Genomic DNA, 70,433 nt, shown 5'->3' with positions numbered 1-70,433 from the left:
ATTCATTGTTTTAAAATCTCACATTTAACCTGTCTCTCCATTATGCACACAGGCAACAAACCACATTAACCATTACTAAGGCAATCATTTTGGGAACCTCTTCTTGTTCCTTTGTAACACCAAGATCTCTACTGCTTGCATTTACAAGTATTTTTTGAAGTTCACAAGTCATACTACCAAAAATGTCTATGATACCAGAAAGGTTATAAACCCTTGAGTAAAATACATGAGAGAAAATGGTGGTTTTTTGCTGGGACTGGGTTTATAAGGGAAAACAGACTTAAGACCATGCTTTTGAACATCTTCACAGACAAAAATTTTGGTCTTCTGGAAATTGGAGGTGGAGATGAAAAAAAAAAAAAAAGGGAAATTTAGTTACTGAGAAGCCAAGACAAAGAAACAAATCTGGACAACAGCAACAGTAAACTGAATCACCATCCAAGTCATATGTCAGATGTTAATGGTTTGGGTACCTTAAGTTCAGCATTACTCTCTGCATTTTTAAGCATGTGCAGTAAAAATTCAGCACTCTTCTTGGGCCACCGACCCTGTGTCCAGCCCCACTGTTTGGCCTGAAAGAAATCCAAGAGAGGTGATTAGTCATTTCCCCTGATTTAAATCAGTGTTACAATCAAGATGAATTTATTTTATGAAGGTTGCTCAGAACACAGTTTTTTTTCATGGTTAATCCAAAGGTGTCCTAAGTTGGTCATCACAGCAACCAGAAAGAACCCGATTAAAGGCAGATCCTAACCATTGTTACCCCACCCAATCACTTTCTGTTACAACGTCATTTCAGATAGCAACTAAGAGCTCTCACCTGGGCACACCTACCAACTCCACCATTGTAGCGACGGAATGGCACACACTGCTTCTGTAAAGTGACGTCTTTCAGATACTTGGTGGCTTTTCGGATATGCATACCCTTGATGGCCTGGGCAGTTTCACGTGTGTTCTAAGTATAGACAATAAAAACTGAGTTAACCTCGTTAAAGGATAACAATTCTTCAAGTAAACATTCAATTCTTTTTTTTTTTTTCAAAATGTCAACATTGAATTAAAGACTTCCCATTCTTGAAAGGTGAGGTAATGTAGAGAGAAAAAAAAAATCTGTGCTTAAAAGCCAGGGAGAATTGGCTTAAAGTTAGGGAAAAACAAATCCCAAACCCCTATTAACTGTAATGTTTTAATCCCATCACCTTGTAACTATGTATGTCCCATTCTCTTCTCTACACTAGTTTAAGTAGTTCTCCTTAGTTTTACCCAATTCCATGAATCTTAAAGTGCTCATTATATGATCGATGGTTACAGAATCAGTATCTTGAAGGTGACCGCTCAGAACTGATTAATTTTCATGGTAAATCCAAAGGTGTCCTAAGAAACACATCACTGCAGTCACCTTTTCAGAATGGGGGGGGGGGGGCGGGAAATTCACCGGAACACGTGACACAACTCTTAGAACGTAAAAGTTGGTTCCCATACCTTAAAGTGAACACGAAGATTTGAACCTCTTGATTTACATGCTAAGAAACAAGAAGTTTTGGTTAATTTGGGGGTATCTCATTGTTCCTTTTACCCCCCAAAATAAGGAATATATTGTTCACTTACATTTCGTAGGGTTTTCTGGGTCAAGCGAATAGCGAACCATTTTCAGAGGTCACCTGGAAGGGAGCGGGAAGGAATTCTGTCGACACGAATTTACGGTCACCGACGCAGTTTAAGTGTGTATTAACTACTACCAACAGCCGCTCAGAAAGTACTTGTTTTCATGGTTAATCCAAAGGTGTCCTAAGAAATGCCATCATCGCGGCCATCCTCTTCTCCAGTGCTTTCTCCCCCTGCATCTACTAGGGCCTGCGGCAGTGCTGACACAGACTAGTGCCACGGACCTCAGCAGCCCTCTCCCTCTGAAGGAAAATACAGTTTCAATCCCCCCTCTGGATCCCTCAGGAGTAAAAGGATTCGACGCCTCCGCGCGGCAGGACGCTTCTCTCTGGAGAACGCGCTGCCGTCTCCCCAGTACTTCTGGGCTATTATGTTAAGCGCCATCGAACTTCAAACACTCGTTCAAACGGATGAAGGCTCAACCCGACTTTACTTTTATTCCCCCAAAACGTTCTCTCATTGCAGCCACACACGCGCCGCGTACTCAGCCGGCACTCACCGAAAGACACTGGCCCTCAGGAGTCGGAAACGGCACTGACCACAGGCCGCCCGTACCCCTCGCCACCCCCATTCCCGCCCATCGCGGCCTTCTGCTCCGACACGTCCCCCTGCACCGAGGGACATCCCCTTCAGCGAAGAATCGATAGCCGCAGAAGCCTTCCTCCCGGGGACATGGACATCAGCGCCACCGAAGCCAGGATGATGGCGATGACCGGAGGATTCAGTAGCCGGGGAGACACGGCAAACAATCACTCACCTCAGGCCGCTTAGGGGAAGAGGAAGAGCAGAGGCTCCTGGGAGAATTCATGAGAACTCGATCTCTCGCGAGATTTCCAGCCGAGCGAGCGAGCGAGCGAGCGAGAGAGAAAGTGATTTGAAGGAAGGCGGAGCTCTAGGAGAAAGGGAGTGTGGAATATGTTTTAGAAGGTCTGGAAACGAATTGCCCTTTTTTAGGGAATATCTCAAAATTCTCCTTTTTTTTGGTATCCAGAAATAAACTTATGGATTTTAAATTTCAATTAAAAAGAGGCTTATAGTTCTAGGATAGGATCACGTATTATTAGATATAGACGAGACATTTATTCGCCAACATTTGTTAGATTTGATTATGTGATCATGTACCCCTAAAAGTGGTTAGTAAATGGACAATTAAGAAGATGCAAAGGATGGGATGGTAATTACGATAATCAGAAAATTCTCAGGAGGGGAATATCACCCAGTCAGGTGTACTACAATGGTTGAAGAGTGACACTTCTAGATCTTCTTCTGGTGCAGAAAAACTCTTGGCCGCTATCTTTCCTTTCTTCTCACCCAAGTCATCTATCTGGTTATTCCCTCACAGCCATTGGTGGTCTTAGCACTTAGCTTTGGGTCTTCTATTTCAAGGCGCCATCACTCCAGGCAAATTCAAACTCTAAGTGAAAGGACTCTGGACAATGGCTCTAAGCACTCTTGGTTCCTTGACCAGGATTCCAGAGACCTCAGTCCCAGATCCCTCTCCTGGACTCCACTCCCATTGCCAGGTAGAGGTTGGATTCCATGGTCTTTCCTCAGTAGTTCCCATCCCTCACGTGGCTTCAACCGCAAGCTGAGAACACCCAACTCCACATCTCTCATCCACTCCACATCTCTTGTTTGAGCTAGTCCCAGACAGACATCAAATTACTCCGCAGTTTAAGTTCTTACCTTTGGGTTGAATTAATTTTTGTAACTCAATTTTGTTTGACATAAGGGGCTAAATTAACTTTTTGCATATGGATAGTCAATTTTTCTGGCACCATTTGTTGAAAACACTGTCTTTTTTTTTATTGAATTGCTGTTGCACTTTTATTGAAAATCAATTGACCAGAAAGGGGAGGATTTATTTCTGGACTTTCAATTATGTTCTATCGATCTATTTGATTATCTTTGCATCAACATCTCACTGTCCTGTAACTTTACAGTGAAATTTGAAATCAGCTAGTATATGTTTTCCGAAATTGTTTTGTCTCTTCTGGGTCCTCTATATTTCCATATAAATTTTAGGACCAGCTTGTTAATTTCTCAGAAAGCCTGCTGGGATTTTGATAGGGTTAGCATTGAATCTATAGATCAGTTTGAAGAGAATTGCCATTGAAGAATTTTAAGTCTTATATCTGCGAACAACAAAAAAATCTGTTTAAATCTTTTATCATTTCTCTTAGCAATGTTCTGTAGTTTTCAGAGTACAAGTTTCGTTCTTTAATTTTTTTATGCTATTGTGAGTGACATTTTTTTTTTAAATTTATTTATTTGAGAGAGAGAGTGCACGCATGTGGGCACACAGGCACCAGCATGAAGCGGGGAAGGGCAGAGGGAGAGGGAGAGAAGCAGACTCCCTGCTGAGCGTGGAGCCCGCTGTCTGGGACGGGGTGGGGGGTTGCGGAGCGGGGAGGCGTGGGGGCTGGATCTCATGAACCTGAGATTATGACCTGAGCCAAAACCAAGAGTCGGATGCTTGACCGACTGAGCCACCCAGGCACCCTGAGTGACATTATTTTCTAATTTCATTTTTGGATTGTTCATCACTAGTATGTAAAAATAGAACTGATTTCTACATTTTCAACTTGTTTCCTTCACCCTGCTATATTCCTTAGGACTCCTTCCTTTCTCCTTCCTTCCTTCCTCACCCCCCTTTTTATTTGCCTTCTTACAGGGGGGCCAGAATGTCCTGCACAATAATAAATAGAAGTAATGAAGATGGACACCACTGTCTTTTTCCCAGTCCTATGGAAAAAAATCTTCTGTCTTTCACCAGTAAATATGATATTACCAATAGTTTTCTCATAGACCTTTATCAGGTTGTGGAAGTATTTTTTTCATGAGTGGGTGTTGAATTTTGTCATGTGTTTTTTCTGCATCTGTTGAGTTGATCATGTGGTTTTTGTCCTTTATTCTGTTAGTGTGGTGTACTATGTTAATTGATTTTTAATTGTTAACTAACCTTGCATGCCTGGGATAAACCCTGCTTGGCTGTGGCATATAATCCTTTTCCAGTTTTACTGGATATTCTGTTTACAGGGATACTGTAGTTTTTTTGTGATGTCTCTGGCTTTGGTATTAGGGTAATGTTGGTTTTACAGAATGAGTCAGGAAATCTTTCCTCCTCTGTTTTATGAAAAAGTGTGTGAAGGATTGGTATTATTTCTTCTTTACATATTTCATAAAATCTACTATGTGGGATATTTTAAATTTTTGAGAGAAACAACAATACTTGATATGGGTCAGTCATCATGCAAATGACTTGCTAGAGTTCGTTCATAATTTCAACATTAGATATTTACTACATTCCTTTTGATACCATTATATCTTTGCAAAGCTGGGGTTTCTGTGGTTGCTTTGATGAAAAGAAAGCAGTCTGTAAAAATCATCATGGAACAGGAAATGAAGACGGTAGTGTCCAATAAGATCCCAAGGTCTGCAAACTTGTACAATGCCCAGAAGATGCACATATCTCAGTAAGAAATTGTTATTTAGGAAGTAAATGAATTGTTATTTAAGAATAAAATAAGTTTAAGAAATAAATACGATCTTTGTCTTCATTTTGTGCATGTTATTTTTTTCAAATGGCCACTAAGGATATATTTATAATATTAATAGATTTAATACATAGTATTTATAATAGGATTACATATTTATTGACTTTTGGGAACTAACTAGGAAATGGAACTGTTGGGTATTTCTTTTGTCCTATACATACTGAAAAATTAGTGAGATACTAAAGGTGCTGTGAACCCAGAAAGTTTGGAAGCCTCTGCAAGAGTGTGGATAGAGAAGAATACAAGGTCTACAGTTGAGAACGCATGCTCTACCATGCAGATGTCAAGGAAGGGGCACAGACCAGCAAAAAAGGACTCAGAAAGAGCAATGAGGGGAGAGGGAGACCAGAAAAGTTGGTATCACAGAGGCCATGAGAAGCTCCTTTCAATGCTGTGATGTTAGGTAGGATGACGACAAGAAAGTAACCACCAGAAAGGGAGGTCAGTGGTGGTCTTTGCAAGAGAACTCTTTGTGGAGCAGTGGGATTGAACGCCAGATTGGAGCCAGAGGAGACAATAAAGGGAAGGGAAATTTTACTGTGAAACAGAACAAAGAAAAGTGGCAGCAGCTGGAGGGAAATGTAAGAATAAGAGAGACTTCTAAAAATATTTTGTAAGACATGCACATAGTAATTAATTCAAAAGAATCAAAAGGATATATAAGAAAATGAAGTTCTCCTCTGTTATGGACTAAACTGTGTCCCCTAGAATTTATATGTTGAAGTTCTAACTCTGGGGTCTTAGAATGTGACTATTTGGAGAAAGGACCTTTAAAGAGGTAATTAAAGTAAAATGAGTTTATATGGATGTCCAGTATGATTAGTGATCCAATATGAGTAGTGTCCTTACAAGAAGAGACTAGGATACACACACACAGATTGAGGAGGAGACATCTGCAAAGTCAAGAAGAAAGGCCTCAGAAGAAACCAAGCCTGCTTAAACCTTTACCTTGGACTTCTAGTCTCTAGAACTGTAAGAAAATAAATTTCTGTTTAAGCCTGCCAATCTGTGGTACTTTGCTATGAAAGCCCAAACACACAGATATACCTTCTCTCCTCAATAACTCCCAGTTCCCTACTTTCAAGGCTTCCACCAATACTAGCATTATATCCTTTCTGAAAAATTCTATGAATTACAAATACCCCCAGAATAGTATACTATATACAATCTTCTGCATCTTGCTTTTTGTTTATCTCAACAATAAACCTTGGAAAAAGCTTCCACATCAGTATATATAAAGTTATTTCACTTAAAAAATAGAGTTGTAGTCTATTGGATGGACATAGCATAATTTATCTCTCTATCGATGGACATTTAGTTTGTTTTCAAACTTTTGCTTTTAAAAACAAGTCTGGAATAAATGCTCTGTATACAGGTCATTTTGCACATGTGAGATTATTTGCAGGATAAATTTCCAGAAATGGTACTGTTAGATCAAAGTGCAAATACATTTGGAACTTTGATATATATATGGTCAAATTGCACTCTGTAGTGTTTAGAAAAATTTATATTCTAAATAGCAATGTTTGAGAGTACATGTTTTCCACACCTTCACAACATAGTGGATTATCAACCCTCTTTACCTTTGCCAATCTGATACGTGGAAAATAGCATTTCACTGAAGTTTTGATTTACATTTTTCTTACGAGAGAGGTCGAGAATTTTTTCAAAAGTGTATGAAAAGCCATTAAAAAGCTGTAAAATAAATAAAAAGTATTTAAAAGCCGTTTGTATTCCTTTTCTGCAAATTGTTCATATTTTGTTTTTTATTGTGTTGTTGATTTTTTTCTTCTTAATTTGTATAAACTCTTTATACACTAAGAGATTAACCATTAGTCTAAGAAAAGTTTCCAACATCCGGCGGCGGGATGCTCTTGACAGGTATGGTCTGGGGTGACGGGGTGCTAGACTTATGCCCCGCCTTTCCTGAGGGCCCCCCGCGGGTCGAAAGAAGTGAGCTCACCGCCCAAAGCAACGAATGCGTGTTGGCTCTTCTGGCCATGGCCATGGGGATGTTCCAATACAGCCTCTGCCCTGACCTGGAAGCTCCCGGAGGGCTGCAGTGTAGGCGCCCAAGGGAGGCACAAGGCCCGTCAAGCAGGTCTCGCGGTCCCGACGGGTGCAGGTGCGACACGGAGCACCCCAGGCCTCTGAGCGCAGGGAGGCCCGCCTCCCGCAGGCAGCCGCCTCCGCCGGTTCTCTGCGCTTTCACGTCCACGCTCGCGGAGCAGAGGCTCATGTGCGGGTAGAGAAGTGAGCAGGAGCGCCTCGGGTTTGCCCTGCTGGATGGTGGAAGAGTGTTGGTGGCAGAAGAAGGAGCTCCGTGTTCTAATTCTCAGGCAAAAACCACCCGAGCGGGGTTCCACGGGGTATGTGGAGAAAATCACATGCCGCTCATCTAGGTGGGATGAGTTCAAAAGCTGCGCTCAGCTCTGATGGAACCACACTTATTCTGGAAATTCCAAGGGTCTATCGTGGGTGTGGCCTTGGTCTTCGCTTGTCTTCTCGAGCCTTGTCAACAACAGCTGGGCGTTAAAGCTCCGGAAAAGGTCTGGAAGCAAATCGAGGCCACATAGGGACCTTCTGCCCCTTGATCGGGACCTTAGGGATCATAGCTCAGGCAGAGACAGTAGAATGAACTGGCTTGTGCCCCTTGTTCTTGGGAACCTGTGGTGGAACCCACCCCCTTCCCTCTCCTGCCTAGATCATTAACCAGCAAAATACAGAGTAGAATAGTTCCCTTCCTTATTGTAATCTGGTTTGGGACAGGAAGTCATGGGAGCAGACATGGAAATGGGGTAGCAACTTTAGGCCCCAGTTGACCGGATTACCTATCTTCCCCTTCTTCTGCTACTTACTTAAAACTTTCAGGATATAATTTCAGCAAAAAAGTTTCTCAGCCAAAATCTCTGTTTCCCCTCAACCCTAACCCCAAAGAAGAAATAAAATCGCAGATGTATAACAACAACAAAAAGAGTTTCAAATATCCATCCACCCCCAACCCCCGTTTGTAATTTGTGTTTTGACTTTGCTTTGCCCAAAATGTTTTAATTCTATGTTTTTAAATTTCTCACTTTTTTTCTTTTGTGGTTTTGTGTTAGAAAAGCCTTCTCTACTCTGATAATTTTAAGAAATTCTCTCATTTGGGGGAGACTATATGGTTTTATTTTTCATGTTCGGATCTGCTATCCATCTGTGGTAGAGCTTGAAATATCTTTTCCTCTTTTTTCAATAATCTTTGTCTTCCCTATTGATTTGCAATGCTATTTTGATCATGTGTTAACTAAAGGAAGAGTTTAGAAGATGGGAGACACTGGAGAAGAGTGGCACAGCTGTGAGTCCTCTAGTTGAGAGAGACTGACTCTGCGAAAAAGAAGGTATAATTGTAAGAGCTGAGTTCTTGCAAAGGAGAGTGGAGATGGATCTAGAGCATAAGTGTCCCAAGAGCATGGCGAGAGCACACCATTTGTGGTAGCCGGAGAGGACCTGGAGACTGTGGAGTGGGTGCAGGCAGTTTGGTAGATAAGGTGATAGGAAGGTAATAGGAAGAAACATGGTTGACGTTCGACAGCACTTAGTAGGAGCCAGGCATGGTTTCAAGCATTTCACGTGGGTTTTCTCACTGAGAAAACTTTGAGGTGTCCTTGCAGTTCCCATTCTCTTAAACCACCAGAAGGATTTTGGAGAGAGGTCATTTACTGAATATCTCAGGGAGCATGTGCCCTGCTTAATGTGGGTTTCAGAGTCTCTGCCTTGGAAGTGGATAATAATAAAATCTGGAGCTATGTGGCACTGGTGGTTGGAATGAAGAGAATCTGACAATAGAAGGTAGTAGAAGGTTTTGCAGCAGATGATTCTGAAGGCATTGCAAAATGCAAGACTGATTTCCCATGACAAGGAACATAAGAAGGAACATATTCCTAATACACCTACATATGCAACTGTCATAACATTCCACTTAGTGTTGTCAGCATTATCTCTAAGATGTCATAGCGTGGTGCTTAAGAGCATAGACACTGCAGCCGGACTTCTAGTTTCAAATGTCATCGCCTACCTCCTTGTCAACGGCTGCCATTCGCTAGCTGTCTGACCTGGAGAAAGTTACTTAAGTTTCCTGCATCTCAGTTTCCTTCTCTTTTTTTTTTCTCCTATAAATATATATATATATATATATATATATATAGTTATGTTAATCACCATACTCAGTTGCCTTATCTTTATCTTTCCTTATCTGTAAAATAGGAATGATGATAATAGAGCTTCCGCTATAGGGTTGTTATGAGGATTAAATGAGTTAGTTATTTGTGGAGCACTTAGAACAGTGCCTGGTACATAGAAAGTACTACATTAGTACTTGTCAAAAAAAATTACTATGTTTCAGAGAAGGATTTCCTAGATTAACAGCATGACATATTATGGATTTCTTTTTTTTTTTAAAGATTTTATTTATTTATTTGAGAGAGAGAGAATGAGAGACAGAGAGCACGAGAGGGAGGAGGGCAGAGGGAGAAGCAGAATCCCCGCTGAGCAGGGAGCCCGATGCAGGACTCGATCCCGGGACTCCAGGATCATGACCTGAGCCGAAGGCAGTCGCTTAACCAACTGAGCCACCCAGGCGCCCTGGATTTCTTTTTTTAAAAAAAAGTTTTTTCATAGCATTTCATCATATCTAAATTCTGTTGCAAAGTTATGGACATTTTGGGGTACTTTTCCAGCAGTAGTTTAGTACCCCATCTTCATGCAGGGCACTGTTTTAGGATATAGGAAATACTTTCTAAGTTACAGCAGGGAACATCACAACAGTTACTAAAATCTGGCTGAAGACCCTTTTACGTTTTTATTTTATTAATTTTTTTTAAAGATTTTTATTTATTTATTGAGAGAGAGAGAATGATAGAGAGCATGAGAGGGAGGAGGGTCAGAGGGAGAAGCAGACTCCCTGCTGAGCAGGGAGCCCGATGCGGGACTCGATCCCAAGACCCTGAGATCATGACCTGAGCTGAAGGCAGACACTTAACCGACTGAGCCACCCAGGTGCCCCTTTATTAATTTTTTAAAAAGATTTTTATTTATTTGTCAGAGAGAGAGAGCATAAGCAGGGGGAGCGGCAGGCAGAGGGGGAAGCAGGATCCCTGCTGAGCAAGGAGGCCAATGCAGTACTCGATCCCAGGACCCTGAGATGATGACTTGAGCTGAAGGCAGATACTTAACAGACTGAGCCACCCAGGCATCCCAAGAAGTTTCAACACTTTAAAAAAACAGTGTGGGCATTAGTTGTTTTTTTTGTTTTTTGTTTTTTTTAAGATTTATTTATTTATTTACTTGAGAGTGAGAGTGAAAGAGTGAGTGTGAGCATGAGCAGGGGGAGGGGCAGAGGGAGAGAGAAGCAGGCTCCCCATTGAGCAGGGACCCCGATGCAGGGCTCCATCCCAGGACCCTGGGATCACGACCTGAGCTGAAGGCAGACGCTTAACTGACTGAGCCACCCAGGCGCCCCAACAGTGTGGGCATAAGTCTGCTAGGGTTGCTGTAACAAAATGCCCCAGACTGAGTGGCCTAAACCACAGACTTTTGACAATTTCTTTCTTTCTGTCATTCATGAGTCCATTTGACCAAGAAGCTGCTGCATATACAGGGCGGGCCATGTGCTGTCTATGTATGGTAAATGCCAAGAGGCAGTCTACTATCTAATTAGGAAGATAGCAAGACACAGACACATTCTATAAAGGAGTGAGCACAATGCAAGCGATGCCATAAAACAACCCAGGATTCATGCCCTGAAGACTTGTGCAGATCTTTAGTGTTGCAGACCGTGTTCTCTGGCACAGTGAAAGTTTTGTGGCAGAGGGACAACATGCCAATCCTGGTTGAATAAATGCTACAGTAGCCTTTAAGGGTTTGGCCGCCCACATACTGGGTCAAGCTGGGTTAAATTGGGAGAAGGGTTCTACTCCTGAAACCAATATTGCACTGTATGTTAATTAACTAGAATTTAAATAAAAATTTGAAAAAAATAAGTTTGGAGAAGGGAAAGAGATTGACATTTCTTATGCTGGGTGTTGTGACTAGATGCTTTACATTTGCTACTTTCTGGAACCTCCTGAGTGGAGGAGGTGGGTGTCCCATATTGTTCTTCCCAGAAAGCAGAGTTGGAGGCAGAGATTAAGTAGTGCTCATGGATTCACTACTATGGAAAGGAGGCCAGACTGATCAGAGGACCAAGTTAGGCCGTGATGCAGTCCAGTGAAGGCTTCAGCCAACACCCCAACTCCACCGAGGGGAACTCTGGAGCTGGATGTTCCTTCAGAGTTGTCCCAAGTTGGGTGGAGGCTGGGCTTTTGTACCACCCATGGATCAGTCACTGGATGTGGTCTTCCCGAGGAAGGAGATGTGACCTTGGGTGAGGCAGTTTTCTTCAGCTAATCCTCAGAGAGGACTGACAGATGGAGAGTAAGTCCTTTACTCCTGAAGAGAGACCAGGGAGGCACATCTCAGGGTCCACAACAACGGGCAGTATTGTTTTATTTCACAGATAAGAAAAACAAGGTTCAAAGGGGGCAGGGTGGGGATTTGAACCCACCTCTACCCTCAGTGTCTATGTTCTTTCTCTGCCTCCTTGCTGCCAGTTCTGCATATTCCTGCCTTCCTGACTGCTTACCCTTAACCTTCACATTTCCTGGCTCAACGTGGCTAGCCTCACTTCCCCACCGAGCCTCGGGGCAGTCCGTTTCATGACTGGCTGTGAAGCTTCACCCCAGCTTTTGCAAGACTTTCCAGGGCCTGGCCCACACTCCCACCTTCTCCAACTATTGTTGCCTGCATTCATCAGGAGGGACCTAACGGAGGCAGGTTGAGGAGAATTATTCTGGTTCTGAGGTGCCAGGTGGATTGGGGAGGCCAGGAACCTCAGACTGCTTCGTGGCAGAGACCCAGGAAAACTAGCAGATATTCAGACATAAGGTCGAGTTTGGCAAAGGTGAAGAAGGTGGGAGTGGCATACAGGATTGAAACACAACTCCCCCAAAACCTTCTTTTTTTTTTTTTTTTTTAAGATTTTTATTTATTTATTTACTTGACAGAGAGACACAGCAAGAGAGAGAGAGAGAGAGCACAAGCAGGGGGAGTGGGAGAGGGAGAAGCAGGCTTCCTGTGGAGCAGGGAGCCCGACGCGGGGCGCGATGCGGGTTCCGATCCCAGGACCCCGGGATCATTACCTGAGCGGAAGGCAGACGTTTAACAACTGAGCCACCAGGCACCCTCCCCCAAGACCTTCTATTGGCTTCTCCATAATGGTGACCTCTGGGACTTCATTTATTATGTAAATCTCCAGGGAGTAGCAGGAAACAACAAACTCAACTTTCAAAGTAGTAGCCATTCTCCTTTCTGACCTGACAAGACAAGAAGGCAAGTGGGCCCTGTGGGAGTTTGACAATTTGTCTAAACAACTGTTTTTTAGTTGATGCTATAAATCTCTTGGGAAAAATATCTGTCAGCCTGGTCGTTCTGTTGGCCAATATGGGTTAGTCTGACCACCTTCTCAGATAAGACTGTCTTGGGGGATTTTCACATGAGTGAATATTCAATGTTCTGTCACTTAGCCTGTCATCCATCTCCCTGCCCCTTTGTATAATTCTCTTCAGTGGGTTGGCTCCTGGGCCCCCAGGACAGCCAAGGGAGGAGAGTCTTAATCCCTTGGCAGAGATTACTCTGCTCTCCTCAGTCTAAACCTCCCTCCAGTGCTGTTTGAGCTTCACTTAGAAATGGGCTTTATTTGCCAGGAAAGGGGAATTCTTTTCATGACAATAAGGAAAATGTAATCTCTTATTCAGGGGGTCCTGGGCCTTTTCTTTGCCTCTCTGGTCTGTTTCTCCTCTACCTCCCAGAGCTCCCCCCCCCGGGGGGGGGAGGGGCAGAGGAGATCACCTAGAGGTGTCCTGGCATCTAGTAACTGGGGATGAAATGTCTCAGTGCAAGTTGTTTGGCTTTGCTGAGCTTTGCTCCTTCATCTGTAAAAAGGAAGATCACAAAGCCAATTGTACTGGGTTGCTGAGAAAGTTATAAGAGAAAGTTAAAAGACAATGTGAATAGCATAAAACAGATAGTCGGTTAATATTGGCTCCTTCTTTCTTCCTTTCTCCTTACAATTTACCCTGGGACATCACCTGATCTGATACTTTTCCCAAAGCAAGGATTTCCTCTCTGACATTCTGAAGTGCTTATCCTCTGGGTGTCTCCTCCAGATCCATTCTCTGGTGTCTGTGCCCTGCTCTGGGCCCCACGAGGCTGAGCCTACTGTCAGCCGGGGACCCAGGCCTCCCTGTCAGCTGACTTCTCGTTGGCTGTAGCCAATGATGAGCATGGGCAGGAGGTGGGAGGTCAAGGGGAGAGGAGTTGGGCTATTTCTTCCCAGCTCCCTCGCTACCTTGGCATCAGGTTCTGGAGTGGCTCTATCCCTCCCAGACTACATCCCCTGCCAGATTGCCCCTCCTCCCAGGCTCAGATTTCCCTGGGCTCCGTTACGATTTCTCCTTTCCTTGTCCCATCAGTCCTGGGTGTGGAAACATCTCTCTGTTGTTGTGAGGTTTCTGGTGTTTCCGTGTCCCTTGTTAGTTTGCCCACACCTCTCGAGTTTCTTAAAGCCTCTTCTGGTGAACTCTGCACGGAATTTTTCCTGCTGGCCTATAAAGAGAGGGTATCCACCCTCTATCTGAATACTGCTAGGGACCAGAGCTCAGTATTTGTCTTTTTCACTCCCATTTCAAAAATAAAAATGTACTTGAGAATGGAGCTAATATTTAGGGTGCATCTACTGCACACTGAATGCTATGCACGCTTCATCATACTTCTTCCCCATGATGACTTTGTAAGGAAGATTGTAATGCCCACACTTCGCAGAGGATGGACTTGAGACTCGGGGAAGTTCTGTACGTTGCGCTGGATCCTGCAGCTAATAGGTGGCACAGGATGCACCTGACTTAGGCTGGCCTGACTCCTGCGTTTGTTCTCTGCATTACGCCTGCCTGTCATAGGGGAGAATTCCAGAAAGGGGAAACTGGAAAAATGGGGAAATGTGCCTTCAATTTCACAATTTTGCCAAAGGCTAGCCTGGAAAAGAGCCTTAGTATTGTTTATAGAAACTTCTTTTTGAGGGGTACTCTCTGTTGTGGGCTGGCTGAGTGACACCATGGGCCACTAGATGGCACCTGTTCAGCACTGTGTAAAGCTTTTCTCTATCATTTTGTGGGCAAAGGGTGTGGGTAGCATGTTCTGTTTACCTTGACATGTAACTATGACTTTGATCGAATGAACTCTGTATTTCCTCCAAACTGGGCTGACTTTTAAGTTTTTCAAAGCTGAGGCTCTGAGTGGGCAGTGAGTGGGGTTGGGGGTAGGGCGGGGCGGGGTGGGAAAGCAAGGAGAAAGAATGATGAAGCCTCACCCTGGGGGGGAAACCCCCCCGCAGCTTAGAGGAAAACAGTACTGACCTATGAGACCCAACCAAGCAAAACTCTCAAAGGCGGTGAGACCATTAGAGCGGGAAGGGTCTGATGATGTCCAACCCTCTCATTACCCAGAGGAAGAAACATTGTTCTGTTGCTGTCTGTGTAACAGAAAGTGATCCCCAGCTTACCCAGTTGTGCAAACAAAAAATATTGTCCTGACATTTCTTGCCTTGTGGCCTTCCCGGTGGTGGGGGCCTTTTGTAAGGCACCTAGATAAAGGGTGTAGCTTTTGCTCCCCTCTCTTTGTTTCTGAAGGGGACTTCTTTTCTTTTTGTCCATGTGACATTCTCTAGACCAATTTTTCAGGTTTTTTTTCTTCTTTAAATTAATTTTATTTTATTTAAGATTTTATTTATTTATTTGACAGAGCAAGAGAGCGCAAGCAGGGGGAACTGCAGGCAGAGGGAGAAGCAGGCTCCCCGCCAAGCAGGGAGCCCGATGTAGGACTCGAACCCAGGACCCTGGGATCATGACCTGAGCCGAAGGCAGATGCTTAACCGACTGAGCCACCCAGGCACCCCTCTTCTTTAAATTTATGATTTAAATGTTAAAAACAGGGAATACATTTATCTGGTTCAACAAATCAAAACAATATAAAAAAAGTCAAATAAAAAGTCTCAAGCCCATCTCTTTCCCCAGGGTGATTTCTGTAGTGGCCACATTTTTTTGAAATAAAACGTTGAGCCATAAGGTTTGATAAGTACCAGAAAACTGTGCCTGGATGGTGTTCCTGTCCTGGAAAATGTGGAAGCCATTGTCACTGCCACTAGTCCAGAGCTTCTTATCTTTTGCCAGGTCCCTGGGGGAGTCCTTTCACTCCTGGAGGAAGGCTTTGTCCCCTACTTTGTGAGCCCTGCAAGAGACCCTGCGCCTGCCTAGCCTCCTCACTTCAGAGCCTCTAGACCTTCCTTTTTTTTTTTTTTTTAAGATTTTATTTATTTAAGTGAGAGAAAGAGAGAGACTGAGCAGGGAGAGCAGCAGAGGGAGAGGAAGAAGCAGACTCCCCGCTAAGGAGGGAGCCCCACGTGGGGCTTGATCCCAGGACCCTGGGATCATGACGGAGCTGAAGGCAGACACTTAACCGACTGAGCCACCCGGGCGCCCCAGAGCCTCTAGACCTTCCTAAGGCTTGCTTCTCCCAGGCCCCGCCTCCTCCCCGGTTCAGCATCCACGGGGCTCCTGCTCTGCCTTTAGACATACCAACTCCTCTTTCTCTTCCCTCAACTCTTTACTGCCCCTTCTTCCCCTTTCTGCCATTAGAGTTCTCCCCAGACGAGCTACTGAGACTTCTTCAGCACTTAGTTCAGTTTGCTACAGTTTAGTTAGCACCTAGGATGTATGAGTAACGTGCTAGATGAGAAACATTCAAAGATAAAGAAGAGGTGGTCTCTGCCTCTATGACTCTTAAGCCCAGACCTAAGTTAGTGACTTACCGGGGTTATGTGCACTAATGCAGGGATGGTCCAACCAGGCTGAGTGCAGAGTGGGGAGCCAATAGTTCTGGGTCTGATGTTGATAGTCACCACATACTGAGCCCTCCAGGCGCAGGAGCTTGGGATATTAAAGTCTGGATGCTGCCTCCTCAGGCAGGGCCCCTGGGGTCAGTGTGCTCCCCTTTCTTGAGTTCTCTGCCTTGTGCCACGTTTTTGGAAGCTGTTCCCCTAGGAAGCCCTCCAAGACAGGGCCTTTTCCAGATCTGACCTTCCCCAGGGGCTACCCCATGCTCCAAATGTCAAAAAAAAAAAAAAAAAAAAAAAGCTGTGCTCTTTCCCTCAGAGCCCTATGTTTGTTTCCCAGGGTGGCAGCCCGCTCATGTGAGGACAGTACATTTTCCTGAAGGGCGCTTCCCAGCTAAGGAACGCAAGTGCATTTTAATAGAGCTCTGGAAAGGCACTTCTTTAACATGAAGGATTCTAGGTCACAAGTATGTTTTGAAGATTAGCGATAAACTAGAAAGACTCTGAGGAGGGAGGAACAATGGATGGAGGTGTTGGTGCTGGTGAAATGTTAGATGAGGACCAGGAAATGGAAAAAAAAAACAAACAAACCCAACCCTGCAAATAATTGACCACTTACTTATTGTATGCTAAGCACTGGCTGAGAATTTTGCTTACGTCCTCCCAGAGCCTCTCAGAGTATCCGTTTTCTAGTGTTGCAAACAATATCACAGACTTAGTGGTTTAAAACAACATATGTATTATCTTAGAGTTTCTGTGTATCAGGAGTCCAGGCGAGGTTGGATTCTCTTTAAGACTGCAACTGAGGTCTAGGTTCTCATCCGAAGGCTTGACTGGGAGAGGATCTGCCAGTTGTTGGCAAGATTCAGGTCTTGGCTGGCTGTCATGGAGGGCCTCAGTTTCTCCCTGGTGTCCCCTGGAGGCCAGCGTCAGTTCCTAGTTAGTTGGTGGCCAGAGCCTGCCCTCAGTCCCTCACCATGTGGGCCTCACCCACATGGCTGCTTGCTTCATCAAAGCCGACAAGGAGAGTGTCAGTTAGGGAGATGGATGTTAGACTCTTACGTAACATAATTATGGAAGTGTCACATATCCTGTCACCTTTGCTTTATTGTACACTTTGGAAGTGCGTCACACGTCTTGCCCCATACTCAAGGGAGCATGCACAAGGGCATGAGACCAGGGGTTGGTGTCACAGGGGACATCTCAGAGTCTGTCTGCCCTACATCTCAGAGGTGGGCATTTCTGGTCTCATTATACAGGCGCAGAAAAGGAACATGAGCATATTAAGTAACTTGCCCTTAGTGCACTTAGACAGAAAGTAGCAGACGAGGGATTCCAAACATGGCCTCTCCCATTGGAAGTTCATAGCCACTGTGTTACAAAGGTAAATTGTGGGTGTTTGACTTGGATTGGAGAAGACTCAGATCAGAGGTGGTTCTCATACCGACAGTCTTCTGGAACTTGGGTTACCACTTAGATGAGGGTGTAGACAGAACTAAAATCAATACTGGGAATTGTCAGGAATAGATTTAACTGCAAATAAAGAATTTGTACCACTTCCAGTGACCTCAGTAGACTAAGCTGACTGCCTCCTGAAGTGGCCTGTTCCTTTCATTACTTGAGTTCAGCTGGCATCCCTGGCAGCATGGAACTTGTCCTGGACACCGGAGGGAATTCCATCACTGGATGGGAATCTGCTGGCTAGGAATTGAAATCTCAGTGGAGATTTCAGTGGAGACTCTGTATCTCCTGGAGGACATTAAAGCTGGTCATTGCAGAACCCAGCAGCCAGGTGGAGGAGAGAGCCCAGATAAAGTTGAGCTTCACTCTGCTTGTGAATCTGTCCAGGTCCATAGACCCCTGGCAGAGGCCCCCAGAATGCTTCTCCTTGTCCCCACTGAGGTCTGCCCGGGAGGAAAGGTCAAGATGACGGAGGCAGTTGACATGTGGATGTGCCTTCGGAGGCCTTCAAAGACACTTTTTTTAGGCTTTATTATTCTGACTATGCAGATAAGGAGGTTGACCAACCAGGGAAGAGAAAGTGGAGGCCACTGTCCAGTATCTCCTGGCAGGTCACACTCAATTCTTTCCTGCCCACATCAGCCGGGATTGCAACAGCTCCCAGTTACACTGTGTCCGAGCTGGTCAGCCCATGGCAGAGTCTTGTCCGGTTGGAAGCCCTAGGCCAATGAGCTGAAGTGAACACCTCACCCCACTATTTACTGCTCCTAGAACAAATTCCTTGTCTTGCTGATAACTCTTTGTGTGTAGCTGCAATTGTGCCAAAGTTATCAGTTCTGGAACAATGTGCATAACTTTGCATAAATAGTAGAGCTCCTTTCATTTATTTATTTATTTTGCTGAATAGAATTACTGTTACTCCCTCTAGGAGTTTCTGACATAAAGTTAGCCCCAAGTAGAAGCTTTTGTATCATCATATTAATTGTTGAACAGACTTGGAGCTGGATTTCTATGGTGGGGGGGGGTGGGCCAAAGTCCTATAGGTCAAAGATATCCTTTTCGGATCGTGATTCAAATGATACCTGATTAATTCTTTGTTTGCTGATTATATTCTCCCGGGCAGAGCGTAATTTGAGGAAAACAAGGAGTGTGTGCATGTGTGTCCTATGGAGATGGGGAGTGAGCCCTCTCTTTCTCCCGCTGTACAAGGTGGCTTGGTTTGTTCACTCTCTCCTTGTGCCTCTGGGCCTTTGTGCCTGTTGATGCCCTTGCCTGGGAAGCCTTGTCTATTTCTCTAATTTCGTGAGCAGCGCACCAATAAGGGCATTGGGAAATCTCGTTCCAGCCCCAATTCTAGCATTGATGTGCAGGGTACACATGGCCCCAAGCACCTGACCTCATTGAATGTTCATTCCTGATGTGTGGCAGGAAATACTTGTTGACTTACCCACCCAGACAGTGGGAAGATCTGCCTGACCTACCCACCCTGCTGGGTAGCTGTAGGGATTAAATGATATAACAGACTTTTAAGCAGGATTATTCTTGACTCCTGTCCGTCATTGGTGCCCAAGCCAGAGCCTTCAGAGACATTCTAGCCCACAATGCATGCTCCCTTCTGCTTTGTCACTTATTTAGCCTTATACCATTTTACTAATTTATGATCTATTTATGTGTGTACTTTACCTAATCCTCTTGACATAAGCTCTTTTTCTGCTCCTTTGAATTCTTTCAATGCCTAGTGTGATGCCTTAATCATAACTGCGTTTAGTCTTTGTGGATTGAGTACTTAATTGAAGCTGGATCCATGGAGGGAGATTTATTTTAAAGGGACCACCCAATGTAAGGACCTTAGGTTTGAGATCATTTTATGCCCCCTTTCATGGTGGAATGAAGAATGAATAACACAGTCTGAATGAATAATTCAGTGTGTCACAAGTTGGAAAGGGAGAAAAAAACAGGGCATCTATACCTGTCATTTTCAATCATCTTGACTTGAATTGCCTGGTCTTATTTGGTCAAACAATAACAGCTGGGAGAAAATGGTTAAACTTATTACTTGGTTCTTTGAGACAAAGTAGCTGGCTGATTGACTGTCCTGCTCGGCTGAATGTGCCAGCCTTGGAGGCCACGACAGGGAACTGAACTGAGGCCAATAGGATCAAACCCAGGGAGAAGACAGCTGCCAGAAACACCTTCATTTTTGCCTTGTTGGTGTAACCTTGTTCACAGCGAAGACACAGAAGGGAAGACTTGGAGAGCGAGAGAGGAAAAGAAAAGATAGATCGTGAGGAAGGGCCAGGAGGACGCAAAGGAACCTATACGCTAATGCTCAGAGAGTATCCCGAGTCTCTGTGGGAGGACCACGGGAGGGCTTGCCCCACATGCTGACAGAGGACGGGCATTTCTTTCAGCTCTGCTCCCCAGAGGGAGGTCAGCAGTCATCCCCTGCCCTCTCCCCAGCAGGCAGCAGATGTCCCCTCACTCTACCTCTGCACAAGCCTGGCCTCAGAGATTCCTCTCAAGCCCTCAAGTCCGAGTTCTCCAGAGAAAGAGAACCAACAGTACATATATACGGTAGCTGTAGGGATTAAATGATAGAAGTTAAAGCAGGATTCTTTCTTGACTCTTGATTATTTCTTGACTAGATTTATAGTGTGTGTGAGAAAGATCTATTGATTTTGTTTTAAGGAATGGGTTCCCATAATTATGGAGGCTTAGCAAATCCAAAATCTGCCAGGTAGGCTGGCAGGCTGGAGACCCAGGGAAGAATTGCAGTTCGAGCCCAAAGGCCATTTGCTGGCAGAATTGGCTCTTTCTCAAGGGGTCTCAGCCCTTTTTCTCTCAGATCCCTCTCCTAATTCGATGAAGCCCACCCAAATTACAGAGGGTAATCTGCTTTGTCCAGTCTCCTGATTTAAATGTTAATCTCATGTAAAAAATACCTTCATAGAAACATCTGGGATAATGTTTGACCAAGTATCTGGGTACTTTGGCCCAGCTAAGCTGACATGTAAAACTAACCATCGTACCTGGGAAGGGAAGGCAGAATTGACTCTGGAGGGAAAGGAGTGGTGAAGTAGCTTCTCACCACCTCTTTTCTTTGTCATTGTTATTTATTTATATTTTCTTTTCTTTTTAAAAGTTTAAAAAATTTTTAAATCTTAGGTAGGCTCCATGCCTAGCATGGAGCCCTATGCAGGGCTTGAACTCACGACTCTGAGATCAAGACCTGAGCTGAAATCAAGAGTCAGAGGCTTAACTGGCTGAGCCACCCAGGCGCCCCAATTTATTTATATTTTCAAACAAGAATATAGGCACATGATAAACAATTTAAACAGTCTAGAAAGGTATATGGTGGAAAGTGAGTCTACCTTCTACTCCTATTTTGGGGGGATTATCTCAGAGATCTTATATGGATGTAAAAGCATATTCCCATAGAGAGTAACATATGTGACACACATCACGTGCTATACCTTCCTTTTTTTCACTTAAAGTAAGAATTGGAGTTTTTCTATATCAGCTTGTGTTGATTTACTGCATTCTTTTCAATGGCCACGTAGTATTCCGCAGTGCATTGATACAGTCTCCTAGCGATGTGGGGACAGGTTGTCTCCAATCTGTTGCTATTGAAAACTGTATTGCAGGACACCTGGGTGGCTCAGTCGGTTAAGCGTCTGCCTTCGGCTCAGGTCATGATCCCAGGGTCCTGGGATGGAGCCTCACATCAGGCTCCTTGCTCAGTGGGGAGCTTCTCCCTCTGCCTGCCGCTCCCCCTGCTTGTGCTCTCTCTCTCTCCAATAAATAAATAAATAAATAAATAAATAAATAAATAAAATCTTAAAAAGAAAAGAAAACTGTATTGCAACAAACGTCCTTACATACCTGTCCTTGAAGCAGTCCTTTCCCTACTAAGGCCCTCGACTTCCCTGATGCATCATTCAGGTGAGTGCAATAAAGTTTTTCTGACATAGTCCCTGACTCTCCCGGCCATATCTTGCCTTAGCTCAACCTTTCTATGCAAAGCTTGTGCCCCTCCCACCGGCTCAATCCCTCCCTCCAGTAAGAAATTAATCTCCCTCTGGTTTCTTGAGACTCCGCTCGATTGGATGGTGTCTGCATGCATGTCTTTATCCCACCCCAAACGTGGGTCTTCAGATCCAGCCAGGCTGGCTCTTTGTTGAAGAGAGCCTGTATATTTTTCTGAGCTTATTCCAGAGGCAGGAGCATTCAGATTCAAATTTCTCTCAACACTTGGCTTCAGTCAAAGTGACCGAGGAGAATAAATTGCAGCCAGACAGGCCGCACAATTCTCCTGCCTGGCAGAGAGTTTTGTCGGCTGCAAATCCTGTCACCAGGCGGGCAGACATCCTCATTGCCCCCTTGGGCTCTGAGCTTAGCTGGGAGCCTGCTTCTCCTTCTGCCTCTGCCCCTCCCTTACTCCCTGCTTGTGCTTTCTCTCTCTCTCTCAAATAAATAAATAAAATCTTAAAAAAAAAATCATTGCATTTCTGGAAGATGCTGGTTGGAATGTGAGGGCTGAGTCCAGCCCCTTTTCTGAGAGGAGCCTGGGTTTTCCCAGCTCACTGATGTGAAGTGTGGACGTGCTTACATTTTCTGTGGCTACCAGAAAAGTTTCATTCTTCTCACATGGGCAGGCGGTGTGTGTCCAGGGTGAGCCAGCCACACAGAAAGTTCTGACCTAGCACCCATTGTCCACCTGAGAGTAGATCCGACAGAACTGGGACTGAGGGACACAAGACAGGAAAGGGCTTGTTTCATGTTTGTGAGAAAGAAGTTTATCTCCCCACTGAGTTTAAAATATATGCATTACCTCTTCCCACTTCACCAGAGTAAAACTTGTTCATTTTAGGAAATAAGGACAGACAAAAAGAAGAAATCACCAATAATCCCAATCCTCAGAGTAATAATATTTTATATTTTGATGTATGATTTCCCAAATATGCACACACTCATGTGCCCACACCCTACACACATTTTACTTGTACTAGTATGCCTCCTGCTTTTGTTCTGATTATTTTTTTTTAAAGATTTTGTTTATTTATTTGACAGAGAGAGACACAGCGAGAGAGGGAACACAAGCAGGGGGAGTGGGAGAGGGAGAAGCAGGCTTCCCGCTGAGCAGGGAGCCCAGTGCGGGGCTTGATCCCAGGACCCTGGGATCACGACCTGAGCCAAAGGCAGACGCTTAACCGACTGAGCCACCTGGGCGTCCCTGATTATTTCTCTTAAAAAATATAAGAATCTTCCAACAACCAAAATGGTCCAATAATATAATCCGATGCTTCAAAAACAGTGGGGCCCCAACTCTGGAAGTGTTTGGGCAGAGGTTTGACAGGGATGCTGTAGAAGAGATTTCTGCAGTAGGTGAGCAGTTAGATTAGAAGCTTTTAAGGATTCGATGCGCTTCAGGCCTTGGCAAAGTTTCTTCTGTGGGTCGCTGGAACCCTTGGGCAGGTGGCCCCTGGCGCCCTGCCTTCCTGGCTCACCCTCCTTCATCAGTTCTGCAAGTCCTCAGCCTGGCTCTGCTGGGAGGCCCAGTGGAGGCCCCACAACACGAAATCAGCATTCTTCGCTACTCCTCCTCCTGCACTGTCACCAGCCCCTGGGAAACAGCCTTACTTGCTGAGGCTGTCTTTAGTGGAAGCTTTACTTTCAAGCAATGACCTAACTGATTCTTTTCTTAATACAAAAGAGAGAATATTCTATTTCTATTCTATTGTAATCCTCCTGGGGGCACTTCGGATTTTTTATTTAGCACTCCACAGCTGGGGTGTGTGTGTGTGCGCGCATGCACGCTCACACACGTATCTGCATTTCACGTGATATTGTGTGAGGTTTTTAGTTGCCCAAATCATCCCACTGCAATTATTTCCTCCTATTCAAATCTTCTCACACTGACTCGTGCTTCAGTAAGTGGGTAAATGCCTGGGTTTGCAAACTGGCATGTATTGAGAATTTGGTTCCTCAAAGTATGTGTCAGTTTATCAACTTACTTTTAATTCTTAGGGTTTAAATTATGAAATAGTTCAAGAACACAGAACAGCACAGAAAATATTATTGGCCTCCATCTATCCCATTCATTTGATTTAACAAATATGTAATATGTTGCCTTATTTACTTCGGAAATCTCTCCTTTTGCAGGAAATAATTTTTTTTTAAAGATTTTATTTATTTATCCGACAGAGAGAGAGATAGTGAGAGGGAACACAAGCAGGGGGAGTGGGAGAGGGAGAAGCAGGCTTCCCGCGGAGCAGGGAGCCCGATGCGGGGCTTGATCTCAGGGCCCTAGGATCACGACCTGAGCCGAAGGCAGACGCCTAACGACTGAGCCACCCAGGCGCCCCTGCAGGAAATAATATTAAAGGCCAATACTCTCATTCCACCTTGTTCCGTCCCATCAGGTTAACCACTAAACCGAAATTGCATGTTTTTATACTTTTATTACCTACATGAATGAGGCTGTGACAATACGTTATATTCTTGCTTCTTCTTGAGATTTACTCAATGGTGTCGCATTCTAGATAGAATTTGTAGCCTCTGTTTTACACTTAACACTATGGTTTTGAGATTGTGTTGATCAAAGAGGTTCTCATGGATTTCATTTTCAATATTATGTAGTGTGCCATAGTTTGCAGGGGTACAACTCATGCATCCATTTTCCTAACTGGATGTTTAGGTTGTCCCTCCACCCCCCCCCCCCCACCTCCCACCCCCTGTTGCTGATGCTATTGCAGATAAGGCTGCTGGGAAATTCAGCGGACTTCCTTCCTTCCTTGTGCGCAAGCGTGAGAACATTCCCAAAGTCCAGCTCTCAAAGTAGAATTGATGGTTCACAGGGTATGCAACGTCATTTTATAGTTGAGAATAAAGGGTATTTCTGTTGTTGTTAGTTTAGTTTTCTTTATGGTGATAAAATATACCTGACATAAAATTTTAACTATTTTTAAGCATACAGGTCAAGGGCATCAAGTGCATTCACATTGTCTGAGCTACCATCACCACCTTCCGTCTCCAGAACTTTTTCATCTTCCAAACTGCAACTCAGTCTCCGTTAAACACTACCCCTCTCTCAACGCTGTCACCACCCCTTGTTCTTGTTTTTTAAGATTTTATTTATTCCTTAGAGACAGAGCATGAGCAAGGGGAGCGGTAGAGGGAGAGGAAGAAGCAGACTCCCCACTGAGCAGGGAGCCCGATTCGGGGCTCAATCCCAGGACCCTGAGATCGTGACCTGAGCTGAAGGCAGACACTTAACCGATGGAGCCCTCCAAACACCCCCCTTGTTCTTGTTTTAAATAGAAGAAGTCACCCTTACGCCTTCATTCGTTCTGTAAACGTTTATTGCACACCTATGATATTTCCAATATATAAGTAGGTGCATAAAATTTAGTTTCTGCCATCAAGAAACTGCCACCCGAGCTAAAGCAGACCCAGGCACGATTAGATGGAACAAGCTGATGGATCCAAGTGCTGGCAGAGCCCAGATGCAACACAGGGAATGCAGGGGCGCGGCTGAGGTGAGACGAGGTGAGTAGGAGATGTGAAAGCCTTATAGAAAGCAAAGAAATTCTAAGCTGAACCTTGAAGTATGAAATATGAGTTTTCCAGGCAAGCAAGCAAAGGTGGGCGTGTGATGGATTTGTGAAACTGCCTTCAAAAACTGAACCAATCAAATGTATCACTGGGGGCTAACCAGGATAGGAGAAACCACTAGAAGTATGTGACCCGGAAGGAGCAGAATGCTGGGTATGGGTGGTGACGCAGGTGATGGCGGGGCCGAGGCGCCACACAGGCTTATGAGGCCTCCAGGGAACAGCAACGGAAGCAAGCAAGCACCTGCCACCCCTCGGTCAGAGGGTCAGAGGGTCAGAGGGTCAGAGGGAGGAGGTAGTGTTGTCAGAGCCAGAGGCCGGCATCTCCCAAGGGAGACTGAAACCACAGCAGGTCTGAGGGACAGCAGCTGAAACCAAGGGGCAGACATAGCCTCCCCTGGAGAAGTTGCCAGAGACAGAGAGGGAGGAGGGTAAGCTTCTTCCTTTCTCCCACTGTTCACTTCCCATTGGCCGGAAGAACAAAACTGCAACACGGAAGTAACCACAGAAAACAGCTACCACCCCTGGGGTGGGAGGTGGGGACAAGAAGAAGAGATTGGGGGCATCAGAATTAGAATATTGGAGGAGGGGCCTCCTAGCTCCTTCTGGGACCTCATGATGGGAGGGCAGGGCCTGCCTAGCTGGTGCTCGGACATCTGAGAAGGTCTTCCCTTCACCCAAACGAACATGGGTATGCTCTTGCTGAGAGCCTAACCCGCCAACTGCAGGCACCATTGCTAAGCCCCCAGTGGAGCAGCTTTCCCCAGGAGTTGGGGGGTGGGTTATGAAGCTACCCAGTGGCAGGTTGATTATATCGGGTCTTTTTCACTAGGAAAGAAGCGGTATTTTGTTCCCACTGGAATAGGTAGTGTTCTGAATCTGGATTTGCCTTTTCCAGTTGCGACCCAGGGCACCAGCACCCTCTGTGGATTTATGGAATGCCTTATACATTGTAATGTATACCACACATTGCTTGTGACCAAGGAGCTCACTTCATTCCATTTCAGGGGAGAAAAAAGTAGCGGTGGGCTTAAGCCCATGGAGATCACTGTTCCTACCACGTGCCACATTTAGCTTGAGTTGTGGAATAGAAGACATAGAGGCAGCGCCAGTTGGATTAACAAGCTGAAATGCTGAGGTTTTGGCTTACAGGATGGGGTATATGCTTTGAATCGGTGACCAAAATATGGTGCTGCTTTTCCCACGGACAGAGCATAGCGGTCTAGGAATCAAGGGACAGACAGGGAGTGGCTCCATTAATTATTACACTTAATCCATGCACAGAATTTTTGCCTGTTGTTCCTGCAACTCTGGGCTCCATTGGCTTGGAGGTCTTAGTGCCCAAGAGAGGAAGGCTTCTGCTGGGGGACACCATCATGGTTCCATGGAATTGGAAGATGAGAGCACCATGTGGCTGGAGTGATTGATCCCAGTGACCTGGGGGAGTTTGGTTGCCGCCACACAACGGGGGCAAAGAGGACTGTGCCTGGACCCTGGGCATTCTCTGGGTGCCTTTTGGTACTTCCATGTCCAATAATAGAAGTTAGTGTTAAAGTACAGTGACTAAAAAAGGCAAGCCCACCGGGGTTACAGACCTTTCAGGAATTGAAACTTTGGGTCACGTCACCAGGGCAAATGGAACAGGGATGGGGTAGTGGAAGGAGAAAGTCATAAATATCAACTATAGCCTTGTGACCTGTTCTAGAAATGAGGGGAGGAGCAGCTATGCGATTCTCTCTTATTTATCTACTCCTGGTTTTGGCTAACTTAATTATATGTTATGCATACATACTACGTATTTTCTTGTCCCCTCCCTTTATTATCTTTTTATTGTGTCATCCTTGTAAAACTTACCCTTTGTGTTCTCAGGGTCTGTTATGGGTCTGCCTCCCTGCTAGGCAGAATCCTTGAGAGAGGGGACCTTTTACCTGGCCCTCAAACACAGAGTTGGCTGGGCATGCCTTCTGGCCATCTTCTGCCGCTCCTGTCCACGATTATCTGCTAACTACTTGGAATTCCTTGCACAGAAACAAAGGGTTAATTCAGCTCAGGAGCTGGCACAGCCCATTAGTAACAATTATCCCTTGGCTCAGCAGGCTTGCCTTGCTGGGAAACGTCAAAAGAGAGGAGTTCGGCACTGTTTAAGGAAGCTGCTGTGATTCATGGAAAATAATAATCATTCAGTATATATATTGCATTTATTTCTTGAGTGCTTAATAATAATAGCTATTAATAACTAATATTATTTGAGTTCCCAGCGCTGAAGATACAGTGAAGACACAGTCTCGCTCTGGTGGGATGTGAATTAATAAACCCCGGATTACAGAACAAGGTGGTAAGTGTTAGGCTAGAGGTTAAAGGGGTGGCAGCACAGAGGAGTGACACTTAGCTTAGAGTGCGAGAGATCTGCAGGGAAGGCTTCTTGGAGGAGGTGGCCCTTGAGTTGAAGCTTCAACTAAGTGTAGGAGTTCACTTGCCTAGTGGGTAAGGCTTTGTTAATTAGGCTCTTGTGATGTAGGAAACAAGATCATCTGCTAGAGAGCTTCTGCTAGCTTTAGCGGTGGGGTGTGTTGTCAAGACACTCACAACCAGGAATCCATACTCAGGAGCCCTTGTGCAGCTGGGCCTGGGTCTAACGTCTCAGGCAGTGGTTCTCAGGTGCATCAGAATCACCTGGTGGCCTTGTTCAAATGCAGATTGCCAGGCCTCACCTCCAGAGTTTTTGATTTAGTCAGACCAGGGTTTGCCTTTCTAACAAGCTCGCAGGTGAGGCTGATGCTATGGTCTGAGGCCCACACTCTGTGACCCTCTCGTCTAAGGCAGGCCTGGCAGCCTCAAGAGCAGCAACTGATGGCTCTCAGGCCTCGCCCTGTGCAATCGCCATTGTTATGACTCAGCTACCTTCTTGGCTTGGACTGTTCCTCGCCTGCTGCTCTGTGGGTCTTGTCTTCATGTCACACCCATCTTTGGCCCACGCATGGCCTGCCACCGTCCCCCTGTCCGACAGCCTCTCTCTGCATCTTTCTGGCTTGGCTTTTTGGCTTCTACTTGATCCTTTACATATTTCCATTCAAAAGCTGAAAGGAGAGAAATTTGGCCAAGTGTTTTCCTGGATGGGCAGAATTTGGGGGTCTAGGCAACCTCCCAGGCTGCTGGCCAGCCCATGAAGGCGCTTTGTTTGGCTGAGTGCACCTGTGAAGGTGGGGGTCGGGGGTACAGAGGAAACTTCTGCTGCCTACTGTCCCAGACATCTCGAATGAAGGGCATCCTTTGACTTCCTCTCACTTCCTCTCTTCCTGTTGTCCCTCACCCCCTGAAATGTACTGTTGCCATAACTCTGTTGAAACCTCTTCCTAAGAACCCTCCATGGCTACTCTTCTCCAAGCCCAAAGGCCTCTTTTCAGTTCTTGGCATTTATTTTATTTTGCTTTACTTGTATCTATTTAGTTTCATTTTTTTTTTTTAAGATTTTATTTATTTGTCAGAGAAAGAGAGAGCACAAGCAGGGGGAGTGGCAGGCAGAGGGAGAGGGAGAAGCAGGCTCCCCGCTGAGCAAGGAGCCGGATGCAGGACTCATCTCACTGGGATCATGACCTGAGCTGAAGGCAGACGCTTAACTGACTGAGCCACCCAGGCCTCCCTCATCTGTTTAGTTTTGAATAGATTATGTATTCATACAGCTCAAAATTCAAAAGGCTCCAAAAAGCTATGGAGTAAAAAAACAAGAAAACTCCCCATTCACCCAAATGCCTTTCCAGAGGCAATCAGTGTTTCCAGTTTCTTTGAGGTCCTTCTAGAAATATTCTATGAATGTATAAACATGTACATATATATATTCTTATTTTTTAAAACAAAATGGTAGCATATTATACAGTCTTCTATACATTGCTTTTTCACTTAAAATTTATGTATTGAAGATTGTGTCCTGTCATGACATCGAATGTGTTCTCATTCTTTTATGCAGATGCATATTATTCCATTGTAGCCACGATCCCCGGGTTCCCTGCCAATTGATATTGTTTACAATGTGTTGCTATTGCAAGAAATTATCCTGTGTGTATGTGACTTTGTACCCAAAGAAATGAAGGACAAAATCCTTGAAGTGGATTGGATAATTCCAAGGTATTGGCATTTGTGATTGTCTTAGGATGGATTCCCCAGAAAATGGACTCGAAGCAGAGTTTTGTGGGTAGGTGGTTTATTAGGGGAACGTTCTTGGGATCCTACCTGGGAGGGAGCGAGGCAGCAGAAGTGGGCAGAGGGAGGTAGTGAACTGTAGTGTTACAGAGGCCCCAGTCATCCTGCATCCTGTGAAGTTGAGGCAATGAGACTGGCCTTTGCACCACCCTGTCTGCCCTGACCCAGTCTCCCAGACAGCATATGCAGGTTGCAGGGGAGGGTGGGGGGGGGGGAGTGACTTTGGGCAGGCAATTCCCTTAAGCTAAGAGCACTTCCCAGGAAGGACTCAGCTATGAATCCTCAGCAGCCCACACTCCTATCAGCTGGGAGGGTGTGTGCCTTTCTCCTGAAGGGGCATTTGGGTGATGCACTACGGCATTCACTACAGTCTACCCTTGAGCCAGCAGGCTCCTTTTGGTTTATAAAGTAAATTTCCTGCACCTGGGAATAGCATCTCCAGAATTCTAACTGACCTCTTCCTGGCAAGGAAGGCTTCATGGAAGAGGTGATTTCTGACTTAGATTTTTAAGGATGAATAGAATAAACATCTCGAGGGGCTTTTCAACATCCATGTTTCTAGGCTCCTCAGGTAAGAGAGATCTGGTTTACCTCCTCATTTTGCAAACAAGGAAATGAAGGTGTTATCCTGATTGAATTAGCAGCAAAGACATGCTGGATTCTCAGGTCCCTCCCCCCTTCCCCACTGTCCCTTCCTCTGATGCCTCCACCACCCGTGTTTTCCAAGCTGCGCTCCTTCCGGTGAGTTTCAAGAAGGGTTAAAACACTCTTAACTGAAATGGAATAACTGCCTTCTCCTAATTTGCAGAAAAAATTGACATAAGTAAAATTCTCAATTTCAAGTTTTCCCCCATAACTTAAAAAAACAGAGGTATTATATATGATTTGATATTAGTGTGTATTTCAAAAAAAAATCAGCACAAGTCTAGCTGACATCCATCACCACACAAAATTTTTTTTCTTGTGATGAGCAATTTTCAAATATGCGCTACACTATTATTAACTATAGTCACTATGCTGTACATCTCCCATAATTTTTCTTAACCTTGGACTTGTTTGTAATTTTACATCAGCCCTATGTATTCCTTTTTTTTTTTAAAGATTTTATTTATTTATTTATTTGACAGAGAGAGACACAGCGAGAGAGGGAACACAAGCAGGGGGAGTGGGAGAGGGAGAAGCAGGCTTCCCGCGGAGCAGGGAGCCCGATGCGGGGCTCCATCCCAGGACCCTGGGATCATGACCTGAGCCGAAGGCAGACGCTTAACGACTGAGCCACTCAGGCGCCCCTGTATTCCTATTTTTTTAAATAAATTTTTAAACTTTATTTTGAACTGATTTTTGATTTGCAGAACAGCTGCAACAATAGTGAAGAGAGCTTGTCCCTCACCCAGCTTCCCCTAATGTTGACATCTTTTTTTTTTTTAAGATTATTTATTTATTTGAGAGAGAGAGAGAGAGCATAAGCAGGGGGGAGAGGCAGAGGCAGAGGGAGAAGCAGGCTCCCCGCTGAGCAGGGAGCCCCATGCAGGGCTCAATCCCAGGACCCTGAGATCATGACCTGAGCTTAACCAACTGAGCCATGCAGGTGCCCCGAAGTTGATGTCCTATACAATCCCTGTACAACAGTCAAAACAAGGGGCCCAGCATGGGCACAGTACTCACAACCTAACCGCAAACTTTATTTGGATTTTACCATGTAAAAAAAATCTTTTATTTTGAACTAGTTTTTGGCCTACAGCAAAGCCATATTTTTTCTTAAAGTTTTTGTGCTTTCTACTACTTGGGTGCCTCCAACAGATAAAAGAACACAAACAAGTAACAAGGGAGTAGTCATGGAAAACTCAGCACTGGCCAGTGATGCTGAGACAGCTGGTTTTCCGTCTGTATTTGTAATTTTGTTTTCACATTGTGCTTTGTAGTGTGTAAGTTTCACGAAACTGACATTTTAAAGCCACACATAGGAGCTAAATAAATGGTTTATGTAAGAGCATAGTTTATGTGATAAAATGAAATATTTTAACAGTTAACACTCTTCAGCAAAAAGCATCATGACCTGTAGGTGCTCCGCCACCTGAAAGAGCTTGAACACTATTGCACTCAACGCCCTCTATCTACTAAGAGATGCAAGACACTAGGATGGTGGTTGTTGATTTTCCTAGAGGCAGAGTCAAGTTCTTGGCTTTCTGGACCAGGCTCTTTCAACTAGTTACTGCGGAGACTGGTAGACTTCAGACCTCTCTTACTATTAGGTACTGGGATCAATATTATGTGTCTTCCTTGGAATCATTCCTCCATCCCTAATATTTAGCTCCTCTTCTGTGTACTGATTTAATTAATTTGTATTTTCATATTTTAATCATTCCTTTTCTTATGCATGCATATAGTAAAAAATTCAAGCTGTATAGAAAAGCATAAAATAAAGAGTTAAAGTCGTCCTCCACTCCTTCCAACCAATCTACGCCCCTGGTTCTCAAAGGGGGGATGTTGTTTCCTGGGGGCATTTTGGAAAAGCCTAAGAATGTTTGTGATTGTTCCAATGATTACAGGGTATTACCGATTACTGGAATTTGGGGAGGGAGTAAGAATGCTTTTCATCCTGCAAAAAAAAAAAAAAAAGAATTTATTGGCATCCAACGCAATGTTTTAATCCTGGTGGATGTTCATGGGAGTGAAAAATACTATTTACAATCACCTCAGTCTAGAATATAGGTGGTGTCAATAGTTGCGTGGGTTCTATACTGTTCAACCTAGCGGATGCTATTCATATCACAGAAATCAGAGATTTCAATATTTATTATGTCATTTTTCTGGCAGATGGCAGTGAAGTGTCTTGTCCTAACAAAATTAGCATAGTGTGATCGTTTTTCTGAAAAGTGGAAGTAAAATATCTCAAGGGAGGGAGTCCTTTTCCTAATTTACAGCAAGGAGACATATTGGATTGTTTTTTTAAAAAAGTCTTTGAAAATTGAGAAATGGTAACAAATATTATGCGGCTCAGTCTGAAATTGCCTTAAAAAAAAAAGTGTTTTTTTTTTTTAAGATTTTATTGTTTAAGTAATCTCTACACCCCAAGTGGGACTTGAAGGAAATAACCCTGAGATCAAGAGTCACCTGCTCCAGGACGCCTGGGTGGCTCAGTCGGTTAAGTGTCTGCCTTTGGCTCAGGTCATGATCCCAGGGTCCTGGGATCGAGTTCCGCATTGGGCTCCCTGCTCCATGGGGAGCCTGCTTCTCCCTCTGCCTCTGCCTCTCTCTCATGAATAAAAAAAAAAAAAAAAAAAAGAGTCGCCTGCTCCACCAACTGAGCCAGCCAGGCGCCCCTAAGGTGTTTTTTAATGCAGAAAAGTTGTTTTTGTTTTTGTTTTTTTAAGATTTTATTTATTTGACAGAGAGAGACACAGCAAGAGAGGGAACACAAGCAGGGAGAGTGGGAGGGAGAAGCAGGCTTCCCGCTGAGCAGGGAGCCCAATGCCGGGCTCGATCCCAGGACCCTGGGATCACGACCTGAGCCGAAGGCAGACGCTTAACGACTGAGCCACCCAGGCGCCCCAATGCAGAAAAGTTTTAAAAAAAATTTTGTGTAGTCAAATTTACTATGCTTTTCATTTATCTTCTGTGTTTATATCCTGCTTAAAGAGTCTTTCCCTAATACTTTACTTAAAATATTTCAAAGGAGATAGCTTTAGTTTTTTTCTATTTTCCTTTCCTTCTTTTTTTTTTCTGCATTTCAATCTTTGTCATATTTTGGTATCAGTGTTATTCTGATTTTGTAGAAAGAATTTTGAAGCTTTTATTCTTTATCCGGCTCTAAAAAAGTTTAGTTTCAGATTTTATTTGTGTGCTTCTTCAACAAGTATTTATTAAGTCCTGGTTCTAGAGATACAGCAATGATCAAAATACACAAAAATCCCTTTCATCCTAACAGGGGAAGCCAGGCTGTAAACAAATGAGTTAAGATATGTCACATGCCAGATGGTGGTAAGTGTTAGAGACAAAAATAAAGCAGGGGAGGAACATAGGGAGTGTTGGGGGGGGCGGTTTGCAACTTTCAATGGGGGGGTCAGGGAAGCCTCATGAAGACATCTGAGCACAGATCTGAAGGCAGCGAGGGAGTGAGCCCTATAAATATCTGGGGAGTCAGTAGAAGGAATAGCAAAGGCGAAAGCCCCAAGATGGAACAGGGATGGTGTGTTCAGAGAACAGTAAGGAGGCCAGAATGAGGTGGGGGTTGAGCTAGGTGGAAAGTTGGGTGAATTAATATCAGAGAGGTAGAGGGGAGGCCTTGCAGAGCCTGGTCCGTTACTATTAGGACTCACCTTTACTGTGAATGGCTTGGGGAGCCACTGGGGGTACTTCAAGTGGTTTATTTCAGTGACAGATGATGGTGGGAATGATGGAGGTGTTAAATGGTGGTCAGATTCTGGATGAATATCGAAGGTGAAGCCACCAGGATCTGTTGAATGTTGGATGTGAGACAAGAAAAAAAGGAAGACGTCAAAGCCAACTCCAGTTTTTGGCCTGAGTGACTGAAAGGATTAGTTTGCCATTTATTGAAATTGGGAAGAAGACTGAAGTAGGAGTAGATTTGGGGGGAAAGATCAGGGATTTAGTTTTGAACATGGTACATTTGAGATGCCTTGAAGACATCTAAGGTGATGAACAAATCTGGAGCTTAGGGAGGAGGTTCAGGCTGGAGATATATATCCCTATAACTATCTGTCTGTCTATCTATCTATCTATCTATCTATCTATCTATCTATCTATCTACCTATACATCTGTATGTATCTATACATATTTGAGAATCACATATAGATGGCTTTGAAGGCATGAAAATAGGTGAGATTATTAAGGGAGTGATTTTAGATAAATGAAAATAAGAGCTCTGCAGATGGAACCCTAGGGCGCTCCAACAATGAGAAGTCAGTCAGCAAAGAGACTGAGGAGGAGGGACAAACCACATGAGTGTCCACGGAGGAAAGAGTGACCGTGATGGGGTAGGAGGAGGGCTGAGGATTGACCTGGCTGTGTGGAGGCCACTGGTGACCTTGAGGAGAGAGGTTGTGGGAAGGTGGTGGAGCCCGAGAGGGAATGGGAGGTGAGGGATTGGAATCAGGGAACAGAGGGGACTCCTTAAAGGAATTTTACTGCAAAGAGCAGCAGAGAAATAAGATGAGTCTGGAGATAGGAGTAGAGTCGATAGAGTTTTCTTTAAGATGGAGAAATGCTAATGATCCATGGAAAGGATCCATGGTGGGGGAGGGGATCGTTGGTGTGATGTCCTCAGGTGGGTGATCAGGGATGGCATCTGGTATTCAACTGAAGGGCAGGGGGGCTTAGACAGCTGCAGGGTGTTCATCCTTAGCAACAGGAAGGGGTCTGAGGACATAGGGACAGATGCAAACAAATGGATGGGTGTGATGGTGGAGGTTTGTGGGTGTTCTCTTCTGATTGATTTTATTTTCCCAGTGAAATGGGAAGTCAAATCATCAGGATGAGGGATGGGGGAGATGTTGGAGGTCAGAGGGGAGAGGACAAGATGTGAGAGAGTTGTCTAAGAGAAGGAGTGGAAGGCGGAGATTGTCTGAGGGAATATAAATTGATTGCTAGGCAAAATTAAAAGACTGCTTGAGGTCAGTGGCTGTTATTTTAATTTAGCAAGCCTGTGCTTTGTTTTGTTCTCCAGCTATGAGCTGCTACGTAGATGTATAGATAGAGGAATAGGTGAACACTTGGATTTAACCAAAGGTTTGGTATTTTAAGGGAATTTATCTGGGGAAGCATATACATCTGGCACTTTGGGGGTCTGTATGGATGGAATACTTGGTCACTATGGATCTTTTCTTGTGTTTTTGGTCTCTTCAGATAACCTGGGGTCAGTTATTTGTAACATATTTTGCTAGAAGATGGACCTTTTTGAATTAGGTTAAAAAAAATTTTTTTTTTCACAGAGCTTCGGAAATGCCAGAGCATTTAAAATTCGATGATCTAGTCTTCCAGGCTGTCTTTTGAACGATTTTACACGCTTCTCAGTTGGCCACGAAGCCCTCTGCCTCAGCCTTTCCTTTGCCCTGTTCTGTTGTGTGGAAGTGATGGGTGAGAGAAAGGGTCCCAGCAGGTCCGCCTGGTTTGCTCAGCTGGGCTTCCTCCACACAGTGCTGGGTGCTGTCCTCCTGTCTTCTCTGTGGGAGGTGTGGACCCCCAGGTGTGCTGAGGACCCTGACGTTCTTTGCTGGTATCACAGTGGTTATTTAGTTTTTGTATGTAGGGCTCATTGGAGAAGATTACTAACAGTGAATTAAATGGCACTCTGAGCTGAACCACCCTGGTTTTGTGGGGTTGGGGGCTGTGAGTGGGGCTTAATAACCTTTCCCTGGGTCTCACCCTGATAATGTAGCCCAGCCCTGCTATCTCTCCCCAGAATAATGTGCTGGGCCTGGCTGGTTTCTCAGGCAAATTCCTTTAAACCATCCAACCCCCTGGTTAAACCCAGCATTTGACCTGCTCCATGCCTGTATAGACCCAGGAGGAAAACAGCCACGTATAAACTGCATATATGAATTTGCAGGAATATCTCTTTATTAAGGAGAATTACTCAGCTCCCTTTAGATGTCTTTTAAGTGAAAGAATTCTAGGTATTGAAGCTTGTGGATTTGCAAAGGAGGGGCAAACATAAACAAACCAACAAACCCAAACAAGCCTACCCAAAGCTACCTTCAGCATATAGGAGAGTTGAGGTCAGATTACGAATGGAGGTTTAAACTGAGCCTCAGTTAACTTCCTCTGTGGTTACAGTTCTTAATCCAGTGCTTTCCAAACAATGTTCTTGGAGAATTCTGAGCCTTCACTAAATTCTTTGTGGGACAAGGTTTCTGTGGTCAAATCTATTTAGCAAATTAATTTCGCATGTTTCTTTTTATCTTTTTGTGTTGCTACTAGAAAATGTAAAATCACATATGTGGCATTACAGACTGAATTGTGTCCCTCCCTCCCAAATTCATATGTTGAAGCCCTAATCTCCGGTGTGATGGTCTTTAGAGATGGGGCCTTTGAAAGATAGTTAGGTTTAGATGAGGGCAGGAGGTTGGGGCCCTGATGATGGGATTAGTGCCCTTACAAGAAGAGACCAGAGAACTTGCTCACTCTCTGTCTCTGTCTCCCTCTGTCATCTGAGGACAGTGAGGAGACAGCTATCCACAAGCCAAAAAGAGGGTTCTCATCAGAACCCAACCATGCTCACATCCCAGTCTCAGACTTCTAGCCTCCAGAACTGTGAGAAAATAAATTTCTGTTGTTCGAGCCATCCACTCCATGGTATTTTGTTATTGCAACCCCAGCTGATGAACACATGTGGCTTCTATTTCTGTTGGACAGCACTGGATGTCTGGTAGCTCCTAGCCAGGGATCTGTTGCCACTTGTAACTTTCTACCTTTGTTCATGAGTGCAGGGATGGACCCCCGAACATTCCTTGGGGGTGCTCAGCCCCTTGTTTTACCTGTAGTACCTGCTCAGTTAACATCTGGTGATTGAGTCATCTTGTTAGTTGCAAGCAATGCTGAGGAGGAACTCATTAACATGATATTGACTAGGGGCGCGTGGGTAGCTCAGTTGGTTAAGGAACTGCCTTGGCTCAGGTCATGAATCCTGGAGTCCCTGGATCGAGTCCCAAATCGGGCTCCCTGTTCAGCAGGGAATCTGCTTCTCCCTCTGACCCTCCCCCCTCTCATGTGCACTCTCTCTCCCTCATTCTCGCTCTCTCAAATGAATAAATAAATAAATAAAATCTTTAAAATGATATTGACTAATAACCCCCCCCCCCCAATCTCTGCAGGGCACAGGAACCAGGCTTGGGAGAGCATTCAGGCAGGTGGCAGTGGCCAAATCCCACTGCAGACTGGTCTAACTGGTGATCCCTCTGCTGCCCCAGAGAACCAGAGCTGGCTGTGTCGGCTGCTGCCCCATTGGTAGAGCGGAGTGGCCACGGGCTTCTCTGGCCGCCACTAGCTTCCAGGCTAGAGTTTGATTGGCTGAATTTAAACTCTACCTGCAAGGGAGGCTGAAAAGGTCTCATAAAAGGAGAATTCATTCCTTCAGCATAGAAAGGTGCCTTCACATGTTGGCAGGCAAAACGAATGACCAGAATCCTTTACTAGAGTAGCCTGAGACCTTGAAATTTTGACAGCAACTCAAACAGAACTTTCTCTTTTCTTTGTTTTTTAAGATTTTATTTATTTATTTAAGAGAGAGAGAGCAAGTGAGAGAGAGCACAAGTGGGGTGAGGAGCAGAGGGAGAAGCAGACTCCCTGCTGAGCAGGGAACCGGAGAGGCTCCAGAGATCCCCAGGGACTCCAGGATCATGACCTGAACGGAAGGCAGATGCTTACCCGACTGAGCCACCCAGGGACCTCTAAACAGAATTTTCTGCTGAAACTCCCCAGACAGAGATTTCCTCCACACAGGAGGCTCCCCAGATCTCCTGTGGTTCTTCTGGAAAGTATGAAGTATAACAAACAGTTGATGTTACACATTACTCTCATGCTGTGACTGTTATTTCATTATGTCCTTTGACAGTTCTTACATTATATTTTAATATAGAGACACAGGAGGGCACTCTAACCAACCAGCAGTAAAACTTAATGGTTTCATAGCCTTGGCAGTTAAAAAAATGGATATTGATTTTGTTGAATCTGTTTCCCCCCCTCCCCCCCAGGTAAGATAACCAACTTTGCAGGAATACCTAGTTCTCCTAGGGGATCTCACATGTGGCAAAGACCCCCAAGACACATCCTCCACACTGTCCAGTTAAGGTTCTAGGGACTATGGCTTTGAGCAACTCAGGACAGAAAAAGGGATTTTTGCCGCTGAGGCATGAGAGATGGGGGACATGGTTCCCAAGAGCTCCTATTTAGAAGCCAACTGGCCAAATTAAACTGGCTTCTAGAGCAGCGGAGAGAGACCTGGCTGTCAAAACGACCTTCAAACCTGCAGCCTGTCCCCATGACTCAGTTTTCCTATCTACAAAACGCAGATAATACCTGACTTATGTCTGTATGGTTTACCAATGGAGGAGAGCTGGAGCAGAAGGAAAGGAACGTATCTGGGGTGCCATTTACCATCCCATAAAGTGCACGGGGTTTAATATTAAAAAATAAAGCTAGCCTGCTTCTTGTTAATTTATTACAGCACATGGGAGGGACAAAGGGAGCTCCGTTGGCAGCCAGAGTAACAAAAGTAACCAGGATAGGCAGGAACAGAACCTGCTCTTCAGGACTGGTTTCCCCACACTCATCTCCCCGGCTGGGGCCCTGACACCAGGAAGAAAAGGGCGCGAGGCTGCCGGGGCATTTTCCTCCCCAGGCAAGAGTGGGACTGGTTCCCTGCGACGGTGGGGTTACTCGAGGTCAAAGATGCAATCTTGCAGAGCCAACCCTGGCTGGCTGGAACGCGAAGGGACGGCGGAGCGCAGCCCTGTCGTGGCGCCTTCTGTCCTTCCTACCGGCTCTGCGTCCCCAAGGGCTGTTGGGGCGCAGCCGCCTCCCAGTTGTCCCTGCCGCCGCCCAGAAGTTGCCGCAGGTTCAGCTCTGGCTCCCAGGCGTCAGCCGCAGACTCACAGTCAAGGTCTCGGTCACTCTAAGTTCAGTCCCAGGGTCCCTCCGGGGAGCCGGGAGCTGGAGCCAGCACCGGAGGGAGGAGGGGGGACGCGGATCAATAAAGAGAAGGACAAGGGGCGCCTGGGTGGCTCAGTTCGTTGAGCGTCTGCCTTCGGCTCGGGTCATGATCCCGGAGTCCCGGAATCGAGTCCCGCATCAGGCTCCCTGCTCGGTGGGGAGTCTGCTTCTCCCTCTGACCCTACCCCCTCTTGTGCTCTCTCTTTCACTCTCTCTCTCTCTCTCAAATAAATAAAATAAAATCTTTAAAAAAAAAATAAAGGGAAGGACAGGAGAGAAAAAATGACCAAGGAAAGGAAGAAGCTGCTGCTTAATTCCAATTAACAGGGAGCTGGGCGCGTGGGGCCGAGACTTGGCGCTGGTCACGCGTCTGAGACCTCTGAGTTTGGCTCACTGTTCCTTTGGGGAGTGTCTCCTGGTATCCCTCTAGCACTCCACCCCCAAGGCAAGAGAGATCCTAACACTTGGCAGGCCCCGCGCTAAGCGCTGTACCACACTATCTCTCTTAATTTCCCCAACATCCCTAAGCTGCGAGAACTGTTACCACCCGAGTACTGCGGACGACGGAACGACCTTAGAGAAGCTGGGTGGATTTCCCAAAGTTTTGCTGCTAGTGGCGGAACAGTGACGCGGAAAGGGTCTGTGCGATCCTGAAAAGCCCAGGCAGGCCAGAGCCCACAGCCCACAGCCCACAGCCCCTCAGCTCTGCCCGATTATTGTCAGATCACCCTGTACGCACCTGTCGCACGCAGGCCTCGCTGGGGGTAAGGGGGCTCGAAAAGAGAAGGACCCAAAGGGTGACCTGGTGACTCTCCTCCATCCTGACTCTTGGCTGCGCGGAAAGCTCATTTCGGGCGCAGGGGTGGCTTTGCACTTGGGAAAGGATAACCTGCCTTCTCCGGGGATCGCATTTCGGGGCGGCGTCCCCCCTGGGGCGGCGGGGGCGAGCGGAGAACCTGGGGTCCGAGAGCCGGCACAAGGAGGAAGTGCGGTGGCGGGAGCTCGGCTGCCAGCCAAGCGGGCGGGGTTGGAAGCGAGGCCGCGCGTGCGGAGCGTCCACGCTGTGGGTGTGCTGCGCTTCATTCAAACTTTGGGGAGTCTCGGGTCGGGCGTCAGCGAAGGTGTGACCAATCAGAGTCCGGGGACGGGAATAAATTATGCAAATCACCATCTGGCGATGGGTCAGATGACTCCCATACTTTAAAAAACTACCTCGCCGGGAGTTCGAGGAGTGACAGCGGCAAGTCCTGGCTTCCCGGGCGGGCGGCACGGGTGAGAGCAGATCCAGTTCAAGCCCCTTCATACTCCCCGCCACTCCCCGCGGCTCAGATTAGCCAAACTTTCACTCCCACCTTCACCTTCAGCTGGCTAAGGCCACCGCTCTCTGGCCAAGAGACGGCTGCCCACTGCGGGTCTTACCCGCGCGGACTGCTAGAAACCCCGAGAGGTGTTCTCTTTTTCAGTCCTGTTTCGGGGAAGGGGGTGTGGCGGGGAAGGATGCGAAACTCCGTTCCTCTGTTCTGCCTCTGGAGCGTCTATTGTTGCTTTGCCGCGGGAAGCTCCACACCCCCTGGTCCGGAGGGATGGCTGCGAGGTAACGTGCACTTATTCTTATTCCCCCCCCCATCCACCCACCCCCAACTTTCCTGTGCCACGTCCCCTCTCTGTCTTGCCGACCCCTTTCCAGCCCCTCCTGGTGCCTGCGAAACCCTCTTGCCTTTCCCACTGCCCAGTCGCTCCTCTAATCAGCTTTGCGGTTCACTTGTTCCTTGGCGCTTCTGACGAGGACATCCCCAGCAAGGCACCCGAGAGGCCGCCGGCGGGCGGGGGCGCTGGCCCGCGCTCACCCTCTCGCCCCACCCCCTTCCATGATAAGGTTCCCTGGATGGGTGCCGTCCAACCAGCAGAGTCGGCTGACGACGGCTCTTCAACATTGCCCTTTGCGAAGCAAGAAGGTTGTTAGAGCTAAGTCGCCTGGTGCCCCTCCTTCTAAACTGGGTGTAGGTGTTTGGAAAGTTAGGGGGGCAGGGTAGCTGGCTGTGGTTTGATTAGCGCTTGCAGGGAGCATTTGGTGAGTAACGTGCGGGAAGGCTGCGGGGCTTATTCCCCCAGGTGGCAGGCCTCCTCCTCCCCTACACCCTTTCCAATCACCACTCTTCCTACCTACCTCTCTTCACCTTCCTCCTCCTAGATGCTGGACTTTCTTCCTTCTGAGTTCTGTATGGCAGTCTCTTCCATTAGAGGAAGCCTGCCCTGGTGGAATGAGGGTAGGATCACCCATCGGGGGTGCCAAGTCAATTAGTTATGCAGGGGAGAGGGGAGATCCCCTAAACTCCACCCCATTATCTCATTTTCTACTATTCTGCTGAGGTTGAGCCATCATGGGCATGATGTTGGCCCATGTCAGTTTATGTACACGAGGGCAGGTTAATTTGAATGAATGGGAAAGCTTTGCTTTACTCACATCTCTAGCTCCTCTCTTGTAAAGCGCTAAGGTTCCTTCCAACTTCTGTGTTCCGTGATTCTGAGTATTCGTGGGCTATTCTTTCAGTTGAGAAAGTAGTTATTGTGTGCCTGCTTAGTGCCTCTTCTGGGGGGCGGGGGGTTGGATACAGCAATGAACAAAACAGATGAAGACCCCTGCCTCATGGAGCTTACATTTCAGTAGTGGGAAGACAGACACCAAACTAATTAAAATATATAAATGATGCTCAGTAGGAGAAAAGTAAAGCAGAGGAGGAACAGGGTGTTGGTGGAGAAGGTGGTCAGGCTTTTAATCTGTGGTCAGGCTTCCCTCACTGTGAAGTTGACCACCGAGCAAGGAACTGAAGGACGTTAAGAGAATGAGCCGTGAGGGCACATGGGTGAAGAACAATCGTAAAGTCCCAGAGGCCGAACTGACCCAGGCTGAAAGTAGTAGGAATGAAGCTGGAGAACTCTGGGTCAGGCCAGATACTCAGGTGAACGTTTTATGTCAATATGTGGGTTTATCCACAAATCTGTCCCAGGAAGCCAGAAGACTTTTGTCCTTTTCTCCTACAATTCTCCATTTGGTCTCTGTGAATGGCTACCTGGGTGGGAATTGGAGAGGCAGACTATTTTTGTCCATGGTTCAAATTTCTGCCGGCTGGAGCTTTTGTTCATTACTTTAATGACAGTTAACCTGAGGTCTGCTCATGTATATTTAGTTGCATTTTCTGGAACCCTATCCTTTTACATCTGGTGTATTCTTTTCCTCCCCATCGCCACCTTCTCTACCATTTTGGTCTCTCCTTCCATGACTCCATTTGCTTCTTAACTCTGGGATAAATGAAACTCCTGGAGTGGTCATTTGGTATTTTTTTCCTTGATCTCTGGGTGACAGGAGAGTTCGATTTGCTAATTTCCTAAGCTGTTATCAAGGGATAGTTTCCTGGATGGCTGGAAGAATGCTGGATGGGGTTCGTTTATGACTGTCCATAATAGCGCGGTGATGACAGTGCTTCGAGTTAAGAGGCCATAGGGACCTCAGTAACATCTGCTGTATTTTGGGAGCTGGGCGCTCTGGGTGGGCAGTGGAGTGGGAAGGAACGGTTTTGCTGCTCTTATGAATTTCCCCTATGGCTTCAGTCATTTATTTAACAAACTAGAAGAACATCTGGCTCATGTCTGGCATGGCAAGGAGTCCTGAGGATGCAGGAGGTCTTTGGAGTAAGTGCTGGAATCCAGCTGGGAATACTAGGGGAAGCCCACTGTATGATAGTTGATGGCTTCTTATCTCTAACTTAAAATCCAGAAGCTTTCAAAATTGGAACATTTGTTTGGTAATTTGTTTGGCAGCAAGACACGGCCTTACCTGCCCTGAACTCATTTGGCAGCAGAAACGGACCAGAACTGACACGAGGCTATCTATAACCTTTATTTTTGCCCTTGAGTGGTGAGTGGTTGTGTGTTTCCTTGCAGAAATATTCATGTGTTTGATGATTGGGGAATGCCCCAGACCGCACTGGGGATGTCACATACCACATAGCTTACGTCCCAGAAGGCCTTTCTAAAATCTGAAACATTCCGAATTCTGAATCTCAGTTGGTCCCTAGCATTTCAGGAAAAGAAGTGAGGACCAAGTAGTCACTTGAGGGAAGGAGAACTCATTTGATAGGGAAGAGGAAAGAAAAACAAGAGACACCTGTTTATTTCAGAGTCACAGTAATTCATAGTAATTAGGACTAGTGACTAACTAATATTCTTCAATATGGAGATGTCCCTTTATCATATCTTTGCAACTCTTCTGGGAAGTGAGGAGAAAACATTCGGCAGATATAAACACTGAAACCCAGAGGATTAAGTAATGTGCTCAAGATTGAACTAGAACTAGACCCCAGGTCTCTCACTTGTCCAAGGCCCCGCCAGATGCACACACGTTCTGTTCTTTTTCCCCCAGATGAGCACCACAAATCCGGGCATATACAGGTTGCTGCCAAATCTCCTGTGAGATTCAACCTCCGCACCTCTGGGGACTCAGACCATGAAGGATGCTACCTCTCCCTGGGCCACAACCAGCCCTTGGAAGACTGTGGCTTCAACATGACAGCCAAAACCTTTTTCATCATTCATGGATGGACGGTGAGCCCCAGGGGAGGGAGCTCTGCAGCGCGACACAAGATTTGGTTTCCTTTGTTTTGGTCAATTAAAAAGAAGACTGGTGTTTCCCAATTCTGCTCTCTCTCTCTCTCCCTCTTTTCTTGTGGGCTGCTTGTGTTGCAGACAGCTGTGAAGAATGTAATGGGCACTTCGCTGATGGGGCAATATGGACTCCAGCAGGGTGGTATTTAAGGCTGGGCTTTCAGAAAGTGGCTCTCCTGAAGGCAGCAGCCCAGCTCCACTGGCTCTTAAGGGGCCTTCTAATTACACTTAATTACATTGGTCAACCACTGCCTCCCGGGGGCCGTGCCTCCTAAGAGCTGAGCTGAAATGCAGCAACTTGACTGGCTCTGAGAGTCTATGCAGAGCCAGCTGGCCTGGATTGCTAGCCGCCGTTGGCATGGTGCCCTCCTGTTTGCATAGAGATGGCTCTGGTTAAAGGCATTGGTGCTCTTTATGTGCCCTAGCTGAGCAATTCACATTGAAAGGCCCATGACAAACTTCAACAAAAAAGGGCTTTAATGCTCGGCTTTAGAAGCTTTTGACCAGCGAGGGGTTTATTCATTCGTATAATGATGGTCTGTAGGAAAATGACACTATTAAGTGAGCAGGTTTCTGCCTGGGCTAATTGGGAGGGGACATTCCTCCTTTTAATGATGAGAAATTCATATCCGTTAAATGCTTTCTGGGTCTTTAGGTCTATCACCAACTGCTGGGGTCAGGCCTGGGGGTGGGGGGTGGGGGGTAAGTGCCTATCTACCTAATGTGCCTGCAGAGATGGTTAGGGGCTTGGCTATCCATCCTCATCCCACAGCCTACAATTAGAATCATGCAACTGAACCTTTTTAAGGCCCCTTGTCAAAATGCAAATACAAACGGCCTGCAACTTACAAATGGGTTGCATTCCAGAAAGTTCTTTTGTAATCTGTTTGGAACTTGGAACAGCAGTTTCCCATAGAAGCAAGATTGTAAATGGCGTTTGGGTTCCCAGGCCAGGCACAGAAAATCTATTTATCTAATAATGTACATGTGGATAGGTTTAGAACTGGACCTAGGCACTATTTATAACTTTGTTTCTGTGGGAAAATGTGTTCTGAGTTCTAATTTGGGATTCCAAGGAGAGATCTTCCCTACTCTGGAATCGAGAGGGATGGCAGAGATGAGCTGTGGGAAGGGGTCATCTGTTAACTCTGCGTTTGCCTAGGAGACAGCATCTCCTTGCATCTCTGATAGAGAAGCTAATTCTCCAAGGCAACCCTTCCCAGCTGCCTTTTGGCACCACGTGCTTATCTGTGATAGGGACTCCGGCTAACCCCAGGCCAGAACGGCCACCACCACTTATGTCATAGTGGCCCTACTGGACAGTGGGTGGCAGCCTAAGACACCAGCTATGGAAATTTTGATGGGAAAAAGCAAGATATAAAGAGCAATGGGAGACCCAACACTCACGTAGCAATCCTGGCTGTGGCCGGCCCTGCTCATGTGCAAAGGTTTGGAGCCTGAGCAGCCATTGTGAAAGTTCTGGAACTGGCTGGGGAGAGGGTCATGGAACTGAATTCCATATTCATTCGGATTTCTGAAACCCATAAGAAGAATTTTTTTAAATGCCCTGTTTTCTTTGCAGATGAGTGGCATGTTTGAAAGTTGGCTATACAAGCTGGTGTCAGCCCTGCAGATAAGAGAGAAAGAAGCCAATGTTGTCGTGGTTGACTGGCTTCCCCTGGCCCACCAGCTTTACACGGACGCGGTCAATAACACCAGGGTGGTGGGACACAGTGTTGCAAGGATGCTTGACTGGCTGCAGGTAACCGCTCTTAAGAACAAGATCTTGAACCCGAAACTGCTTAAGAGAATACAGCTCAGACTGGGTGACAGTGAACTCCAGGAGTCTAAGAATGTCTTTGGGATTCAAATTTTTACTGAATTAAGTATTGCTTGAAATGCTTGAAAGCTGGAACTTTGGAAAGCGTTTTAGTTATTGATGTATCTCTGGATCTTGCCTGTTGCTTTATTTGCCGGAGGAAAATTCGCCTGATGGGTCATTCCTCGCTGATGCCCTCAGGTTGGGAATAGTCAGGAGCCAAGACCAGCATGAAATCTTGAAAACTTACTGAAGTCCGCTCTTTTCCTCTGAAGGGTGGCTGTCCTCAGGGGAAGTAGAAGTTTGGTTCCAACAAATGCAGTCTAATTCGACGCTTAAAATATTAAGTGTGGAAAGCAGATCTCGAGGTCTTACATTTACTCTCTATAGGTTAATGGTTTGCCTGAGATCAGCGGACTTAGCCGGAGGCAGGGGTGTACTGGCAAAGTGACCCCATGATCTGGGCGATTCCAGTCTGACCTTCCTTTTGCCCATGGAATCGGATGACTCCTGGCAGCAGTCTGGTCAGGGTTCTCAAGCCGTACCCCAGTTCTCTGCCTGGGTTGTTTTGTAGAGCTGGGTTTCTGAGCTGTGGGGCCCAGGCCCCACCTTCTCACCCTGCCAGCGAAGTGCCCTCTCTCTGGGTGGCTTTGCGGTGAGCAGACCAGCAGCTCCTGGGGCCTAAGAAGTGGGGAGAGAGTAAGCTCCTGCAGCCTGTGGCTGGCGCTTAGTGTCCAGTGAGTCGGGTGCCTCCCATAGTGCCCAAGGGAATGGAAATGTAGCCCAAGGGTCAGGTATGTAGCTTCCAGTCATAACCTCCACCCTGCCCTCAGCACTTGGCATTTAAAGTGCCGTAAAGTCCTTTTGCCCTCCCCTTCCCTGGCTGCGTCCCATCCCTGTCTCATTGACAGCAAGGCGGGTGGCGCCCTGGCAAGTCTCTGTCCCCGGTTCCCCTGGCTCTTCCTTGTGGCCATAGGATTGTTGAATTTGCTGGTGACCCTATGGGCTCAGGACCACACACTTCACTCACAGTCACTTTTGTGACTTCCCACAGGAGAAGGATGATTTTTCTCTCGGGAATGTCCACTTGATCGGCTACAGCCTGGGAGCTCACGTGGCTGGGTATGCTGGCAACTTCGTGAAAGGCACGGTGGGCAGAATCACAGGTAGGATCTGCTTCCTGCGCTCTGGGCTCACCCCCAAACTCCCTCAGCCCCCCTGCCACGCTGGCTTTTCTGAACTGGAGCGCTCCCGCAGAGGCAGCACGAGGGAGCCATGGAGGGTTAGCTTTGGAATGGACCCAGAGGGTATCTAATCCAGAGCTTTCCAGTGTTCTCTTCGGCCACAGAGTCCTTCTTACAAGTTGAACTTGTGTGGGACCCTGATACATGAAACAGATAAAAGGGATATTCTGGTCGCAGCTGGATAGATGGTGGGTAGTGCTTACTTTGCTAGGGGGCCTTCCCCTTACGCAGAGAAATCTCAGGGCCCCAGAACATCAGGGAACATAGTTTGAAAACCACCTGTCTAGTCGGACAGGCAAGGAAATGCCCAGGGGCAAACAGCTAATAACTAACGTGCAGAACTGGGGTGGATCCTGACCTGTGAACCTCTGAGGCTCGCTCCGTTGTCTGCCAGCGATGCTCAGGGAAATGAACGAGTGGCGGATTCTAGTAGTTTGCTTTAGTTCTATTTCATCCATCAACAGCCTTTTCCCAATGTTTTGCGGGCACGTTTATTAGTGGTAATTATCTGTTTAGAATGGATGCTTCAACTTTGTCATTAAAGAGGCCGTTCTGATGTTGGTACCCAGGTCGTCAATGAAAAAATTGTGTTTTCCATCTTGGTGAGCTTCTGATGTGTGTTTGGATTAAATCATTTAATGATTTGAAAAGTGGGAAAGATTTTCTTTCCCATTTTTGTGCTTCCTCTAGGCTGAAATTAATGGCAAATTTGTTGCCCTAAACTTTTATCTTCCTTCCAGAATTCTTTGATTCATCTTCACTCCCAGTTTCCCTCTCGCCTCCAAAATACCAAGGGCCCAACTGGTCACCTAGAAAGAAAGATTTGATCAGTTTCTTTCCCGGCAGTGTTTTTATTTTAAAACAGGGAAGAAGGGAGTCCTTAACTAACAAACGATTTAGTAAAGCTTCAGGTTTTAGCGCCAAGCTGGTGGGGTAGATTTATTTGTGAAATTTTATTGGCTCACCTCCAGTCATCCCTGGGCTTCAGTCTAATGTACACACACACACACACACCCACACACCCGTGCACACACTCCTTTAGGTCCAGTTATTTGATTTAGCATAGCCTGAGAGCCTCGTTTTTGTTTACCAAGCCTGTGGGGCCTGAGCGTCCAGGTGGACCGTGATTGTGTGGCCACGTGACTGCTCATTAACCCTTTGCTGGTGCAAAGCTGTTCAGCTGTAAGCCACTCTGGGTTCCATTGTCTGAGCAGCTCCCCCTGACCCCCAGTGAGAGAGAGGCATGATGTTCAGAGCCAGACCAGCCTTGTTCAAACTGCAGCACATACAAGGATCGCGTCCCCATCCCCCCTGCCCCCCATGAGGGTCGTTGGCTGCAAGGACAAGCTGCAGATCCTCCCGTTCCTTCTCTCTGAATCTGAAATGAGATGGGGCTAGGGAAGAGTTTTCCAGTTCTCTCCCCCTGCCTGTTTGGGTGGCAGCTGCTGAGATGCGGGCTCTGGGGCCAAATGCTAATCAGTGCTCTGAGCCGTCTGCATGTCCGGAGCATGCCCCTGTTCTCCAGCCTTTCTCTGTGCGCCGGGGCTGGGTGAGCACGGTGGGAAGGAGTACCCTCTGTCCAGTTGCCAAGCGGCCCTTCAGAGGGTATGTGGTGCACCTGATGCGGCTGTTGTGCGTGTCCAATGCGGGAGGAGTGCCTACTCTCCTCCCCTCTCTCGGTAGACTTCACATGGGCCTGGGAACCAGGTGGTCCCAACTAGTAGAAGGACCAGACTGCAGCTTGTGTGGGGTCCTGAGACCCATGATGCCGCTGTATGGGGGCCAACAGGGGGACACCTGAACCCTAGTCTCGCTTGGATTGGACCTGTGGACGGGGGTTGCCAGAGTTTTACCTTCTTAGGCTTTTGAGAGAATTCTGTGAGATACCAGGGAAGAGTTTGTAGATTTCTTTTTTTTTTTTTTAAAGATTTTATCTATTTATTTGAGAGAGAGAGAGCTCATGAGAGGGGGGAGGGTCAGAGGGAGAAGCAGACTCCCCGCCGAGCAGGGAGCCCGATGCAGGACTCGATCCCGGGACTCCAGGATCATGACCTGAGCCGAAGGCAGTCGCTTAACCAACTGAGCCACCCAGGTGCCCGAGTTTGTAGATTTCTAATCGACCCTGTGTCTAGTTAGTTACAAATAAGCAAGCAGATTCATTCGTTCCTTCAAGAACTATGAATTCAGTGTCCACTCTGTACAGACCCTGGGCCAGATGCTTCCTAATGTCAAGTACCTAAGATGTGACAAGGACTTCATGCTATCTCTAAGACTCAGCGCAGTGGGGCAAAAGGGGCCTTTCCGCATGGGGAAACCAGGACTCGGTGCTTAAATAATGGGTACAACGGCTTACATCCTAAGGAGCAGCGCCAGGATTCAAACCCAGGCTGTCAGCTTGCAGAACCCATACCTAGCCACAGGGCCATCCCACCTCTCCTTTGCTGGTGGAGGTAAAATAGCAATTGAAATGCAGCAGGCCCGGCCCTGCCAGGCTGCAGTGCAGAGGTTTTCCCGGGTGTGTATGCGTGTGCATGCACGGATGTATTCCATTTGCTGGACAGAACATCTTTGGAAGGGCTCTGACTGAATGGAAGAAGGGGTGGTTCTCCACCTGTTTTTTTTTTTTTTTTTTTTTTTTTGGCGGGGACAAGCTCTCCCTCCTATTCCTAGTTAAAAAAAGTAAATTGTGCAACTTTTCCCCAGCATCTGTGAGCCCTGGCCCTGTGTCAGGCTGGGTGAGTCTGGGGAGGTGAAGGCCGAGCCTGCCCGCCCCCTCCCCCCCGCACCCCCCTCCCCCCCACCACCCCCTGGTCATCTTCTCCAAAAGCCCTGTCAGCTGCCCACATTCTTCCAGCTCAGCTTGGTTTCCATGGCACTGACCGTCTGGTGGAGACTTTTGTTCACATCAAGCAAAGAGCCCCTCTCCTGTATTGGTTGCAAAGCAGAATGGTCTCCTCTCTCTTTTTTTTTCTTCCAGAAAACATAGCAAGAGGCAAGGGGAGGCGCTTGTGTTGGTACTGTAGCCCTTGGAAGCCTCTGAACCGAGTCCTCGTGGGCTGTGCTGGGGGGTTACTGCTTCTGTGGCATCCTCCTTTGGGGCCCTGGGCTACGGATGAACCACCAGGCAGCCCGGGCTGCCTTTCTGCCGTGGTCGTACGGGCATTTCTCTAAACTTCTTCTGCTTACTTTCAGTCTCTACAGTTCTCCTGAGTGATGAGTTTCATGAATGTACTGTCCACTCCAGACAATAGCTCTGCCTCTTGTTTACTCTGAAATCACCCCAGTGATTCAAGCCGCACAGTGTGCTCCCTGGTTCTCTTGTGCTGGGATCTGATGGGTTCTGTTACCCATCTCCTCCTTTTACGACTCTGCTCTTAGTCTTAACTCCTCTCTGATGTGGTGTTTCCAGACCGCGGTGCCTCAGCCTCAGCACTGTGCACATTTTGGGTCAGCTAATGCTTTGTTGTGGGAGCTGACCTGAGCATTGCTGGATGTTTATCAGCCTCCCTGGCCTCCACCCACTAGTGGCTAGCAGCTTCTCTCCTTCTCCCTGCCACTGTGACAACCCAAAACGTCTCCAGACATTGCCAAATGTCCCCTTAGGAGCAAAATCACTCCCAACTGAGAACCACCGTTCTAGACTAAACAGTGCACAGTATTCTCAACTTTCTCCAGGCCCTCTCCCTGTGTCTGTAGGGCAGAGAGCCTACCAGGGGGCAGGAAGTCGGCTCCCATAATTACTTGAGCTTGGTAATAGCGGCTAGTATTTACACTGACAAGCACTTAATCTCTTAATATCTCACATGAACTGTATGGATTAAGATGTTCAGGTTCAATGTTATCGATGATACTGACGGTGGGAGAAGTTCTTTCCGATCTAGTTCATAGACCACCTCCTTTTAGGATCACCTGGGGAATAAATAACACATTTCTGGGCTCCACACCAGACTTGGCAATCAGAATCTCGACCGGGTTGGAGAATCTGCATCTCATGCTTTGCAAACTCTTTTTTTGAATGGTTTACATTCACGTGGTCCAAAATTAAAGTCTGTTTTATTGTTGCTACTACCTGTTCGCTTCCCTGCCCTGCCCTCTCCGCCAGCACACATATACACAGGTAGGGCTTGTGTGTCCAGAGTTTTTTTTTTTTTAAAGATTTTATTTATTTACAGAGAGAGAGACAGCATGCATGAGCAGGGGGGAGTGGCAGAGGGAAAGGGAGAAGCAGGCTGCCAGCTGAGCAGGGAGCCCCACGTGGGGCTCCATCCCAGGACCCCGGGATCATGACCTGAGCTGAAGGCAGACGCTTAACCCACTGAGCCACCCAGGCGCCCCTCCTCCCGAGTTTTTTTTTATAGTTACATAGTAGAATTTGAATTTTCAACAACCTCCCAGTGATATTTGTGCTGTTTTAAATGTGAGAACCAGTTCTCTCTACGTTGCTGCTTGCCTGTTCAATGCAGAAAGTTTGCAGGCAAAAAGATTTCTCCTTCTAGCTGCAAAGTACAGGAATTCTGGAAGCCTGGGATATGGATCCTCAGTGTGTCTGGTGTGGCCCCTACTCCTGATCTTACCATTCTACCCTTGGGCCTGATTCATCACTAAAGGAAGGGGAAGAGTAAGTCCACATGCAAATAGCTCAGTTTGGGTAAACTGAGTCTTCCCTCCAGAAGATGGAGGTAGCTTGGTTATTCCATAAAAGGCCTGCTAAATTAAGGCTGCGGAAGGCTTTCATTGGCAGAATAAATGGGACTAATGGCTTAGTTCAGCCAGCCTGAGTTCTTTCTAGAACTGCTCCATTTCTGACAGTCTGGGGCTCCTGGGAGCTGCATGTCATTGTGAACCTGGCAGCGAGTTTTCTGAGTCCATTGAGTTGTGAGGACAGGTGAAGGCTCCAGAAGAAAGCGCAGGTTCCCCAAGTGCGGGCATCACACGGTTCCAGATTTACTGGTCTTGGTTCCGAGGATGCCTTCCTTGTGCGCACGTGGATTTACTTTTAACTCAGGACTCATGGATTTGGCACAGCTGACACAGTTGGTCTTGGTTCCCCCTTCTGCTGTAGGTTTGGATCCCGCCGGGCCCTTGTTTGAAGGGGTGGACATCCACAAGAGGCTGTCCCCTGACGATGCAGACTTTGTGGATGTGCTCCACACCTACACACGTTCCTTTGGCCTGAGCATCGGGATTCAGATGCCCGTGGGCCACATCGACATCTACCCCAACGGCGGTGACTTTCAGCCGGGCTGTGGACTCAATGACGTTTTGGGGTCAATTGCATATGGAAGTGAGTTCCTTATTTTCTGCTTCATGGAGACGTTTGACTCGGTTATCACATCTCCTCCTCAATCAGCCCCAGCTGGTAGTGCTCCCAACAATGTTCATTTCATTATGCCCCCACCCCACGGGGGCTGCCAACCCCATGTACAGTTCATCCTTCTACAGGCTTGTTAACAGCCATCTATGGGTCTCTGCTTGGCGACCTCATGCTTTGAGGTCCCAGTTACTATTGATTAATTTCTTTTTATAAGAAAAGGAATATATATTTGTTGGGGGAAAAAAAATCAAGCAATGCAGAATCGCATAGAGCAAAAAGTAAACCCCTTCCTCCCATTCCCTCTTTTGTTCTTCAGAGGTAGCCAATAGGAACAATTTTGTATGTGTCCTTCTAGTCTTTTTTCTTTGCAAATGTGTGTGTGTGCACATGCATATGTGTGTGAGAGATTATATTTGTCAAAATCACATTGTTCTGTAACTTTCCGTTTTCAGTCATTATATATGTGTGTGTGTGTGTATATATATATATATATATATATATATATATATATATATAATGAATAGCCTTAAGCATCAGAGCACATAGATTTACTTAACTTATGCTTTTTTTAAATGATTTTATTTATTTGAGAGAGAGGGCATGAGAGAGCACAAGCAGGGGAAGCAGCAGAGGGAGAGGGAGAAGCAGACTCCCTGCTGAGCAGGGAGCCCGATGCGGGGCTCGATTCCAGGACCCTGGGATCATGACCTGAGCCAAAGGCAGACACTTAATCGACTGAGCCACCCAGGCGCACCTACCTTATTCTTTTTAAAGGCTGTACAATCTTGTACAGAATGGATGCACTAAAATTTAATTTTATGTGACATTTTAAAGAAGGAAAACCAAGATGATATCTCCGTTCACGTATGATTTACCTTCTGAATGCCTGAGCCTGTTATCAGCAGACTTGGGTTGAACTGAATTTGCTGCTGAAACTGATGTGTGGCCGCAGTGACCCATCTCTTTCCGGGTTTCCCCCTACTCACTGCTTCGGGTCCTGGCAGTCTTGCTACGTCTTGGCCCCCGTTGGCTCTCTGCACTCTGATGCTCTGCCCTTCAGATGTCCCACTCCCTCTCATTCAGTCTTAAGACTGTAGCCCTCTCCCAATGGGATAATATCCGAGTAGCCCCTGCAAGGCTTGGGGGTCGATGCCAGGACCCCCATCAGATGATGGCATTCCTTAAAGCTGGTGGTGTTACTGAGGAAGGGATGGGATGGCTTTGTGTCAAATTTTTCTTAAGGTCCTAGGATTTACTGAACTATGGGCTTTAGCTTCTGGTGACAAGAGATAATGCTGTACCGTGGGCCAGAAAATCCAAACTATACTCCTAACTTCGTAACCAAGTGATCGTGGGACTCTGAGCAAGTTACTTCACCTCTATGGGCCCTGGGGTCATAATCTGTATTTGATGAGAGGCTCATCCTGCATTGTCCCCTGTCTCTCCCTCCCCCAGCAATCACGGAGGTGGTGAAATGTGAGCATGAGCGGGCTGTGCACCTCTTTGTCGACTCCCTGGTGAATCAGGACAAGCCGAGTTTTGCGTTCCAGTGCACGGACTCAAATCGCTTCAAGAAGGGGATCTGCCTCAGTTGCCGGAAGAACCGCTGTAACAGCATAGGATACAATGCTAAGAAAACGAGGAGCAAGAGGAACAGCAAAATGTATCTCAAAACCCGGGCGGGCATGCCGTTCAGAGGTAACCCTCAGGCCCCACAGTGCCCCGAGGAGGGCCCTTCGTCTCTTCCGCTCTTCTCGATACCATGTTGTGGAAAGGGCACATCCCAGGCCGGGAGATGGGGCTGGCGCTAGTGAGGTCAAATTGCTGCAAATCAGAGGATGCTGTGCATGCCCTAGGAAAGTTAAGCATTAAAAATAAGTGGTGGGGACTCCTTTCGCGATGCACAGCATCACTCCCTGGTCGCAATATCAGTATCTTAATTTTGTGTTAAGGTAGACATTTTTTCATTTCTTTTTTTTTTTAATTTTTTTTAAAGATTTTATTTATTTATTTGACAGAGAAAGAATGAGAGAGAGAGAGAGCACATGAGAGGGAGGAGGGTCAGAGGGAGAAGCAGACTCCCCGCCGAGCAGGGAGCCCGATGCGGGACTCGATCCCGGGACTCCAGGATCATGACCTGAGCCGAAGGCAGTCGCTTAACCAACTGAGCCACCCAGGCGCCCAATATCTTAATTTTGTATTAAGATAGACATTTTTTCATTTCTTTTTTTTTTATTTATTTTTATTTATTTTTAAAGATTTTATTTATTTCTTTGACAGAGAGAGACACAGCGAGAGAGGGAACACAAGCAGGGGGAGTAGAAGAGGGAGGAGCAGGGAGCCCGATGCGGGGCTCGATCCCAGGACCCTGGGATCATGACCTGAGCCGAAGGCAGACACCCAACGACTGAGCCACCCAGGCGCCCCGACATTTTTTCATTTCTTTTTTTTTTCTCCCTTTATTTTTTTATTTTTAATTTTTTTATTCTTATATTATCCCCATACATTACATCATTAGTTTTAGATGTAGTGTTCCATGGTTCATTGTTTGTGCATAACACCCAGTGCTCCATGCAGAATGTGCCCTCCTCAATACCCATCACCAGGCTAACCCATCCTCCCAGCCCCCTCCCCTCTAGAACCCTCAGTTTGTTTTTCAGAGTCCATCGTCTCTCATGGTTCGTCTACCCCTCCGATCTCCCCCCCTTCATTCTTCCCCTCATTTTTTCATTTCTTTGCATTTGCCTTTTGCAAAGCTATTTCCTATTTTTCTCATTTGAGTGTCACAACACATCTGGATTGGACCAACAGGGAAGCAAAATCATGTCTTGCATTTTTACAACATGCTCTAAGACCATAGGGGTTTGTGGGTGTTATTTTACATATGAGGAAGCTGGGGTTCAAAGAGTTAATGCCTTGGTCCTTCATTCAAGGTCACACAGCTAAGCTGGAACTGCCCCCCCTCCCCAAATTCCCTGAACTCCACGTTTGGGGCTCAGTTCGATACTGCAGTGATCCCTTACGCCATTGGACTGAACAAGAGCAGAGGGAGGCTGGAGGCTGGGCTGGACCAAAGGGACATCAGCCCCTAAAAACTCAATGTGCTGGGTTGTCCTGAGATGGCCAGCAAAGCTCACAAAGGCCTTTGTTCCGCTATCTCTGCAGTTTACCATTATCAGATGAAAATCCATATCTTCAGCTACAAGACGATGGGAGAAATCGAACCCAACTTTTATGTCACCCTTTATGGTACCAGTGCAGACTCCCAGCTTCTGCCTTTGGAAATGTAAGTCACACGCTCCCTTTGATGGGTTCAGGACCCAGAACAAGTCAGTCTAAGATTGAGCGAGTGTGGGAATGTGTGAACAAGTGCAGGGCAGTGCAGCCTGAGGGCCTACGGGAGGGGCTGGGCGGCTCCAGAGGCATCTGTGGGCCACGCTCTCCACCAAGCCCTTGACTCAGACCCTTTCTGGGACGGATGCCCCTGGATGAATCAGCAGCATGAGAAGCTTTTGGATCATCCGGACAGAGACTACTGTTTCATTTCAGACAATGCCTGACACCTGAGGCTGTAGGAAATTTGGAACATAAATGCCATTCCTGCACCGTTTCTAATTGTCTGTGGGAAGGGCACATAGCAATCGGTGTCTGTTTGTTGAACGCATGCAAGGTGCAAAGCGCCATGCCAAGTAATTCTGGGATTGCAAAGTAATGTCGTAAAGTACTCGCTTCCTAGGGCTCAGGTCATACACACCTTCCTTGGGGGACCAGGTGTGTATGCACACGAACGGGGTGGGACAGACCCCCCCCAAGTGTCAAATGAGGGGGATAGGCAGGAAGGGGCTGGGAGTTCAGAGGGAGACCAGTGTCTGTGGGCCCATTTGTCTGCAGTCACTGCGGGGCAGTTTTGCGGGGGCAGGTAGGTGACACCCGCCCCATGTCCCCTCGCAGAGTGGAGCAGATCGGGCTGAATGCCACCAACACCTTCCTGGTCTACACCGAGGAGGACCTGGGAGACCTCCTGAAGATCAAACTCACCTGGGAGGGGACAGCTCAGTCCTGGTACAACCTGTGGAAGGAGCTTCGCAGCTACCTGTCTCAGCCCCGCAGCGCTGAGCGGGAACTGAGTATCAGGCGCATCCGGGTCAAGTCGGGGGAAACTCAGCGGAGGTAAGGGCCTCGTGTCAATGGGGAGCGCGCCTGCCTCCGCTGCGTCCTCCCCTTTGCCGAGCAGGCATCTCCAGCCTTGCCGTGCCCACAGCACATGGGCAACACCGCAGACACTTCTGTAAGGGAAAGTGAATTCTCCGTGGAGACCTCTGTCAACCATTGTATAGCTTGTGTCCTGATTCTGGGCCCTCAGCTGAGGGGGGTGGGCAAAGTGCAGGCTGGAGTCCACCTTCGGTTGTGTTTGCCAGACCCTGTGTTGGCCCAGAGGAAGGAGGGCTCCTCCTTAGGGGCACTGCCTTGCTGATCCATTTGCTATGGGGTCTGGGCAGCCAACATCTTTGCCTGCCCCTGTCCAGAGAAAACTCGAGTATCGAGGCTAGGAAACCCCCATGGATGAGGCCTGCCTGAGGCCCTGGTTTCCCCAGCACCTGATTTTCAGAGCATTATAACCTTCCTGCGGAGGCTGCGAGTCAAGGTTATGGGGTGGGGCCCTGGTGTCAAGTAACAGAGAATCCTCTGTACTACGCCAGCTTGCAGTCTCCCATGGTTTCTAACCTTCAGCCTGGCACGAGAACTCCAGACCTATATGTCTCAGCCCCTGAAACCGTGCCTGGACTCTCTGAGCAGAAGTCAGGGAAGCCAGTCTTTTGTCAAGAGAGGAGGGTTTCCTTGGCCACATCTGGCTGTGAGCTGCTGGGAGGTCACTGCCAGCCTGGGCATGAGAGGAAGCAGCCTCCACCCTCTCTGTGCCTAGTCTGGTTTTTTCTCTCCATCACAGTTCTTCATGTGGCCCGTTTCTATCCATCACCTGTGGCACAGAGTGGCCAAGGGGGTAGGGAGGCTTGGGTCCCTTGTCTGAGAGATTCTGGCCTAGAAACCTGGGAATTGGGGGAGCTGAAGCCCCTTTGCACCCTTCCCCTGTCACGGGCTTACAGTAAATGTGTTCTCCAGCGTGACCAGATATTATTAAATCTCCTTCCAAAGTGTTTAGACAAATTGACAATCTAAGAGTAAGAGTCTCCTTTCCCTCCTCCTCACCTCCACTTGGTGGGACACTCTCACCATTGGGTGTGAATTGGTCCCTTACTGTTGTGTTAATGTGTTTTAATTTCCTGATCTCCATGAGGTGGGTCCCCTTCTTATATGTTTGTGGGCTGTTTGGTCTTCCTGGTTAAGGTTCTTAAACCTGTTCTGAATGTGGCTTTTGTCCCTTCAGTCAGCACATCCCATACATCAGGGTCAGGTGTCCCATATACGTCTTTTGGTCATGGGGTCATGCTAACTACACACCATCAAGGTCCACATGGTTTGGCTCTAAGTTATAGTCGAAATGGTTATCTGAGTACTGATTTTTTTCCATGATCTTGGTTGAGCATTTTCCGAATCTTTGATTTTGACCCACAGCTGAATTCCAGTTATGCTTATCAGTGGGTATTTCTGAGCACCCTAATGGAGGTACCTTGAATTCCTCCATTTGAGGAGTGTGTAGTCCACCACAGGTATGGGAATCCATGAGCAATTCAAGGCAGTGTATAATGTGTTAAAATAAGACAAGACATTCATTACTAACTCCATACCATACAAGGTAATGACAATAGCAAAAACAACACTTGTATAACAATATGCTTTTCTATTAAGGTCAAGGGCTTGGGCAGTCAGGGAGGCTTCAGACAGGCTATGCCTTAAAAGGTAGGCAGACTTTTGGATGGACAGACAGAAGAAAGTGGAAGGGGTGTGATGAAAATCTGCATGAACCAGATCATGGCAGATGTCCGAGCGAGACACGTTTAGGACACTTGTAGCAGCAGCGGGGAGTTCCGAAGGTTTGGGTCAGGGTGTGGTATGATGAAGACACCCTTTTCTCCTTGCTAGGTCCACGTTGGATTCAAAAAGCACCATCTGGCTGAGGCAAGCCATGTGCCTCCCCCACTAGAGTTTTGGCTACATGGGTGGTTTCTTTTTTCTCCTAGATTAACTTTTTGTGCGCAAGACTTAGAGAACACCAGCATCTCCCCTGGCCAAGAGCTCTGGTTCCACAAGTGTCGAGATGGCTGGAGAATGAAAAATGAAACCAGGTAACTGGGACTTTCTCATAGGCATCGTATGTTGACAGGTGCTCCAGCATGTGCTGGACATGGGTCTGGGCACATGGGACACAGCAGTGAGCAAAACCGATATAAAGCCCTTCTCTTGGGAAGCGGACCTGTTGGCAGGAGATCGAATCCGTGGAGTATGGAGGATGTCAGAGGGTGGTGGTGTCTTTCTGCCTCTTGTTCTGCCTCCCCCAGAAGGCATTCACAGCCCATGGCCCCACTGGAATCAGGCCATCTGAGAATGAATTTCTCCATGGTGACCAGGGCTTCCGGAAGGTTCCAGGGCTCCTAGCTTCCTTCTGGGCACAAGTTTGGAGTGGGGAGTCAGGTGAGAGATAAAGGAGAAGTGCCAGATATAGTCCCCATTTGTAGGTTTTCTGGAGCCCCGGTTGGTGTAAGTGGATACTATCGGGCAGTTCTTCCCCTCTTTGAGAGGCAGGAATGCTCATGTGCATGGCACTGAATCAGACAGAACACACATCTTGCTTCAGTGTCCCATTGCCCCATTCTGGAGTCCCATTATTTCAGATTGAGGAAAGGCTGGTCTCATGGTGTGAGGCAGCCGGTGCATCCAAAGGGGGAATTCATCGCAGAGCCTCTGAGCCTAAACACCTGCTGAAGAGGATGGAGACGGGCCCCCACCACTTATCCCAACCCAGGTGCTGCCGCGGTACACCAAGCACGCGGCGTGTGCCCACCTGTGTTCCATGCCTTCCCTATGCTATCTCATTTACTTTTGTCATCAACCCCATGACGCTGGTGGTGTTAACCCTGCATGCTGTTGTGGACTCTGAGGCTCAGGGAAGTTGGGTCATTCTTTCTAGGTCCCCCAGCTGGCGATGGCAGGGCGAACATTTGAAGTACGTTGCTTTACTCTGAAGCCTGTAGTCTTTCTTGAGCGTGGAGTTCCGCTTGCTCAGATGCATCACCTCACCTTGATCTAGGTATCAATTACCAAGCAGCTGCACCCATGCTGGGGTCCCCTGGGATTAACCGTCTGCCAGCCCTGGGGGCCAGGCTGCATCCCCACTGCTCTGTTTCCTGCTCAGGATCACCAGCCTGACCACAAGCTTGGCGATCACGGGATGCACAGCATTCTGAAAACTGCCCGTCTAATGACGTGGCTCAGTCTAGCGCAGGCCCATAGAAAATTCTGCTCTAGGGGCGCCTGGGTGGCTCAGTTGGTTAAGCGACTGCCTTCGGCTCGGGCCATGATCCCGGAGTCCTGGGATCGAGTCCCACATCGGGCTCCCAGCTCAGCGGGGAGCCTGCTTCTCCCTCTGACCCTATCCCCTCTCATGCTGTTTCTCTCTCTCTCTCTCTCAAATAAATAAATAAATAAAATCTTTAAAAAATAAAAAATTTAAAAAAAGAAAAAAAAGAAAATTCTGCTCTAATAATAATTTTAATTCTTTATGTTTGTATTCAAATGTATACCTTTCCAAGTGCTTCCCCAAATATTAATTTCATCGATCCTCAGAACAGCCGTGTAGATTGGACATGCCCAAGGAGGATCACTCGTCTTATCGTTATTCTTATGATAACATATCTTATGATAAGACATTTTATTCTTCTTTTCTGCTCCAGAACTTCACAACAGTTGAGAATGGTATGACTCACCTCCTACTGCCTCTTTGAGAAAACAAGTCACCCGTTCCTTTACCCTCAAAGGAATAGAAAGCAGTAGAAGCCAGAGTAATTCATCAACACGAGGAGGTCCTGACATTCCTAGACATATGTTATGTCTTCACTATTCTCTCCCCCAATGTGGATACTGGTCACCTATTCACTGACAAAAGAGACTAAGGTTCTGGGAGGTTCAGTTGTGCAGTAGCATAGCTTCGAGTAGAATCAAGGTCTCTGGATTCTGTCTTGTCCCCTTCCTGCCATCCTACAGTCTCTCTTGTGTTTCTAGGTCAAGGCGAAGAGGACTCATGGATAGTTCTCCCTGCATTTGTGTGTGTGTGTGTGTGTGTGTGTGTGTGTGGTGGACGAGTATTGTACTAAATCTGTGCAAGCCAGCACCAAGGTTTAAGTAACTAGGAACCCAGAGACTTCCCCAGTGTTGTGTTTCCCCAGGTGATCCGTGGCTTGTTGGGAGAAGGGGAGGAAGAGGCACTCAGGACCCTTTCCTCTTGTTCTGAACGGGAAGCAAGTAGAAGAGTGTGATAGGTGTGTAAGAAAGCCTGGTCTTGAGGTCAGCAGAGGACACGCTCGGTGCAGGCTGGCGTGTTTGCCAAGCGAGTGACGGAGCGCCTCTCTTACAGGGTTCCCTACAGCCTAGCTGTGGAGCTTCTCTGAGGGGCCAGCAAGGCCCTCCCACCCCCGCCTTCCAAGGACATGGAGGAAAGTTACTGCTGAGGACCCACCTGATGGAAGGACCCCTCTTGGCCTGGACCCTCGAGCCCCGGGAAGAGTCTCTTTGCTGGGCCCAGGACCTTACCTCCTAGGATGGTTGGGACTTCTCGCCAGAGGGGACCATGCACTGCTGTTCCTGCTGCTCCTGCTGCTCTAAAATGGCTCTGACTCCAGACCTGTGTGCAAAGGGCCGAAGGCCAGGGCCTCTTGTGCACACCGGGCTGGTTTCTAAGTGACTGGAAGAGCCTGGGGTTTCCCTGATAAGGAACACTTGTGGAAGTGCGTGGAAGGCTGTCAACTGTCTGACCTGACCTGAAAGGTGGGGAGAGGTCTCGCATCAGGATGGCAGACCTGTGACCTCATTCCCCCAGAGAGAGGGGAGTGAAGACCTGGGGTGGTGGCGAGGTCCTCACTGTTGGGGTTCCGGGGGCTGCACTGATCCATACTGGTTATATTTCAGACATTCCGTCCTGCTCCCCAGCTCACTCTCTAAAGCACACATTATTGGCTTTCTCGGTTTTCCATTGCTTATTTTTTGATTGGACAAATGTTTATTAAGCACTTAACCTTAATTAGCACATGGCAGTAGACGCATTCATAAACCTGTCCAGACTTGGAATCTGAGGGGGTTGGGATTTCTAGACTCCCTTCCAGTGTAGGTGATTCATGGATATACATGTGATGAAGGGCACGGGGGACACTGGGAGCTACAGGGTGTGAGAGCTGGGGATCCTAGGCCTTCAGGGGTTTCAGCCAGTTCTGGAAGAGTGACACGTTTCATTGCTTGCGTGGGAGCAAGCAGAGTGTCATACATGCTGGGGACAGAAGGGTGGCCAACTGCCAAATGGGACTGCTTCCGAGCAGTATCTCTTCTGCTTAGGCAGATAGAAGGCGTTACATATCTGTTCTACAGATCCGTTCACACAGAAACCAGCTCCTATCAAACAGACCTGGCACTAAGATTTTTTTTTTTTTTATATTTTATTTATTGACAGCACAAGCAGGGGGAGTGGCAGGCAGAGGGAGAGGGAGAAGCAGGCTCCCCGCCGAGCAAGGAGCCCGATATGGGGCTCGATCCCAGGACCCCGGGATCATGACCCGAGCCGAAGGCAGACACCCAACCGACTGAGCCACCCAGGTGCCCCCACTAAGATTTAATACAGTGCTTCTTCCTTCTAGGAATACCTTCTTCTCATACCCGTGCCTTCTCTGTGTTGAGCTCAGAAAAGCCTCCAATTCTCTATCTTGATATGAGTGAATCTATGTGATATCTGGGAAACGGTTTTATACTTTTCCAAAGATTTGCACGTGCATCACCTAACTAGAGACTCACAACAGGAGGTGAGCAGGGCAGCTCATGTCTCTATTTGACAACATTGAGGCTTCGTGAGGTTCGGCCACATGCGTGGAATTATATACCAAGTTGGTGGTGGAGTCAGGGGATGACACAGATTTCCTGGAGGCAAGTCTGTGGTGTGCTCATTTCTGCAACTTTATCAAGAGGTCTATAGCCTTTTCCCACCAGTATACCCCAGATGTGACAAACAAGGAATTGGTTTTCAGAGCCATCCATAAAACCATAAACCTTGTCATTAATATATAACGGGGAAAGCAACTGTTCCCAGAAACTGGGCTTTTTATGCATGAGACTTATTTGAAAGGAGATGTGATATCAGGTTGGGGGAGAAGAGTGATTTTCTCTGTACCTCGGTTTTTAAAGGACCCAGTCTTAATCTGTATTGTGCCAAAGTTGTATCGTTGTTCAATGCCAAACTTTCGAAGACATAACCAGTCAAGTCTTACTTCTAGGTACTTTCTTAAATTGTGTGCTTCCTCTGTTGCTTCTGTGAATGGTTTCTAGCCAAAGTGCAGCCTGCGTTGTTGACTGTACATCCCGATTACTTCTGACTTCTATTTTTGGTAATGGAAGACTTAGGAATCAATTCCTCCATGGGTCTTGTATTTATAAATTTGGTTTGAAGCCTTATTTGTATATAATGATGCTTTTTTTTTTTTAACACTTAGAACAGTATTTATTTCTCAAGTGTATATAATGTATAAAAACAAATATATGGTTAGTTTTTATTTTAAAATTAACCAATTTTGAGATTGAAAATTTTTAATAGTAAAATAATAAAAATTTATACAATGCTTTGTGGTCTGGCATCTCAATTCTTAGTATTTGAAAGAATTATGGCTGCCCAAGGCTAGGGTTTGACAAAAAGTTACTTTCATGAAAGCTCTACTCTCTATTTGATACTAATTATAGGTAGGAAGTGGACAACAGCTCCTTTCACTAAAGAACAAGATGGAAATTTATTTATGTATTTTTTTTTTTAAAGATTAGAGAGCACACAAGCAGGGGGAGGGACAGAAAGAGAGGGAGAAGTAGGCTCCCTGCTGAGCAGAGAGCCCGATGTGGGACTCTATCCCAGGACCCCAGGATCGTGACCTGAGCTGAAGGCAGATGCTTAATCGACTTGAGCCACCCCACGTCCCAAGATGGAAAATTATTCAAATCACAGAAGTGCCTGAAGTGTATGCTAGGAAAAAGGGCAGGTGGCCGGACATTGGGGAACACTGGAGAGGATGTAGGTTTGGTTGCATGGGACCCAGATAACAGTGACTCAAGCCAGGTAGAAGCTGAATTCTCTATTGTGCTCAAGTCTCGGCTGGTATTGAGGTTCTGCTCCATAAGGCTGAGAGGGGTCCAGGCTCTAAGTTTTTGCTGTGCTACCCACAGGATGTTTCCCTCATCCCCACAGTTCAAAGTGCCCCCCATTAGGTCCCTTCCAGACCGTGAGAAGGAGGAGGAGAAGAAGTCCATCTCCAGTGAAAATACTGAACCAGACGAAGTTCGTATTTGTCAAATTCTGACATCTCTTTCTTATGCCTCTTGCTTTCGTCACTACATAGTATCAGTGGTTTCAGTATTATTCAGATACCAATATTCAGAAATATCAGTAATTTCTCTTGTTGCAATAGAGTTAATGATCATTTTATACATGGGTGGAGAAATTTCCATACAGTGGGTGGACCATCATGCTTTATTCAGCTATCCCTCCGTGGCTGGTCATCAGGTCCACGTTCCTTTCCTGCCCATTTTTTCCCCCTGGTGCCTCCTCTCCTACTGCCCATTCTCACGTCGCTCCAAGCATTTCCCCTCCCATACTCCTCAAATGTTCCATTTTCCAAATTTACTTGAGTTTCTACTCCTTCTACCCAAGCTCTTGTTTATTTGGTGTTGCTGACTTCCACAAGGCATGGTTGGAAGCTTTCAAATCAGTCATGCTCACAAGTCAATGGCTAGTAGGCCTTTAATCAGTACAGAGTTATTCCCATTGTCAAAGTAAGATACTTGTTAATCCAAATCGAACTTTGATTTGCCTCGAGGCAGCAGAAAAAAATCAAAAGAAAGTTTTCCTGTTAGGGTAGGAAAATATTGGGTCAGGGTAGTCACCTTACAAATAGGCTAGTCCTGCTTGGGAATCTTTCCTCTAGTGAAGTCCCCCCAAATCCTCCTGGTTTTCACAGTTGATCCCATTCCTTCACTCCTGATCCCATAGATCCTGTATTTGTTTTTTCCCTCCCCCTTCGCCCCGGTGGTTTCCATGGTGGCCGTAGTTGCCATGGAGAAGTGGAGAGAAGTGTCAAAGCTGTCTTTTGTAACTGTGGGGTTATCTACAAATTGGGGATGGTCTCTCCTAAAAAAAGATTACTAAAGTATGTGAAAAGAATAAGAGTAAAACAAATGCAAACCAGGGTTCAAGTCATTTGTTCTCCTAAACACCTGTGGTTAGCAAAATCATTTAACCTTGACTTTCTTTGTACCATGTCAGTGCATGTGTGTGTTGCACCTCAGGAAGGGGCTGCTGGAAGAGTCTGGAAGCTAGGACAGGTCTAAGCAGGCAAGGGCTCAGGTCCTGAGGTCCGGGGGGCAGCAAGGAATAGTATCCGGCCCCATGCTAGATATCGCAGCCCAAAGGAATGCACACTCTAACCGTTTATACTTTCACCAGAAGTGGGTGATTATGGTCAGATGCTGCAACTGAACCTTGCAAGCGGGGAGGCCAGGAACAGAGGCTGGGGTGATTTCACTGGAATGCAGAAGCTGGGAGTACACTTTAAAAGTAAAGATATCTTAACTGCTGCCCTGGTTGGTATCTCAAGACAACTTCAGTGGGATTGCTGTGAAGTCAAAGCCTCAGCAATTTGTTGGGAGGGAGACCATTCTATCATGACCTCAACTTTTTTTTTTTTTTTTGTCAGAGATATCCGTCCTACCGTCTGTCCCGTGTCCTTTTTAAGATAAACACAGCTTTCTTCTTTCTGGCTAGGCTACCCTAAACTCTCTATACAGGCTTCTTTTTGGCCCCTCAAAAAGAGACCCTCAGAAGTGTGGCTTCATAAGCCCTGCAGTTCATTTCCCTGGTGATGGGGCTACTCTTGTCTCTCCCTCCAAGGCAGTTGAGTTTCCCTGCTTCTCCCTCTCCCTCTCTTCCCCACCCTCCTCCCCTTCCTCCCTCACATCCTGCCTCTTCCCTTCCCTCCTCCTCCTTCCCCTTCCCTTTCCATTCTAGTCTCTTCTTTGGTGAAGTATCTGCTCAAATCTTTCCCCCATTTGGGGCACCTGGGTGGGTAAGCATCAGACTCTTGGTTTCAGCTCAGGTTGTGATCTCAGGGTCATGATCTCGGGGTCATGGGAACGACCCTCACATTGCGTTGGGCTTGGGCTCCGGGCCCAGCAGGGAGTCTGCTTGGGGTTCTCTCTCCCTTGTCCCTGTTCCCCCTGCCCCGCCCTGCGTGCTCTCTCTCTAAAAATAAATAAATAAATAAACCTTTAAAAAATATATATTTTCCCTGTTTTAGGGGAAGTTGTTTGTTTTCTTATTGTTGAGTTTTGGAGGCTTGTTGCGTGTTCCAGATGTAAATTATTAGACATACAATTTTCAAATACTTTCTCCCAGTCTATGGTTTGTCTTTTTAACTCACCTAACAGAGTGTTTTGAAGAGCAATGTTTAAAATTTTGATGCAATACAATTTATCAAATTGTTCTTCTATGAATGTAGCTTTTAGTATTATCTGTAAGAAAAACTGGCCTAACCTGAGGCTACAAAGATCTCTCTGTCTTATCTGAAAGTTTTATCGTTTTAGGTTTTACAGTTAAGTCTATGATTCATTTTAAGTTAATTTTTTTTTTTTTTTTTTGCATGGTATGAGGTATCGATCCAAGTTCATTTTTCTGGGAGGGGTGCAGACAGATATTTGTTTCAGCACCATTTATTGGAAAGACTAGCTTTTCACCAAATAACTATGTTAGGACCTTTGTCAAACACTGATTGTCTCTGTGTGTGGACTTTGTTTCCAGACTCTCTGTTTCATTGATCTATTTGTCTGTTTCCATGTCAACACCACACTCTCTCCCTCACTGTAGCTTTATAATAAGCCTTGAAATTGGGCCCTGATAGTTTTCCCACTTTGTTCCCAAGTTGTTTTAGTTATTGTAGGTCATTTGCATTTTTATATGCATTTTGGAATCGGCTGTCAATTTCTACAAAAAGTCAGCTGGGATTTGGGTAGGATTGCATTGAATCTATAGACCTGTTTGAGAATTGATATGGCCATGTGAGTTTTTCAACCCATTTTCATCAGTTCTTCATTTGAATAGGAACGCTTTTTACCTTAAATTCAGTATTTTACAGCGTGGCCGCGTAGTGACAAAATTATTTCTTCAGGGGGCGTGGCTTACTCTTTCTGAATATATAAAAATACTTTTGGATAGAACCATGTTAAGCAATTCACACTTACTTACAATGGCATTTTTATTTTTAAAATTTTAAATTTGAACATTAAAAAATGTCAGGACACCACTTCAGATGTTGTAATGGGTGTGAAGGGCCACCCAGATGTCCCCTCAGAACTGAGGCTCTCTTTTCCCCCAGCTGCTGGGACTGTTGGCAGTTGAGGGCTCCCAGGTGAGCCTCTCTCCGGCCAACCAAGGAGCTCAAGGGCACAGCCCCTCTCCAGGGGCAGTACATAGCCCTTGACGGGTGCGAAGGCCCCATGTCTTTGCCTCAAGACAGAACAGCTCTGAAGAGCCTTAGGACCTGCAGAGCTCCTGGTGAGATCAGCCCAGAACTTTGTTGGATCCAACGCTCCCCTGCCCTCCTGCTGCCCTCACCCTCCACAGGTGGGATTCTGGGAGCGCTCCCCGGCAAAAGTCTTGTACACAGATCTCCACCTCACACAGAGGTCTGTCTCCTGGGAATGCAACTAAGGACAGATTATTTCCTAATCAGCCTGCAATTAATTCAAGTGCTTAAAGAGGTGTAGACAGAGAAACTAAGGTCAGCCCTTGAGGCTCAGGGAAGAGATATGAGGAAAACAGGAAGCCAATTTTCGCTGGCCTGTTATGACTGCTTCTGGTCAAAGTCACTTACCTCACCCAGGCATGCTTTCCCTCTCACACGGCACCCTTTGAAACTATCCTGACATCCGGAGGAGGAGAAAGCACCTGGCAGGGACCAGGATGATGCAATGGGAGAGAAAGGGAAAGAGGGAGGCTTTCCATCAGGGCCAAGTGAAGCTGAAGAGAGAAGTTCACCCCCTGGGAACAAGGTATCACACAACTAGGGTGCACTGGGAGTGTTTGTGGAAGGCAGAGAAGACTCACTTTGTAACTTTTCTCAGCCCCCCCCTTTGACAGGGAGGGAGTGTGACATGGGAAGTCAGAGGAAATAGTACCAAAAACTATATAAAATCATGCACTGTGATACTCAAACATATTTTTATTTACCTACTGATGCTAATGAAAATCAGAGAGATCAGAAATGACAGGTGGGCAACCAGGATCCTAATGAAGGGATTTCCTAAGTGTTCTTTGCTACAGATGTCAGTCCACATTCACCTTGACATAAATCTTGTCCTATTCTGTCCCCATAATATGTGCCTCTTGGAATCACCCCACATTTTTAAAGAGTTAGAATAGGGCCGTTAGGGGCGCCTGGGTCGCTCAGTCGTTAGGCGTCTGCCTTCGGCTCAGGTCATGATCCCAGGGTCCTGGGTTCGAGCCTCACATCGGGCTCCCTGCTCAGCAGGAAGCCCGCTTCTCCCTCTCCCACTCCCCCCTGCTTGTGTTCCCTCTCTTGCTGTGTTGCTCTCTGTCAAATAAATAAATCAAATCTTAAAAGAAAAAAAAGAATAGGGCCTTTAAAAACAAGCTTGGGCTAGCTCATTTAAGTGAAGTTCCCTTATACAACAGACATATGTTTTTGTAAATTTAATTATATAATAATAACTAATAAGTTAATTGTATTATAAAGTCCTTTCACCTATGTTCCCTCGTTGGGCCCTTACAGCCATCTATGTGGTAGGTATAGAAGTTAAACTTGGGTCCACAGACATTAAAGTCTGTGTTATTTCCTTCTCTTAAAAGTACTAAAAGAATTTGCCTTTTGGTAGTGTGAGTCTGTTTGTCCTCTGTATAAATCTGGATGTTCATCTATTTCGAGGTGGGGCGACCTGCTTTCTTTCAGGGAACACCCATTCTAAGATTTTCTCATAAGAAGATGGACCAAGAAGAAAGAGTCTCTCTGGTGCTCCAGGTGAGTGGGAGATGCGAAGTCACCTGGATTTCTAAACTTGCCCAACTGGCTCGTTGTGGAATACTGGAATCATATACATTCCTGAAGAATGGCCTGGAGATGTTTTACCAGCAGAACCACCCGGCATGGTGGGAGGGGATGCTTCCCAAGGGGAGGAGCAGCTACAGGAACAGGAGGAGGGCTCCAGCTATCATTCAGTAAGGCACACCTGGAATATTCTGGAAGTAATAGAGGACCTAGCGTGGAACTGGGCTCTTTTCAGTTCCATTCCATGTAATCCTCACCGCACTGCTATGAAATGAATTTTCCCATCCTTTATTTCAAACGTGGATGCCGAGGTTTGGAGAGACTGAATTGTCAAACGTCAGAGCAGTAAGTGGTGGTTCGGATTCGAGCCCAGGTCTCTCTGACTCCAAATCTGTTGTTTTTAATCACTGGGTTATATTGTGTATAAAGTGAGGTGGGATGATGAATTGTAGTGCATAACTTTAGATCCGTATTTAAAATATTTCTTCAACATTTAGTTAGTGGAAAGATTGAGACCGAGAGGGGCGAAGGCTGATGGGTTGTGGGGGAGCGGACAGCATCCAGCACACCTCACTCGGCAGACAAAGTACCATAGTTAACACCTCCTCCCACCTTATAAGGCAGACGAGGGAAACTGTGCCCACCTGAGCTTAGCATCGGGTGGTATCTTCTTCCCCACCCTAAGAAGCCCATCAGAGCATCCCTGACAAGTGTAAGCAGCTCAGCCCCTGAGAGGTGGCCAGGGACCATGTAGCACCAAAGGCAGACTCTTTAGGCACTGCTGCCCCTGCTCCCCGTGTGGCCAGACCACAAACCACATCTGTGGACTCTCTGAAGAGGTCTCATATTCGGTCTCCTGGCTTTGTTCAGTACGGCTTCCTTCTGTGCTCTGTCCAGGGTTGGCCGCCTGGCTGGAAATGCTGGCCCCACCAGCCAAATGGCTCCCCCTGTCCCTCTTCCACTGGGCCATGCCACATTGTTTTGCAGCAGGGCTCCGGGCACCTTCCTCTCTGCTGGGACAGTGGGAGGTGAGGGGACCTGCTGATTGTTTCAGGTCATTGTTACCTGTCTAGGTGGCTTCCTGTCAGGCTACATCCCCTGCTTCCCTTCAGAATGTCAACAGCACCAAATAATCAGCGGACATCCTCCATCTGTGCACATTAATCCAAAGACAACTGGGATGATAGAAAGACCATCTCCCAGGAAGCCTGCCCCAGGATTCGCATATTGTGATAAGTAACCAACACGTATTTTCTCCATTTGATTTGCTGTGATTGTTGACATACTTCACCGAGATTGAAGTCTACGGCCTTTTGGTTGAAAATGAATCAAGCTGAATACTTCTAAAAATTATAATTTTATGTAATTTAGACATATTTCCATCAAGGACATTGTAGTCTACCAAGAATTCAGTCCACAGTGTGGCAAATCTTCATGGTGCCCAATCCAGTTTCAGCACTTAGGAAAAGATAAGCTAAAAGCTTGTGTACAAGTAATTATGTATGGGAAGTGGGGATAAAAGGGAAGTACAGAAATGGGTAAAAGATGACCAGAGCTGGCTGGCGAGGAAGGAAGACCCAGAGAAAGCCTGTATCTGCTACACAACACGCTCATCAGAATCCTGATCATTATTAGAAGAAAAGAAATACAATAGAGGAACGTCGTGGAGCTTGAGAACTTGAGCCAGCCTAGGGGTGCTGAGGAGCCCATCCTAAGTGCAAAGCCAGGAAGGGCTCTCAACTGGTACTCACAAGATTAACTTGAGCTGTAAAGATGTGCAGATTATTCCATGAGTGACTCTGGAGGATGTTCCAGGCCTTGGATCATCCCACCCTGCAGGTGTGTGCCTAACTTCTCGGTGACTTCTGGTGGGTTTGCCCAAATTCCGTGACTGTGTATGGCTAACGCTATCAAGGAGCATCACGAGGGCCAGGGGAAGATGCTGGTGTAGTGGGTCTGGCCACCACAGGGACGGGCAGGAAGGTTTGGAATGTTTGGCTATGGATGTAACATCTGAA

General features: G+C 46.7%; 2 protein-coding genes and 3 non-coding genes across 8 annotated transcripts in view; 1 reads left to right on the top strand and 4 right to left on the bottom strand.

The window, feature by feature from the left end:
- LOC110576880 (60S ribosomal protein L17) overlaps window positions 1–2,500 on the bottom strand; it is a 4,256-nt gene extending 1,756 nt beyond the window's left edge. Inside the window, exons 1-5 of one of the 4 annotated variants that reach the window (XM_021686113.1) lie at window positions 2,423–2,500; window positions 1,609–1,661; window positions 1,483–1,523; window positions 821–955; window positions 474–572 (exon numbers count right to left, since the gene is read on the bottom strand). In XM_021686113.1, coding sequence (XP_021541788.1) covers window positions 474–572; window positions 821–955; window positions 1,483–1,523; window positions 1,609–1,648 — 315 coding nt within the window. In that variant the 5' untranslated portion in view covers window positions 1,649–1,661; window positions 2,423–2,500. The other 3 variants (XM_044921205.1, XM_021686115.2, XM_044921204.1) reach the window with 3 other exon arrangements.
- Window positions 656–721, bottom strand: LOC123326679. Its single transcript, XR_006541250.1, has one exon. It is a non-coding gene; the product is annotated as a small nucleolar RNA SNORD58 (small nucleolar RNA).
- Window positions 1,331–1,395, bottom strand: LOC123326680. Its single transcript, XR_006541251.1, has one exon. It is a non-coding gene; the product is annotated as a small nucleolar RNA SNORD58 (small nucleolar RNA).
- On the bottom strand, window positions 1,745–1,810 carry LOC123326681. Its single transcript, XR_006541252.1, has one exon. It is a non-coding gene; the product is annotated as a small nucleolar RNA SNORD58 (small nucleolar RNA).
- A 38,102-nt stretch (window positions 2,501–40,602) lies between the features above and the next one.
- LIPG (lipase G, endothelial type) lies at window positions 40,603–60,946 on the top strand. Its single transcript, XM_021686353.2, has 10 exons — window positions 40,603–40,717; window positions 43,544–43,725; window positions 45,368–45,547; window positions 46,659–46,770; window positions 51,911–52,132; window positions 53,618–53,860; window positions 55,328–55,448; window positions 56,114–56,332; window positions 58,303–58,407; window positions 60,693–60,946. The coding sequence occupies exons 1-10, from the start codon at window positions 40,621–40,623 to the stop codon at window positions 60,724–60,726; spliced, it is 1,515 nt and encodes a 504-aa protein (XP_021542028.1). The 5' UTR covers window positions 40,603–40,620; the 3' UTR covers window positions 60,727–60,946.
- Window positions 60,947–70,433: the final 9,487 nt, after the last annotated feature.

Source organism: Neomonachus schauinslandi, chromosome 14 (genome assembly GCF_002201575.2).
Source record: "Neomonachus schauinslandi chromosome 14, ASM220157v2, whole genome shotgun sequence".
Lineage (NCBI taxonomy): Eukaryota > Metazoa > Chordata > Mammalia > Carnivora > Phocidae > Neomonachus > Neomonachus schauinslandi.
This window is presented reverse-complemented; position numbering and strand designations above follow the sequence as displayed.

Bases quoted from the DNA above. Each gene is read 5' to 3' on its own strand.
- LIPG (XM_021686353.2), top strand. From the start codon at position 40,621: ATGCGAAACTCCGTTCCTCTGTTCTGCCTCTGGAGCGTCTATTGTTGC. The intron at 52,133-53,617 runs GTGAGTTCCTTA...TCCCTCCCCCAG, and splicing joins GGGGTCAATTGCATATGGAA to CAATCACGGAGGTGGTGAAA. The intron at 55,449-56,113 runs GTAAGTCACACG...GTCCCCTCGCAG, and splicing joins CAGCTTCTGCCTTTGGAAAT to AGTGGAGCAGATCGGGCTGA.